The following is a 72089-nucleotide window of genomic DNA, read 5'->3' on the forward strand; positions in this document are numbered from 1 at the left end:
CAACTGCACAAGGACTTCTCTGCGCACTCCTGTGAGTCCATATAATGCAGTCATCCCTGCTGTGTTTTGTTTTTCTAGGGAAACAATTTCCCTGTGTTGCCTCAGCCAGGTTGGAACTCACTATGTAGATCAGGCTGGTCTCGAACTCACAGAGATCTGCTTGCTTCTGTCTCTGAAATGCTAGGGTTCAAAGTGTGCACCCCACACAGTGGTGGCAACCTTTACTTAATCAAAGCATAGTCACTCAAGGCAACATTCAAAGCCAGTGGCAAAGGCCATCAATCCATAGTTTGGAGGGTTTCTTTATACCTGTGGCTTTAAAAACAGAATTTGTCCAGGTCTTTGTAAGAACAAAATAACAAATCTTCCTAGTATTGCATCGTTTGTTCCTCTTTCTTCCAGTGATGACACTTGGTCATGACTCTGTATTTCTGCCTTTCAGTGTGATTCCAAGTAGATTTCTTCCTAAGCAACTAGCACGAAAAGTCATTTACTTCCTGGAAGTCCAGAGGAGCTATTCATTCAGCAAGTGGTAGTCCCGTGATATGGTTCTAGGTCCATTCTAACAAACCATGACATCATGAATTGTTATTAGAAATTTCCTAAAATATGAGTCAGTCAGAAATATGCTATGTAATCCTGAAGTTCTGATTTGAACGCACCACTGGTAATGAGTCGAAAGCTGTATACAAGTGCAGACTTCTAGGCCACACTCAGAGACATTAGATGTACCAGCCCTGGTGGGGACTGAGGAAAGCATTGTTCAAATGACAGTGTGCTGCAGTTTTCAAATGAGCTTCTGTCACTGCAGGCTGAAGGCCATGCTCATTAGCATAACACCTAATGTGTTAGAGAATGTGCTGGGTTAAGAACACAACACAGTGTGAGGGCAGATGGGCAAAGATGGGGGGGGGAGGGGAGAGAGAGATAGAGATAGAGATAGAGAAAGAGATAGAGATAGAGAGAGAGAGAGAGAGAGAGAGAGAGAGAGAGATCGAGCTCTCTGACTGGCCGTTGGTTGTGTGGTTGGAGAGTGATGGGCAGTCTGTGGGAGGGGCTAGGCTAATGGTCATAACAGTCCAAGCTATCATGGCCCAAGCAAGAACAAAATGGAGAATGCTTGACGTTGTTTCATTTCTATTTGAAACCTTGCTAGTATTGGCTGGTTCAACAGACACTGACAGCTTGTTGGGCTGTGAGTAATAGGGCATCTGGCTTATGCATGAGGCCCTAAGGAGAAAGAGGGGTGATTCCAACATGGAGGGGCTGCCTGTGGCATCTAACAGCCTGTCTGTGATTTCTACACACCCCCAAGTAGATTTATTCATTACACACTCCTGGTGATCAAGCGTCTTTTGAAAGGTGACAGTAACCAAGTCCCAAAGTGCTAGTCCCTTGATATGGTTCCAGGTCCACTCTAATAAACCATTATTAGAATCTAATAATCCATACAAAAACCTTTCCTGGGTTTTCTTACTTAAGATGGTAGAAACCTACACAATGCTTTTCTCACTCTGATGGGATAAAAGTAATCAAAGCCTAGCAGGAAGCAAAACTAAAAAAGCCGTCCTTGCTGGGCGAGCACGTGCACTTACATTGGCAGCTACATTGGAGATTGGAAAACTCTGGAAAGTACACAGGTGGTTTGCCAAAGGATGCTGGTAACATCTTGGGTAACAGTTTGCTGGATGCTGTGTCAGGATTAAAGTGAAGGAACAGGTGGTCTCATCAGTCATGAGAGAAAGACAGCCCGAGCAAGATAAACTCTCAATAGCAGTCGTGTTTTGGAACAAAACCAGTGTCTGATAAAAAATAAAAAGCGAAATCTCCCATGGTTAACAAGAATCTTTGACTCTGATTTGGGAGGGAGCAGAACACTGAGTATGGCCCCAAAGTGCACTTACACTGTTTCATACGCCTGGCATGTGGCAGAGAGGACAGCCCAGTGAGTAGAGAGCCTTGCTTTGTGTGGACACTGAATAAGGATGAGCAGGAGAGCTCCCTGACGATCCTGTGGAAAAGCTCTCCAAGGTGCTTCTAACTCAGGGAAGACTGACGTAGTTTGCATTTATAACAAAATAAACCATGCAGTCTGGAGACATTTTCTGGGAAGCAGCTCCAACGTTCTCAGTAGGTCTGACTCGTGACAAGGGTTTTTACTGGTCCAGGCAAACCAACAAAGGTAGGTTAACAAGGCTCACTGTGGGTTGCATTTTCCTTCTCAGTACTGAGGATAAAGCACAAGGCCTTCAGCATGCTAGGCTAGGCAAATGCTCTACTTCCGAGCTTTTCCCCCAGCCCAGCCCCAGGGTTCATTTTCATCATGGGTGGGAAGGTTGGTACAGTTAGAGTTCACTGCCGAGGCAGAACAATACCTGGACCACACATCTGTATGAAATTGTGCAAATCTGTGAAGTATCAGATGATAATATTTGATTTATAGGAATGCCTTCTGACCTCCTGAAACTTTACTGTCTCTCTAGCTCCAAGGAGTCAGGAATACCTGTCCCTCTGGAGTTTTGAGGCCCCAGAGTGCCTGGGTATGAACACAGCCTTCTCTGTGCCCTCTGCCTCCCTGGAGTAACAGGGTTGGGCCAAAAGCATTCTAAATTTTGTCTCAGGCTCAGTGTCTCAGCCTGCTGAACGTTGTGATTATAGGGGTGAGTCTCAACATCTGTCTGTCTGACTGTATGTATGTCTTTTGTAGTACCAGGCATGTACGTACTCCACCACTGAGCTGGAATCCAAGGCCAGACTTTTCTCTACTCTTGAAAATGCTTATAGCAGATTCTTTTATAGTAAATCATAAATTAGCAAGAGCAGTTTGAATCCAGATGCAAATATTTCAGCATTAAATCAGAAAGTAAATGTCTTTTAGAATGAAATTTACGGAATGAAATTGAAATACAAGTGGGAAACCTGTCAACTCTCTTCTTTTTTAAAAAATAATTTATATTTTACGTACATTGTTTTGTCTGTGTGTAAGTCTGTATGATGGTATTGAATCTCTTGGAACAGGAGTTATTAGATAGTTGTGAGCTGCTATGTGGATGCCGGGAATGGAGCCCAAGTCTGTGGAAGAGCAGCCAGTGCTCTCAACCACAGAGACTTCTCTCTAGCTCCATTCTTTGGTTTTTGTTTACTTGTTTTGTTTTCTTTTTTGAGACAGGGTTTCTCTGTGTAACAAGCCCTGGCTGTCCTGGACTTGCATTGGTAGACCAGGCTGGCCTTGAACTCACAGAGATCTACCTACCTCTGCCTCCCAAGTGCTGGGACTAGAGGCATGTGTCACCACATCTGGCCTAACTCTTTTATTTTTATACTTATTTTATTTTTAAATTATGTGCAAATGAATGTGTCTCTGTGTGTGCAGAAGGCTGCCTGACATGGGTGCTGCTAAGCGAACTCAGGTCCTCTGGAAGAGAAGTATGTGCACTAACCACTTAATCATCTCTCCCACCTCTTGCTATACTTTTGAAAATCTGGAGAGGAAAGCCTAATAGTTAAATATAAACCAGATACTGTAGAGCACATTTGGAATCTAACAGGGAAGTGGAAGAAGGAGGATTCGCTTGACTCCTTGCTCTTTTTACTAACCCCACCCCCCAAGAAGATAAAGACAAGAATAGCTGAATGAGATCACATCAAACTTTTGTGCATTGAATGACAGGATGATGAGGTACCTCATGCCAGGTACAAAAAGCCAGTCACATAAAGACAAACACAGCACAATGTCATTGCATTTACCTGGGTGTCACATCTGTAGAACTAGATGCTTGCCAGGGGCTGGAGTGGGGAAGGCAAGGGAGCTGGTGTTTAATAAGTATGGAGGTCTATCTTTATAAGATAGATGTAAATGTCCATAAGTCTGTCTGACAACATGAATATACTTAGTACTACTGAACCTCAATTTCAAAATAATAAAGATGATTGATTTTATGTAATGTGATTTTTTAAAAAAGTACCCCCAAGACCCCACCCAAATAAAATAAAATAAAATAAAATAAAAACCAAAACTCTGAACCAAAACACCATGGGAAGAAAGCACTTGGGGGACAGAGAATTATTGATCCGTTTTCAAAGCTCCCACATGAAGTGCTCAGTGGATTTCGCACTGAGACACTGATGTATAAACCATCTTGACTAGTCTGAAACAAGGAACCCGAGTTGACAAATTCCACCAAGAAATTTTCCATAACTAGTGGTGGGAGAGATGGAAAATGAATGTTTCCATCGGGACAGCACATTTAGTAAATTTTTAATTTCGCACATTTTTAATTTTTAGTGTTTACGTTTTAATTAGTAAACCCTATATGTATTTTGAGTGTTTTCTCTTCTTGCATGTATGTCTGTGTGTGAGGGAGGGTGTAGGTGTTAGAGTTCAGAGGCAGCTTAAGGAGAGGGGAGGAGAGAGATGCAGGGATCTAACGTTTCAGCGGGCAGAACTGTTGTTTGGCACACACATGAGGGACAGTCTCTCTCTCTCTCTCTCTCTCTCTCTCTCTCTCTCTCTCTCTTTCTCTCTCTCTCTGGAACCTGAGTGGTCTGCCAGAGAACAAAGGTGGCTGCGAGCCTCTATAAGGATGGAGATGTTTGCAGAACACATCTCCTCCTGCAGTCCCCATCTTCTGGAGTTGCCTAACCAAGGTGAGACAGGCTGAAGGGGCACAGAAAGTGTGGGGTGGGGTGTAGATGCTTTCTTAGATGTTTCCTGATGAGGAGGGTCATTGTTGGAGGGGAGTAGCCCCAGATCCTTGAAGAGGAGGTCTCCTGGTGACAGCAGGAGAGTTTGAACCTGATCAATTGTGATGGGTTGTGTGATCGCTGCCATGCATCCCTGGAGTGACACTTGAGAAATAGTTTTTTTCAGGAGTGTAAGCAGATGATTTGGCTATAATAAAACTGAGGGCTTGTCCAGGAAGTTGGATGGAGCAGGGATTGGGGTGGAGGAGTAGAATTGTGAGAGAGTGAGCCAGTGAGAGGACTGGAGTCTAGAATTGATTTGGGGTGACGGTCACTAGTCCCATTGCCAGGAGTGCTGCACCAGAACGAGCTAGCAGAAGCCTCAGGAAGCTGCAGAGCAGTGAAGGAAGGAGACAGGAGAAAACACAGGACTAATGTAAGAATTATATCTGGCCTGGGGCAAAAGGGATGACGGTCCCTCGTGCCAGGGCCCTCCCCTCCGCAGCACTGCAGATGTATCAGGAACAACTGGAGCAAAGGGAGCTGCTGTCCCGTGAGCCACTGGGAGATGTCGGAGGAACAGTTTGTTTGGGTGTAGGGAGAAGTTCCGTAAGTAAGATGTTTAAAAGACAAGGTAAAAACATAAACATGGGGATAATAAGGAGGAAGGAGGTGATCAAGGGGAGGAGCCAGAGTGGGAAGGAACTTGGGTCCCATACAACAGAGGTGGCTGTGGTTAAATTTTGTGTCTGGTTCTGGGGTCTTTGGGCTCACCTCAGATCAGTTAGACTTCTGGTGGGGAAGCTGTGTCACTTGTGGAGAAAGGCACAAACCCCATCCTCAGCAGCAGTCAGACCCAGGTTTGGAATACTGCAGCGGCCATCCTGTAGGATGGTAAACTGGCCTGAGATCTCTCTAATGTTTCTTCGAGAACTGATGAGACAGAGAGGTTAGTTGATGCAAGGAAGGCTTCAGTCGCTCGTTTTAGTTCTTAGTCCTGAAAAACACACCTAGAGTGGCAAAAACGGGTGAGGTGGATGGCCCGTGGCCCATTAGTCCCCCTTTCAGAGGTCACTCGAACTGCCTTCAGGGGTTTGGGGTTGCCAGTCTCTCTTCAGCTGTTTCCATCTGACCAAACAGGCCATGTAGAAGAAACAGAGCAGTTGAAGGCCTCAGAGGAGGCTCCAGTCAAGGGACCCAATAAAACTTAAAAGATGGCAGAGATCCAGAACGTAAGTCAGAGGTGCTAACTGTACAACCTTGTGGGGATCTGATTTTAAAATCAAGATTAACACAAGTTAATACAAGGTTAAATATCAAGTTAGCATAAAGGTAAATGCAGCTGTACAACGGGCTGGACCATGACCAGAGTTCTGTAGAAGGGAAGTAACCAGAGCTGTTTGTTTGTACCGGACGCCTGCATAAGGAACAAGCACCTGGAAGCTTCTGTAAAAGAACTCGGGGAAATCGGCAATTTTTCTTTTTTCTTTTTTTTTCGGAGCTGAGAACCGAACCCAGGGCCTTGCACTTACTAGGCAAGCGCTCTACCACTGAGCTAAATCCCCAACCCTCTAATTGGCAATTTAAAGGGGAAATTGAGGGGCTGGAGAGATGGCTCAGTGGTTAAGAGCATCCAACTGCTCTTCCAGAGGTTATGAGTTCAATTCCCAGCAACCACATGGTGGCTCACAACCATCTGTAAAGAGATCTGATGCCCTCTTCTGGTGTGTCTGAAGACAGCTACAGTGTACTTACATATAATAAATAAATATATCTTTAAAAAAAAAGGGGGGGAAGTTGAATCCTAGTGAATCACTTTTATAGGATTGTCTAGCAAAGTAGCAAAGATGCTGCTAGGATAGTCTGAGCAACTTTCCAAAGCTGTGAGTTTGATGGCAGAACATGGGTGGTTAGGGTGTGGACCCTGGGATTAGCTTTCCCTAAGAGGAGAACCAATTGAGCTAGCATGCAGGTTAGGTGGTTAACTCAGGCACACGGTTACCCTGCTCACAGCATCCTTATAGGTTGGGAGACAAGCTCTCATCTTTTAGCTCCAAACTGTATTTTCCTCTACAAAATTTTTTCTCACCTCAAAATATTTCCATTTTGCCAGAAATGTATTTCCATACCTATATTCTTTTATGTCTCTTTTCATACTTGAAAGGCTTTTTCTGTCTTAATAATTTTTACAAATTTTCTTTCTTAATAACACCGTTTCTCAGTGAAACCCCAGGGAACTGTATTTGAAACATATGCAGAATACGTTAGCTGTCCCAGAGGCAAGTCTGTTTCCTCTTACTATCAAATTTAAATTAGCTAGTGTTAAATTGTAGGTCTCATTATAATGGGTGCTAAGCAATTACCCTGTCTAAAAAACACCACCTTCTGAATGGGCTGACCCACAAGACAACAAAGGGCTCCTCAGCCTCTCTCCTGTGCCTGCTTCCTTTCCTGTTTCCATTGCTTAGGGCCAAGTGCCTGCTTGATTTTCTATGGATGCATTTGTCATTTAAGCAATGTCTGTCCAAGACATTTCATCCCTTTCAAAGATGAGGACAAGTGGTAAACTGTTGAGCTGATGTCCCTTTGGATTCCAGGACTGGCAAAGCCGCCAGGACAGACCTTTGCCTGTTGATTTTTGTCAACTTGACACAAATGTAGACATACCTAAGAAGAAGGGATTGCAATTAAGGAATTGCATCCATGACATAGGCCTGTGGTGCCATTTCCTGACTGCTAATTGATGGAGGAAGGCCCAGCCACTGTGGGTGGTGCCATCCCCTAGGTGGTGGGTCTTGGTTGTATAAGGTAGCTGATCAAGTCAGGGGAAGTAAGCCAGTAAGCAGTCCTCTGCTGTGGTTTTGCTTCCCTTGATGATGGGCAGTAACATATAAGATGAAATAAACCATTTCCTACCCATTGCTTTTGGTCATGGTGTTTCTCACAGCAATAGACAACACACTAGGAAGCCATCGTCCATAGGTGAGCAATTTTCCATCATGGCCACATCCCAGGCAGCAGCAATCATCCTCACAAGCAATAAGGACTTCTCTGGATCACCTTACAGAACCAAAACTCAGAAAATGACCAACAGACCACACTCTGACCATACTTGCCTAATTAATTATGTGTATTGCTCACCCCTTGTAACAGTTCCTTTTAAATAGAAATTTATGTCATATTCTAAGGATAGACTTGGGTCTCTGGGCTCTTTATCTGGTCTTTCTGATATGGTCACATCAGTCAAATTTATTCTCTTTGTCTCTTGCTGTTTCTTATCTTTTTGATTAGTTTGATAAGTTTGATAGTCAAACTTAGTTTTTTGGCGACTGCTGGAGCTCAGAACTTTGTCCTCAAATTCCTTTTATATTATGAACAAAAAGGGGTTGAACAAACTTTACATGAGTTCTTACTTATTAGTCAGTTTTAGTAAATCATTTGAGTGGGAGGCTTTACTATGAAAACATAGCACAGAACATATATCTCACAATAGCAGGGATGTACATAGACATACAGGGTAGGAAGCTTTACTATGTGAGTATGTCACAGACATGTATACTGACACACAGGGCGGAAGGCTTTGCTATGTAAGAATACCACAGAACATATTTCTCACAATATCAGGCATGTACACAGACATTTGGGGATAGGAAGTCTTACTATACAAGCATACTGCAGACATATCTCACAGTAGCATACATGCACACTGATATACCAAGATGAAATAACTTTCGTATTAATATTCAGTCACAAGATACATTGTCAAATAAAGATGACCTGCTAATTTGGTCAAACTTACAAATTTCTCATTTGTAGTTTAGTAAAAACCTTTATATATAGCCCCAAACAAGAATATCAAATCATGCTCGTAGACTAACAGCCTAACAGACAGCACAACACAAAGAATTTGTGCAGTCTATTCTGATGAGCGCAAACTGAAGAATTAAAGATTCCACTAATCAGAGTCCAGTCTCAGTAAAATGGTGGGGCACGAGGAAGAACTTGAATGTGACCTGAGAGGTAGAGCATGTTCACACCCTGGAAATCTCAAAACTTGAGACCGGCAGGAGTGGGACTATTTCTTTCCCTGCCTCTGAGCAACCACCAGGTGACCCTCAACCTGGTGGTCACCAAGTGGGTCAGTTAACCCAGCACCTGGAAGGTCTCCCCATGCTAATGGGGCATCTCTGTACCTTAGCTTTCAGCCAATGGCCTTTCCCTCTCTGGAATTCCCACATCCTTCCACAAAACTATGTCGTACTTGGTTCACTCCAACTAAAGTGGATATGTTTAAACTCACCCTGAATAGACTACAGCTAAGTACTCATCACAGACTCTTCTTAGCCCTTCCCGCCTGGTGTGCAACAGAATCTGAGACCTGAGGGGAGGAGGCAGACTGCAGACCCCACTGTTTTAGACTTTACAGAGTCCTCTCTAGGCCAGGAGGGTATATACTGGTGCCATCTGGACACCAAGAGGAGAGGCAAAAATGGAACCACATAAAACCAAGGTTAAAACTTGTCTCTAAATCTGTCTCTAAGCTGTAACAGTGGCTGGCAAAGGACCGAAGGATGAAGCTTCTTATGCAGATTTTGGTTAATATTCTAATTAGTTTTTCTGTTTTAGGAGCTAGTCATCAGCATGACATCCTAATCCAAGTTGGAAAGTCCTGTTTTGTAGTAAAAAAAAAGGCCTGAAATTCTATAGGAAGTCAATCTTTTCTACAAGTACAGAAACATGTTCTGCTTAGAGGTTCCTAGAGAAGAGAAGAGAAGAGAAGAGAGAGAGAGAGAGAGAGAGAGAGAGAGAGAGAGAGAGAGAGAGAGAGAGAGAATGTCAAAGAAGCAGAGGAGCGTTGAACTGAGAAGTTAGAGTCCCAAGAATAACTTATTTTTAGCTCTGATACACCTATAAAAATCCTTATTAATTTCCTGTCCTTTAATCTCAACCTCTCTCCTGTTCTCTTCTCTCCAGTTTTCGAAACTCTTAATTCTTCTTAAAAAGTAAATTAACAATTTTATTATCCTTTTTTTAGATACTTAAAAATTCCAATTAAAGATAGTATGCCCACTTATGGTCTTCAGTTCCATTGCCTAGGATTTTATTTTGATGTGTAAAATATAAAACAAAAACAGTTTGGGGATATTGCTCATTTCAAGGTATCTGCAAGTTAAACGATCATAATTATCAAACACAGCATAAGCTGGAGTCAAATGTGGGCTGTTTTCCAGCATCTCTTTATTTGTTCTGTTTCCCACTTACTGTCCTTCCTTTTCTGTAGAAGTTGCAGCCTCCCTCTGCAACTGGAGGAATTTGCTTGGATCAGATTCAGGTGTCATGTATGAGAGCATGTGTGTGTGTGTGTGTGTGTGTGTGTGTGTGTGTGTGTGTGTGTGTGTAAGCTCTTGACTCCAAGTCGCTTCCTCTCACAGCAGCCCTGCAGCCCTGGTTTATCCTGTATGTTTGTGGGAATGCATGTGAGAGGTTTTAGCAACCACCTCCTATGTGTATCTATCTGGCTAAGCCAATAAGATTCTTTGTAGTCTAGGTATGCTGTTTTGGGCTTTCTGGTGAGGCCCTTGCATATCCTGGGAAGTCCCTTCTGATACCCCCACCCTTTTGGGCTGGAGGGAATCAATGCCCCTTCAGCATACTTATGAGTAGACACTTTCAGCATTTTTGGACTGAAACAATCAACTTTCAATAAGCAGGAGAGGACTTAGACAGAAAAGCACAATTAGATCCTGATGGAGTGGCAGGGAAAAATAGCCAAATGCTAGCAAATAAATATGCATGTAATACAGAGAGAGGGGGAGGGAGGGAAAGAAGGAGGGAAGAGGAGAGAGAGGAGAGGGAGAGAGGGAAGAAAAGGGAGGGAGAGGGAGGAAGAGGAAGAGAGAAAGAGAGAATTTCCAATAACTCAAAATAAACCAATGGATATTGACCAAATGAAAAGATGGTCCAGGCTTCAGAAAGAACTCACCAACTTCAACCTGAGTTAGCAACACAGACAGTAGGGTATAAAAGGCCCACATTGACACACAGTGTCACCTTGCATGACTCAACTGGTATGAGTGGATGGTCCTTGGGGCCAAGCTTCGGACCCTAAAACTGTTGACAAAAACATAGTTTTCATTTCAAAGGGAATAAAGTAATGTGGTCTGAATCAAATTTGGGTAGCCATGTCCCAGGAACACAGGCTCAGATTATCTGAATAACATGTTTGCACATGAAAGTGGTTACATGGACCTTTAAAGTCACAGAACCGAAGCAAACCATGAATTCACACATGTAATAATCTTACATGGAAAAAGGCTTTTCAACCCTCAATTTAAAATGGACCAAAGACCTCAACTTAGAACCAGAAACAATGAAGCTGTCAAAAGAAAGCACTTCCGGATAAAGGCATAGATAGGCAAGGGTCTTCTTTTTCTCACCTGATTTTATTAGCATATGTTAATTTTGTTCATGTGACTATGACAGTTCCATAAATGTATATAATGTATCTAGATCATCTTCACTCCTTGCTATCCTCTCTTGTTGCCTTTCTGCTCTTATTTATTCCCTCCTCTTCCCAGCTGGTCCCTCTTTCACATCTATTTATGTATCTATGTCTCTATGTGTCTACGTGTCTGTCTGTCTGTCCGTCCATCCACCCATCCATCCATCCATCCATTCATCCATCTATCCCATCTATTACTGAATTCATTTCACAGGAGCATGGACACCTTTAACAGCAGCTATACCACTGAATAAAATGTCTTTTTCTCTCCCCTAACAATCATTAGTGGTGTATAAGTATTCAGAGAGGGTTGGAGTAAGTCCCCCCACCCCGAACTGTTCATGACTGGATATTGTAGATGCAGGAATCATAGCTGCTGTGGGTCTAAGAGCTAAAGAGGCACGCCATTCCCAGAAGTCAGTGTCCTACAACGTACCCTGCCTTCCTCCGGCTCTTCTACTCTCTCTGTTCTTCTGTGATGTTCCAGGAGCCTCGGGGTGGGTGACATATTAATGTTCCCTTTATGGCTTGGCTGAACATTCAACAGTCACCCGCTCTCTGTACTCAGATCAGTTGTTGAGCCTTTGTGGCCATAGCTGCTGACTACTGCACATGAAGGCTTCTCTAGCCAAAGCTGTCAATAGCAATAACCCACAGGAATAAAGAGAGCTATTTAGAAAGCAGTTTGATGGATATATGATTCCTATTTAGCAAAACAACAGAAATAGTTTCCACACTAGGGTCTATAAGCTCCCCCGTTGAGTAGATTTATGGTACCAGGCACAGGTTCCTTTTTGTGAAAGGAAGTCACTGGTTATCCCATAACAAATGCAGTCAGAGGGCACTGATTACTCCATAGCAGACCTGCCATTCTTCCATCAGTCTTGAGCAATACGGTCTTACCGTGTAAGTCTGGTGAGAAGCAACAGCAGTGATCAGCAATTGGCAGAGACCAAGAATTGGAATAAACCCCAGTTACACAAGAGATAGCACCAAGAATCAGCAAACAGGATTACGGGAAATTAAAAAAACTTCTATTCAGGAAAGGAAACAGTTAATCAGATGTCTGACTAGAGTGGGAGGATCCTTTGCCAGCTTCATGAAAGAGGTCAATATCTGTGATATGCAGCGGCCTGTAAAAAGTGAGCGCCAAATTAAAATCAAAGCTCCAGTCAGTAAATGGGCCTGTGAACCGAACAGTTCTCAGAAGAAGAAGTAGAAATGGCCAATAAATATATATTTCAAAATGCACTGCAATCGTTTACTTTTGAGTTTCATGTTGTTTACCATGCACTCTCCACTCCCCTCCCATCGCCCTCCGTTCCTAACCACTCCCCTCCCAGTTCCTTCCATCTTTTCTCTCTCCCTCCCTCTCCCCTCCCTCCCTTCCTTTTCTCCTCCTTCTTGCCTTTTTTCTTTCCTATGTTGTGCAAGTGGTCATAACTGCTGTGTTATGACAGTAATGGCCATACTATACCCAGAAAATAGCCCTAAGGCACTCTTCCTCATCCTCCAGCCTCCTCGTCCTTCTGTGCCCTACTGTAGATATTCCCAGGATTTCAGAGGGGGTTGCATAGATGTCTTCTTTAGGGACAAGGGCTCTATGGTCACCTATTCCCAGAACTTTGCTCAGTTGTGAATCCCTACTTTGACAATTGCCCTTTGCCAGACATAGACTTTCCAACCAAGGTTGAGAGCAGCACTCGTCTATGGATTTAAACATCAATATGCAGAAGGTAGTCTACTGTATGTCCATTTAGAGAAACACAAGTAGGATATTTCCCCATGCGGCCTGTGAGCTCCCTATGACTAGCTGTAGCCTTTAGATCAGGTCTCAGCCATGTTTTCTTCCTATGCAGCAAGCTTGGGATGTAACCAAGAAACTGTTGGATATTTCTGGAACATTTATGCCATGGCTATGTTGGTTGGCATGTCTTGCCAGGCACTTCGGTATCTTAGCACACAGGGACCACATCTAGGTGGGAGTGTTGTTGAAATTTCTCTCCTAACTGCCTACATAGCACTCTTTGGCAGTTTGAACACCAGCCAGCTCTGCTACAGCCTGACTTCTCTTGTGTCTTGATTCCAAATTTAGTGGTGCCATCAGCATTAAGTCGTGGTGTCTACTTATGATAGGCAATAAAGAGATGCAGAAGAGCTTGCATTGTATTGGGAGCCGCTGGCACTTCCTTGGCCAAGACTCATGGGGAAGAATCGTGCACACGGGACTAGGATGTTGGTTAGAAATTTGACTTATGTGAGCAGGGTTGTCCGCTCATGTAGAGGACCACCGCTAAAGCTCCTTCAAGAGATTATGCTCTTCCAGGTGTGGTGGCTAATGCCTTTGATCCCAGCACTCAGGAGGCAGAAGGAGGAGGATTTGTGAATTAGAGGTCTACACAGTAAGTCCAGGCCAGCCAGGGATACATAGGGAGACCCTCTCAAAACCAAAGCAAAACAAAACAAGTGTCATGCATTTTAGTTGGCTTATGAAGTACTAGGCTCTGTATGGGGTTTTTCACACGTGGGTTTGATTAAACCATTCTCCTTTCCTATCTTTCCTCTACTTTTCAGTCCCCAACCATGTTTAAACATTCCCAACTCTAAAGTCATAGTAATGTGTACCTTTAATCCCAGCACTCGGGAGGCAGAAACAGGAGATCTCTTTGAGTTTCTGGTCTACCATGGTTACACAAAACAATCTTATATCGTCGTCGTTGTCGTCGTCGTCATCATCATCATCAACATCATTCCCTACTCTAGCATTCCTTTCTACAATCATATTAAATGTGTGTATTATCCCCTCTTCAGACCCTTAAATTCCCCCACTTTCAATGGCTCCTCTATGGACTCCCTTACTTAAACACAGAAATCTAAACGTTTATGTTTAAGATCCACATAGGAGGGGACAGAAAGTATTTGTTTTCATAGTACCTTCAGAGTACCTTATTCAGTATAAAACTTTCCAATTCCACCCATTTCCACGAAAACTTCAAAATTTTCTTCTAGCTCAGAGCTGAGTAGAATTCAATTGCATACATATGCCCTATTTTCATCATCTATTCATCGGGTGATGGACACCTGGGGTGTTTCCGTTTCCTAGTTACCGAGAACACAGCAGCCATAAACATGGATGCTCAGGTCTCTGGAGACGGAGCTACAGGCCAGTGTGAGCTGCCCAATGTGGGTGCTGACAACTGAACTTGGGTCCTGTGGAAGAGCAGTAAGTGCTTTTAACCACCAAGCTGTCCCTTAAGCCCCACCTATGCCTATACATTTAGTCTATTTAGTAAATTACAATATAGCAAATTAATAAAATCAACACTCAGAATTTGAGGTCTTGAGATGCTTGACCCATTTTGGAGTTGATTTTTATGTAGGGCGGCAGGTAAAGGGCTCTGTTTTCATCTTTCTACAGGGAGACATCGGGTTTTCCCAGCACCGTTTGTTGGTGATGTTTATCTCAACTGTCTACTTTTGACATCTTTGTGAAAAATCAGGTCACTCTAGTTACACGGGCTTATATCTGGATTTTCTGTTCTGTTTCATTGATCTACTCATCTGTTTTGTGACAGCACCACACTATCTTTGTTACTATGTTTCTGTAGTATAATGTGAAATTATACTTGCATGGCAATATCCCCAGCATTGTTCGTTTTGACTATTTAGGTCTTTCATGTTTTCATTTAAGATTTTAATGATTTAAGATTTTTTTCTATTTAAGATTTTTTCTATTTCTATAAGCATTAGCACAAAGATTTTGAATGGGGTTGTACTGAATCTGTAGACTAAGTTTGATCAGATGTTCATTTTCAAAATATCAATTCTTCTAATCCATGAGCATGGCAGTGTCTTTCAATTTTCTACTGTCTTTCTTGATTTCTTTCTTCAGTATTTTAAGGTTTTTATTGTACATGTCCCTGCTTAGGTTTATTCCAGGATTTTTTTTAGACTATTGTTTAGGGGTTATTTCTCTGATTTTTTTCTCAGTATATTTGTCATTGGTATATGGAAAGGTTATGGTTTTTGTGTATTAATTTTGTAATTAATTTTTCCACTTTGTTGAAAGTGTCCATCAGTTATGGGACTTTTCTGGTGTTGTCTTTAGGATCTCTTTTTAGAACCATATCTGTAAATGCAGATACTTTGACTTCTTCCTTTCCTATTTCCTTTTATTTCTCCATCTTTAAAAAATTACTTTAGATAAGACTTTTAGCATGTGGACAGGAGTATAGAGATTGGACACTCTAGTTTGATCTTGATTTTAGTGGAATACATCAATATTTGTCCATTTATTTTGGTGTTGACTATAGGTTTGTTATATATAACTATTATTATTCCCAAAATAACAACTCAAATATGTTCCCTATATCCCTATTCTTCCCAGAGCCTTTGTCATGAAGGGATGTTGTATTTTGCCAATAGTACAATCCTACATTTCTAGAGATGATCACATGATGTTTTTCTTTGTGTCCATTTATTTGATGTATTATATTATCTCTTTGCCAGTGTTGAATCATAGCTGAATCCCTGGACTAAAGCAAACTTGGTCATAGTAATGAATGTGTTCCTATAGTCAGCCTCCAGGTATTTAGTTGAGAATGTTTGTGTATATGTTCATTGGAGATATTCATCACGTTTTCTGTCGCATCTTTATATAGATTTGGTTGTGGAGCAACATTGGCTTTATTGAAAAATGTTTGTTTTTCTACTTGATGGACTAACTCGAGAAACATTGGCTTAGTTCTTTGAAGATTGAAAAATACTCACTGGTGAGTCCAACTGGGCTTTGAAGCCTTTTTTTTTTTTTAAATTACTGTCTCTCTTTCATTCTTATAGGTTTATTTATAATATTGATCTCATCTTGGCTTAACTTTGGTAGATCAGAGAAATCAAGAAAGTTATCCACTTCTTTTAGGTTTTATGACTCAGTGAAATACAAGTTTTAAAAAGTATATTCTCAGGATTTTCTGAATTTCATTGTAACTTGTTGTAATGTTTCCTTTTTCCCTTTTAATTTTGTTAATTTATGTATTTTTCTGTTTGTTTTTATTAACTTGTTTAGGAGTTTGCCCATCTTACTTATCCTATCAAAGAATGGATTCTTTGTTTCACTGAGTCATTATATTCTTTTTGGTTTCCATTTCATTACTTTCTGTCCCATTCTTAATTATTTATCCCTGCCTAAATAAATAATTTGGGTTTAGTTTGTTCTTCAAACTATTTCAAAGTCTTCAAACTTTTCATTAAGTATAACATTAGGATTTTTTTTTTTTTTTGGTTCTTTTTTTCGGAGCTGGGGACCGAACCCAGGGCCTTGCGCTTCCTAGGCAAGCGCTCTACCACTGAACTAAATCCCCAACCCCAACATTAGGATTTTTGTAATCTCTCTCTCTCTCTCTCTCTCTCTCTCTCTCTCTCTCTCCCCCCCCCGCTCCCCCCCCCTCTTGAGACAGGGACTCACTATTTCAGTTTAAGCCCGAAACTTGTTATTCAGACCAGACTGGCCTTGAACTCACAGAGATCCACTTGCCTCTGCCTTATGAGTAATGGAATTAAAGGTGTGTGCCACCATACCTGACCTTTCTGACTTTTTTTTTCTTTCTTTTTTTCAGAGCTGAGGACTGAACCCAGGACCTTGTGCTTTCTAGGCAAGCGCTCTACCACTGAGCTAAATCCCCAACCCCCCTTTCTGACTTTTTAATGTGGATACTTATAGCTATAAACTTCTCTCGGGACTTCCTTAATTCCCATAGATTCTGATACGTTGTGTTTCATTTACATTCAATTCTAGGAATTTTTAAAATTTCCTTCTTGACTTCTTCAATGACTCATTCATCATTCAATAGTGTGTTGCTTAACTCCATAATTTTGTGTATTTTCTATAATTTCTCTTGTTCTTGGTTTCTGGCTTTATTTGATTGTAGTCAGATAGGGTACAATAATATATTTCAATTTTTCTATATTTATGAAGACTTGCTTTGTGTTTCAATATGTGATTTATTTTTAAGAATGGTTTATAGGATACTAAAAAGAATGTGTGTTTGGATGAAATTTTTTTTAAAAAAAACTTTATGATTTTTTTGTGAATTTCACATCAACCACCTGAACCTATTCATCTCCCCAGCCCTTCATATCTGTCCTCTGCCCTGTAACCGCCCCACTCCTGCCAAAAAGAAAAAAAAAAGAAAGAAAGGAAAAGAAAAAAGAAAAGGAAAAAAATCTCACTGTGGAAGTTGCAGTGTGTCTTAGTGTGTCACACAGTATACCTTTTTGTCCAAGCAGTTTTACTTGGAAATGTTCATTGCAATGCGTTGTTGGTCTGGTTTGAGGCCTCTGATTTCTGCTATACTATCAATGCTGGATCCCCTGTGGGACTCCTCTAGGATATCTTAGTGTTGCTGGGTATAATGGAGACCTTGCAGCTTCGGATCTGCAGTACTGGCCCCTTCATGCACTAAGGCAGTCCATAGATAGGGCAGATGTTTTGGTGGGCCAACTCAGAGCCCTGGATCGGTGCTGGATGGAGTTTCTTAGCCCACCAGCTTACCTGGACCCATGCCACCAGGCCCAGCTGTCCCACATTGCCCAGGCGGGGGGCAGGCCAGCCTAACCCCTCTCCTGCTCCCAGGGCCGGGTCTTCTATGCCCACACCACTGGGTCCAACTCTACTGTGCTGCACAGGCAAGGTGCAGGGCCTGGTCTCCCAATGCTGCAGCCAGTAAGGGACAGGAACAGTTCTCCTGAGTGCCACAGCTGGCAAGGTGTGGGACCAGCTCTCCCACACTCATTCCATGGGGGGCCAGCTCTCCTGTACCAATGCCACTAGAGCCAGCTCTCCCATGTTGCCCAGGCAAGGGGTGGGCCAGCACTCCTGCTGTTGGCAAGGGGTGCTCAAACATCAACATAGCCTTAGGCAGCATCCCAGACCAGGTATATCTGCACGGTCTTTGGTGGTAACATGGGCCTTGGACATCAACACAGACCCTGCTGCTATAGGACTACAGATCCAGACATGGCCCCCTAGCAGCAACATGGGCACAGATGTCACTATGGGCTCAGGTGGTAGAGCAGGCCACTCAGATCAGTATGTTCTCCAATGGCATTGTGGCCCTCACACAATAATGTGGTCTCAGGTGGCAGTTTCGACCATTGACATCCACATGGATTTTGGTGGTGACTTGGGGTATGGACACTGACACAGACCTCAGCTGTAGCAGGACCTTGGACCCAGACATGGTCCTTAGGAGTAGCCTGAACCAGGATGACAGCCCCAGGTGGCAGCACAGCCCTCTCAGATCACTTTACCTTCACCTGCATAAGTATGGTCTGACATCAACATGGTCTCAGGCAGCAGCCCAGACCACTGACATCCAGATGGCCTCTAGTGGCATCATGGGTTGCAGACATCAGCACAGACCCTGGCTATAGCAGGACCGTGGATCCAGACATGGCCTTTGGTGGCAGCTTGGGTGGACCTTACCATGACCCCAGGTTGTTCACAGGTTCCTCATATCTGCCTTCCTCACTGCCCTTATGTCTTCATTTCCATCCCTTTCCACCATGTACTTATTCCCCATCACTCCATCATATATTCATTCATTGTAGTGGCGCCCACCATGGGACCCCAGGGCAGGTGCTTGAGTGTCTCTCTCTTTCCAGTTAAAATAGGTTTTACATGACTGTTAGGACTATCTGATCTTTGATGTTACTTAACGCCAATACTTCTCATCTATTTTTTTTTGTTAGATAAGTTGTCCATTGGTGAGAGTGGGGTATGGAAGTAATCTACTTTTAATACATTGGGATTAAGCTTGCATTATGTCTTTTTGTTTTATGAAATTGGGTGCACCTTAGTTTGGTGCATATGTGTCTAGAATTGTAATGTGCTACTGATTGCTTTTTTGATATGTATGAAGCTACCTTCTTTATGTCTTTTGATTAGTGTTGGTTTGAAGAATATTTTGTCAGATTGATGATGTTTGTGTGTCTTCTGGTTCTATTTTCTTGGAATAACTTTTTGTGTCTTTGAAGGTGAAATATTTCTTGTAGATGGATTCTGTTTTCTAATCCAACCTGCTATCCTGTGTCTTTTGACTGGGGAATTGGGACCATTGTGGTTTAGTACTGAAAGGTGTACATTAATTCCTGTCATTTTGTTGATTTTGTTGTTTTGTTTTTGTTTTTCCTTAGTTCTCCCTTTGCTTAATAGCTGTCCCAATGCTATTTTATTCCCTATACCCTTTTGGATATGTTTATATCCTTCTGTTTAGTTCAAATTGTTTCTGCCAGTAATCTCTGTATAGCTGGTTTGGGCATCATAAATTCCTTTACCTGCTTTTATCATGAAAATTTTTTCCTTTTGTAATTGATAGTTTTGCAAGGTATAATAATCTAATTGGAATTTCTGATCTTCAGAACTTCATGTCTGTGAATGAGTCAGGAGCCAGGGTATCATGGCTCCTAGATCACTTCTGTGTTCTTTTTGCTGCTGGTGATCTAGAGCTACCTGTATACAACTCTCCATTCCCTGAGCATTATTGCCCATCTCTGGTGTTTGTTATTGGGCTGGAGTGAGGCAGGCCCATGTTTCTTTATCTGTTATACCTTATCTCTTTCAGTGCCCCTACAGGAGTATAAGTAGGAAGGTACACAGTTTTCTTTAAAGTGCTTCCAGCAGTTAAGAGGCAGCCTTTTGCCATTCTCAGTTCCACAGGCTCTTTCTTCAAGGTCTGCATATCTGTGTATTTGCAGGCAAGCCTCTTCCTCTTTTATATTTCTCAGGGAGGGATGTTAAATTGGGTGGAAGACCATGTGACTTCCATATCTCTTTATTCAAGGACAGTGACAGAGACACACTGAGACACACAGAGGTAGGTTTCCTTTTATAATTTCTACCATGATCTTTGAGACCACATCTTCTAGATGGAGCTAGACATCATTTGTGTTGAAGGGATTCTTTCTTTTGTCTCAGATGTCTACATATAGTGTTCCTGGGTCTGTTGGAAGAAATAGCATTGAAGCCAAGTGTAGTGTCACATGCTTTCATCTCAGCGCTCAGGAGATGGAGGTAGATGGATCTCTGTGAGTTAGAGGCCAACTAGGTCTACCTAGGAAGATCCAGGACAGCCACACTACATAGAAATATCCTGTGTCAAAAACAACAACAACAACAACAACAACAACAACAACAACAACAACCCAGAACAAAAAAAAAAACCAAACAACAAAAAGAACAGAAAAGAAACAGCATTGCCTAATAACAATAGTCCCTCACCATGGCTTTGCAAATATCAACCTTTCTTTTGAAATGCTACATAAACACACAGTTAAAGTCTTTGACAGCATTATCCTCCTTTCCCCTGTGGGGTGAAGTTGTGTGGTTGTGTGTGTCTGCGTGCATGCATGGTGTGTGTGTGTGTGTGTGTGTGTGTGTGTGTGTGTGGCTGTTTTCTTCCCTGTCTGTAACAGCGCAACAGAACCGCCAGCCTTTAGTTCTCAGATTTTGAATGGGGAGAAAGCTTTGTTCTTGAGACCTGTGGCCTGCAGAAAGTGTGGGCTGTAGCTTGGGTAAGTGTATGTACATTTCCATTACAGAGCTCCCTCTTCAAGGGCTTCAGTTTGCATGGAGGTGACAGACTTGGAAGGAGGTGGTGGCAGGGATGCTGTGAGAAAATGACAGTTTGGTTAATTAAAATCTTAGATCTTTAGGGTTCATTTAGTCCCAAGTTATGTGTTATGACAAAGAAGGTTTGAATGCAAGAGAAAGGACTTAATCCTTATTCTTCACAAGAATGTCCAATAAAGTAGTTAAACATAAAATTAGAAAATATTCTATATATAAAAGAATTAGAAAACACTGATCAGTTGCTCATGAGGACAGTTTGGGGTCGCATCCCTGAGGCCACTGGTCACATTTCATCAACTGATCACCATATGATCTTTTAAATGCATGTTTCCATTTAAATACAACTTTATTTAACACCTACTTGCCTCCTTGCCATTGAGTTCATGACTGATGCCACTAAAATGAAGTGTCTCTAGCATATCTATTTTCTATGTAAGATATGTCAGCCGTTTGTACTAGAAAACACCAGAGATCACTTAAGCACCATTTTGGGGCCCTATAAACAATGAAACAAATGAGAAAGGGCCCTCAAATGCAAGACATGACTTAAATGTACTTTGAAAGCATATGTAACAGGACAGGAACAGAATCTACAGACTGTTGTATCCAGAAAGCTAGCTTCTGAGAAGCAAAAGAGAGAGAGAGAGAGAGAGAGAGAGAGAGAGAGAGAGAGAGAGAGAGAATAAGTAGTCTGCTTTGGTCCACCCCAGTTAGCATAATTTTATAGTTAACCAGCACAAAGGCCACCAATCATTCCCACATTTGAGTTGCCCCTCTGGCCATGTGGTGGTCAGCCTAGTTTCTGAGACCCTAAGTGTTGGTGGCTCTCTCCTTGTTTCCTCCTGTACTTTTTCTCTGTAGGCAAGGGTTGGAGATTGGGAGGGGGAGTGGAGAAAGGGGAGTCTTGGTGGATGGGTCTCCTATTTTTCCTGGGCCACCATTTAGATCACACATATGCTACAGTTTAGCTCAGAACAGACAAACAGTTAGCAGTGTGTGTGTGCATGCCCTTCTTTATACAGTATGAAGTACGAATGGGACACTTGCACTGTGGAAAGTTCTTCCTGTCCTCTACCAAATACTTATTTACAGGTGAAATACGAAGGCAGAGTCTCAGGTTGTTCAGCCTCTACTGGAAATGTGTGCATTGGGTCAGTCAGAAGTCACTATTTTGTGTGCCTATACAGATGTCAATAAAAGCATCACGAGTACTGATTTGGGGATTACAAATACATTTTAGTTTGTAAACAAATTTATAAACATGCAATCCTACAATGAGACTATGCATATACACATATATCGTGACAACCCATGAGGATACACATTCTTAATATTTTCAACTGTATGTAGAAAATGGAGTATATATTAACATTAATATTAATTAAAATGCACTGTGGAAAACCTTTTAGAGAAATGTTCATTTTCCAAAACTGGATGTTATTTTTTGAACATCTTCTGGATAGAGTTGGTACCATGAACTTCCAACAGCTGTCTATGAGGAATCTCTATGTACAACCCACACTTTGCCTCTTGATCTTAGCTTATACCACAAGGCATCCAGAATGGGGATTTAACTTCTTTTCAATGAACAAGCAAAGCAACCTAGAGACTTAAGATTCTACATATTCTGCGGCACGCCAAAGTGTGCCAGGTCCTTTGGACTCAAGTGTAGGCAGTCACTGAAAGCTGCTCATTGTCCTGGAGATAAAATCTTAGGGCAAGACTTTTGCTCTAATAAGAATTAACTCTGTACCCTTCATAGGTCATTCCTTCTTTAGAATTCAGACCTAGCAAAGAAAGGAGCTGAATGTTATGTTCTCAAGGCATTTCTTGGTCTGGTGTCCCAGTGATGTGGTGTGTGTGTGTGTGTGTGTGTGTGTGTGTGTGTGTGTGTGTGTGTGTGTGTGTTCTTATGACCAAGGGAGTATATGGTCCTATGCAAAGATGGGTTTTGGAGCCACCATTTTTAAGTAGAAACAGAACTCGTGTTGAGATGTCTAATTACCTCCCACATGTCACATTGTTCCTTGTGAAGTCTGGAGTTGTTTGTCATGCCTGAGGGCCTGAAGCATTTTTTGATTTCTCCAAATTTAGAAGTAACTTATTTTAAATGTTGGATGCTTAACAAAAATCTGTAACAGCTTCATTGTATAACCGTCTTTTCTCGTACTGTAGCCAAGAAAACAGATCTGGCTTTGCTAAATGAGATTAGCTTACTACATGAAGTAGTAGGCATAAGTGTGTACTTATCTTGACATGTTAAAAAGTGTCTTAAGCTTGCCTTTAATTAGTCTTGGGAAGACTGAACACAAATGTAATTAACTTATAACCTTAGTTCTAACCAGACTCATAAGTATTCTCTAAGTGAAAAGAAGCCTGTATTTTAAAAATCATTTATAAACAAGAGGGCAATAGGATAATGGTTTCCTGCTAATTCACATTCAAGAACACACTCCCGAGAGAGCACAGACATGAGGCCAGTTGCTAGCATGAGATGGCCCTGCTCTAAGAACAAACACCTTTGGAAATTCCCTTATTCCAGAGTTGAGCTGCTTAGACAGCTACACAACTTCATTTACATCAAACACATAAACATAGCATAAGACATTGTAGGGAACCCTCTGGGCTCTGTGGTTACAATTCTGTATGTTAATTATCCCATCTGGTAACAGCATACACTTTTTTCCACTGGGATAGCACAGAGACTTGATATTTACAGGAATGCTTTCTAGTTAAATCTAAATGAAAGGAGGATGATATGTTCAAATACAAGAAGGAGGCAAATTCTGTTGACACACGAAGGGTACAGTGTCTACTGGAGAGGTTATTGGAGGTGTATCAGGGAAACATGACACTGGTGTCCTGGACGGAATGATGATCCTCCTTGTTTAAGAAGGTCTTCCTTGGTAACTGAGTGTGCGTTAAAGGGAGGGATACATAAGGAGCTGTGAAGGAGGAAGGAAATACCCATGGTACACTGTCTAAGACCACAGGGATGCTGAGATTACGGGCATTGACTGTATCTTCTTAATTGCATACTGTGATGGGGAGGCCTTTATGCCCCACTACAGATATGCTCCTTCAAAATGAGTTCAGTGGTCTCTGATCCAAAGAAGAAGGATGGACATTGTGGCGCAGTTTCTCAATTCTGAACACCCTCTAATGAGCTGCTCAGTATCACAGTCTTAACAAGGGAAGAGGTGAAAATCACATCCACGCCATGACTTCAGCAGGCTGATGTTCCTAATGATCCGTTTTCATTATTCCCATTTCATTAAAGTGGAGACACACAGAGGCGAGTCCTGGAGTTAGAACTTTTACCCAGATCTTTGGATCTCAAACAGAGCTCCTTTTGTAAGTCAGAGTATGCGCTAGAAAATTGTCCAAATCATAGCAAATGTTTAGATTATACTCGTTGCCACTGGAAATCTCTGCTCTTTCTGTGTCCTCTTCCTCCATGACCCCAGAACTCTGAAATTCTTAGCATTAAATATCCAGAACTGTATACATTTCTTGTCTCAGGGACTCCCATCGCCACCTTATAGGCTGATGAGATTTGATATTGTGAAGTTATCCATATATTTCTAGTATGTCTAAGTGCTTTATTCTATTGCCTTTGACATGTCTGTGCAGAAAAGACACAGAATGAAAGAATATGGAGCGTGAGATTTGCAATCTCTTTCTAGTGACCTGGATGGATGGATGATAGATGGATGGATGGATGGATGGATGGATGGATGGATAGATAGATAGAGCCTAACTCCAAATAGCTTCTACCATTTTTTTTGGTAACTGTTTCTGCACATAGCAGGTAACCCTCAAATGTCAGCTCTCATCCTTGAATAATCTGTTGGTGTGGTTTGCAGACAGAAGCATTCAGTCCACGCCACTCGTTACTATTTGTGTGTAGTCTCTTAAGGTGTTTGTGCAGACAACAGTTGTGCTGTATGTCATGACATAGAAGCATCCAGGTACCTTAGAGCAGGAAAGCATGAATACAGCTGTATCTTTCTATGCAGCTTGTGAGTAGTTGATGGAGTGCGATATACTGAATATCGAATGTTAAGTTTTTCCTTGGGCAACACCTGCAGGCTACTTTAGCCTGATACAGTCCACCTCTTCGGTGGCAGGAACCCCACTGGTTTTGAGGTCGAGGTCCGCGCTGGACTTACTCCCGTAGTGAGAGGGCCGCCAGTGCAGCAGCAGCATCTTCTTGAAGTATTTCATGGTGTTGTTCTTGACCGTCACGAAGCATATAGTATTGATCATGCTGTTGCTCATGGCAATGCACTCGACGACATAGAAGGCGGTGAGGTAGTGCTTCTCCTTCACAACCAGCGTGGGGAAGAAGTCTCGCACTATGGTAAAGCCATAGAAAGGCGCCCAGCACAGCACGTAGGCTGTGAGGATACCCATGAGCAATAGCACTGTCTTTCGGCGGCAGCGCAGTCGCTTGCGGATCTGCTCCGTCTGGAAACCAGGTACAGCCTTGAACCAGAGCTCCTGGGAGATCCTGGCATAGCACAGGGTCATAGTGACCACGGGACCCACGAACTCAAGCCCGAAGACGAAGAGGAAGTAGGATTTGTAGTAGAGCTGCTGGTCCACGGGCCAGATCTGACCACAGAAGAGCTTTTCCTGATTCTTGACGATAACAAGGATGGTTTCTGTGGTGAAGTAGGCAGATGGGATGGCGATGAGGATGGAGACCATCCAGACCAAAGCGATCAGGAAGGAGGCGGTCTGGTAATTCATCCGTGGTTTTAAGGGGTGGACAATAGCGAGATATCTGAAGAGAGAGGGAAGCCAGAAATGATGGTTATACTTCGAAGCGCGATTTTTAACCAGCCCAGAGAGCTTGGAATGGCACAATGAATCCCCAGGTGCCTCCGACCTAGGTTTAAGCAGAATTAGCTCATTAACAGCCCCACTTGGCTTTTAGAGCAGGGATTTAATGGAAACAGCTATTGGGTTAAGTAATCTGGCTTTTCTCCCTTGCCTGGCACAGGAATCAGGGAATTATCTTTCTCTCTGAGATTTATTTCCCTAACTACAAAGACCCAAGACAAATGGTATTTTACCTTGCAGGGTATTTGTTATAGTACAGCCAATTTAAGCCTATCCCATCTATCTTACAAATGAATAAGACTCAGACTATGGTTATTTTATTTGGCTTTGACAGTGCTGGGAGTAACCCCTAATCTACTTTTCTAATTGCTGACATGGCTACTTCCCCAGCAGCGTACCCCAAATACTTGCTGTTTCTCCTGGCCGGGTACTCCTGGTCCATCTCCTCTCATGTGGCTTCCTCCTCCTGCATCCTTCTCTATCTCCTCCCATCCCACTGCTCACCAGGCAACTCAATGGGCCTATCTCTAATCCCTCCAGTAACTGGCTGTAGCCATTTTTATTTAACCAATAGTTTTCAATTAAGGAGCAAGGTTTGCCCAACAAAAGCTGGTAAGTGAGAATTCACTCGTAGGCCTAGACCTTCAGGAACAGAATTTAGCATTGCAGTACATAGCTATAGACCAAAACCCCAACAGTTTATGAACATTAAACATGGTAAAGATGTCCTCGTGTGAGTATTTCTCAGTAGATACACATGCTCATCTGTTCAGGATACCATTATACCTTTTGAGTTTCCAATCTTGCCATCCCGCCCACGAACATGGTACTCTTAAAGTTCTTATTCCAAATCCCTCGTGATTTAAGGTGAAAGAAGAGCTGTGTAGCTCAGAGTGAGTTGTGGACACTGCTCGGGCTTCCTCCCCCTCCTGCTACACATCAGCCTGCACTATGGAGGCAGTGGGCTTAAGTGGGATTCAGGACTCGGGTAAGATATAAGCAACATGCCCATCGTAGCCAGCAGGTGCCAGACCGGAGCCTCCTGATACAGAGCGCTCACATCCACCTCCCCGTGCTATTGCACACTGAAGGGAAAGTGCGTGACAGAGGCATCTTGCTGTGGTACCTTAAAGTGTTACTCCTGTTCTTTCTAAGGAGTCATACTGCTCAAGACAGATGAAGCCTTCGTGGAAAATGAGCTCACTTGTGTGGGTTGCCTCCAGAGAGATGGAATAATAGCTGTTTAGATATTTGGGTCCTGGAGTAATTTCTGTATATTACAGGGGTGGGGAGGAGGAGGCAGGAAGGGTGGTAGGGGAGGGTGGAGGAAGAGAAGAGGCATGAGAGGTAGATAAGAGACAAATCGTCCTGAGCATGTGGTCCAAGAGCAGGAAGTATCTACTGAAAGATGCTCACACAATACACCTAGCTATGTTTAATGCCCACAACTGTGTGGGCCAAAGGCAGTACAAATTCTGTCCGACTTTTTTTTCTAACCAAACTCTTCGGTCACCTTTCCAAAACCCTGGCGTGACTTAGAATCTCTCTGCCGTATTACTATTCTCTGTCCCTTGCAGTATTTTTGTTATCTCGTCCCACCTGTACCTGCTTGCTGGTGACTCTCGAACGGATTCCGTTCTGGATATGGAGGAGAAAGCTGGATCTATTCCAACCATGGGAGCTCCCTGCTGGGTGTAACCACAGCAACTTCTGGAGCCTTCCACCTATCTGTGTGACAAGCGTTACAGGGCTGGAGAGGTGAAAAGATAGGCCCCCTCCCCACTTGATCGAGACATCTCACAGTTGCTGTCGCTCTGTGAAACCGGACAAACTGTTTCCGGTTGCCTTTATAATAAAAGGGATGCTTGAAATGGCATCACTGTGCCAGTACAGTGTTGGGGGTCAGAAGTCTGAAATGGTTTCACTGGGTGGTAGTGTTGGGTGCCAGCAAGTGGCACTGTTTAGGGTTCTCAGGAAAACCTGAGGGGGCTTTTGTTGGGTTTTGTTGTTGTTTGCATCTCTAACTTTCCAAAAACTGCTTATATTTCTTGGTTCATAGCCTCTCCTTCCTTCTAAGCCAGCAATGGCCAGTGGAGCCTTTCTCACGTAGGCCTATTATGATAATCTGCCCACCTCCTTCAGGTAAGACCCTGTGCCTTCATTAGCCGTCTTACTGAGTACGGTCTCTATTTGAAAAGATCAGCAACCATAGCTCCTTGAGTTACCTTGCCCCTCCTTAGCATGCAGGATAGCACAGTCATGGGTTTGGGGGACTTGGATACAGATATCTTTGTCAAGCATTCATTACTCTGTATACTGTACTAAATCAAAAGTCTTTAGAGACTATAAAACAAATTCAGGACTTAAAACTGATCTCAATCTGGTCCTGTCACCACTCACAGTGTTCCAATAACTCACCTATATAACTAATATATATATATCAATAACTCTCAGTATATCAATAACTTACAGTGTACCAATAACTCACAGTATACCAATAACTCACATATATAACTAATACTCATATATATTAATAACTCTCAGTGTATGCAAAACTAATATGGTGTATCAATAACTCACAGTATATCAAAACTCACAGTGTACCATAACTCACATATATAACTAATACTCATATATATCAATAACTTACAGTATATCAATAATTCACAGAGTCCCAATAACTCACAATATATCAATAACTCACAATACATCAATAACTCATACCAATAACTCAGTGTATCACTCACAGTGTATCAATAACTCATACTGTATCAATAACTAATACAAAATCTTCACATTTCTGCTTATTTTGTTGTCATTTCCTATTCCCCACTCCCAGCCCCCTTTTCCTGGGTGGTCTGGAACTTAATTGTAGATCAGGCTAGACTCAAAAGCATGCACACACACACATACACATACACACACACGCACACACACACGCACACACACACATATGCACGTTGATAATTCGTGTGGCTATCCTTAACTCTTACACTCACTTTGTCATCCAACACATTTTCTTACTCAGAGGGACCTTCCAGAATTCACTGTTAACGTCAAGTAACAAGAGCACTGACTTGGATGGTGTTAGGCAGGTCTGTTTCCAAACTGTGGGCTTGGGTAAATAACCTACACTCCTGAGACTTAGTCTCTGCATCTATGAAGTGGGGATAATAGTGACATAATTGACAATCTGTCAGCATTTGTGTCAGCTTCCAAGAAAGTAAACATCCATAATGTATGATGGGGTTATAGTGCTTTGCGTATGCTGATCATTTCCCATGATTCATCTGTTGGCAAGAGAGACATCTATCTGCAAGGTCTCTGTTGCCAACTGTCTGCTTGAGAGTGTGTGTATGCTTTGGAGGTCAATGGGTTCCTTCAACTCTCTGCAGCTAGAAATAGCAGTTCCTCTGCACGAACACAGTCTCTGGGCTCAGCTTCTGATGACAGCGTGCAGTGGCCCTTCTGGAGTTTCTGCACAGCAGAACAGGCACATTTGAAGAAATAGTGGATGGAAATGCACAGGGAGACTGGTGCTTCTGCAGGAGCCCAGCTTGAGCATGGACTGGTGCTTAAGCCCCACTGGGTGGTTGTTTCCTGTGGCCCTAGCTTGAAATGATGCGCATTGTGATAGTGCAGTGAGGGAGGTCAGAAGTCTGACAAGGTGGGGCAGGCAGTTGGCATTCCTTTTGGAGGCTCTTAGGGGAGAATCTGTGTAGGGGGAGGGCAGTGGCTAACGAGTCTCTTAACTCACAAGAAACTCTAATTGTTTCTCTATCTGAGGTAAATAAAAATATGCTCCTAGGAAATACCACCCAACATGTCCCAGATAAAAAGACCTGTTTCCTAAAATCAGCATCGGCAGGGAAGGGAAGGGGTGTCTGACCCATCTTTCTGATTATTTTAGAGCCCGATGAAGGCAGAAGGTGGTACTTATTAGGGCTGCTCCAAGGCCCAAGGTTCCAAGTGCTGCTTTCATCTGTGAGCCTTACAGAACCCCCCAGTACCTACCCAGGAGCTCTCTGTGCTTGTCAGATATGCTCCACGGGGACACTCTGGGAAGCCTGAGAAGCTCCTCCCCTCCCCCACATCTACCTCCTCTACCAGCCATAGCGATATACGATATACACGTTGTCTGAGGGAGTTAAGTCTAGATTTAAGGGTGTGTGCCTGCTATTCCAGTGCCCAGTAGCCCAAGGCAGGAGAATCAGAGTTCAACATCTTTCTGAACTACACAGGATAGATCCTTGCCTCTGTTGAAAGAACTAACATTTGTAAATCATTGTAATTTTATTATTCTCAGTGTTTGGTAATTCCTAGTTTTTACATGGAAAAAAAAACTTCTTGAGTTCAAAAACTACATCTTCTACTGTTTCATAACCTGGGGACAGCTTAGCCACAAACCTGGGGCGGTCATGGCAGATGCTGCCTCCTCCCTTCCCCTCTCTCTTATCCTCCAGTATATTCTCCCCTGTAGCAAGCACGCACGCACGCACGCGTGTACACACACACACACACACACACACACACACACACACACCCGCCTTTACTACTTCAGCCTATGCTCTCCCATGCCCTCTGCTCTCACACTTTGGTATACACACCCTCACGCCTCTCTGTTTTGTGGCTTCAGCATATGTGTGTGTATTCTAACACAGCAATACCTGCCTTTTGGTCTGTTTGTTTGAGGGTTTCCTCTGGCTTTCAGGGTCCCCGTGGCTACCTGTGTGGTATTTCGGAGAAGCCCTCTGCAATGACTTGTAAGAACCATATACACACATCTTAGCTCCCTCTTCCTGTGCCCGAGAGAACTCTGAGCTGTGATCCACACCTACTCCAAGGGTTTCTTAGCAGCAATTATCCACAGGGGCTTTAAAAATGAATTTACTGCTCTCATTCTCAGTACTTCCTGGTGTATTTCCTGCACATGTCAGAGGGTTTGGGGGAAAAACACAAACTAAGATATAGGTGTCTTAGTGTAGAGGCAGAACGAGCAAAGACATGATAATTGTTTTAAAACACACAGCTGGGGACTTCTATGTCTCCATACACAATATGAATTGGAGGGTCATGCTGGCATAGACCACAATGCTAGACTCAGGATTTATATCCCGGGACACTGGGACTTCTGGAGATTTCATAAGCAAAGGAATATCTTAGGAAAAGTCAGCAGGAGTGATTAATTCTCAGATGCTTCATATGGATGAACACAGATTTTAGGGTGCAGTTAGAAGCTCCCGGGGAGCAAGAGACAGGCCACCAGAGTGTCCACCATGAGTTGCCAAGGCAAAGCTGAAGGGACAGGCACTGGATTTAGTTAGAGCTGAACTTAAGGGACAGAAAGAAAGGCAGGGGATGATGGGCATGTTCCTGTTTGGGTCACTGGGAGCAGGGTGAATGGGTACTCGACATGGCTGGTGGGGTGTGAGGGGGAAGAGTTGGCTGGGATGAAATGGAGGCTCTGCTGACTGTGCCAGGGTGACTGCTTCCTAAGCAGCCCTAGTGTCACAAACCACAAGACAAAGCAAGATTGACGTCACAGACACAGCTTACAAGGGGATGAAGGCGTGAGGACAGCAATTGCTCTCATTTCAGCAAGCTTTAGTTACTCAGGAAAGTGAATAGAAACACAGATTTTTGCAACTCCCAGCTCAGGGGATTCCATTCAGGCAGCTGGGGTGGGTGGGGCTAAGGAAGCAGACTCCATCACTACAGCAAGTGATAGTCTGTGTGACTTTCCTGAGGAGTTTCGTGCAGTTGGCGGGCAAGTAGGCATATCATAAGCCGGTTTCTGAGCTGCAGAGCCTCTGGGATGTAAATAAAGGTGCTTTCCCCAAGCGCGTTCTGCTATCCAAAGGAAGAGGTAATCTTGTTCCTGTGTCCTTTACTAATATAACTGAAAAAACAGCTAACTGGTATATTAAAGGGCACTAAACAGCACCCAGAACAAGGGAAAAACGGAAGAGCTGAAGGAGACAAAAGGAAAGGACAGGGAGCCCATCTTCAGAATGCATCTCAGAGCAGCTCAAAAGCAGCATCAAAGATCTTCTCGCCCATCCCCCACCCACCGCTGGTGACAATGCTGACCTGAAACTATGCACACAAGTGAAACATACAGGATTTCTCATTTGCTGCTGTTACAGTTTGTACCCACAAATTTATAGCAGAGCAAGGACTTCTGGGACATTTCATGCAAATGCATGCAAATGAGCACGCAGATACATGCAAAACAGCAAAAGCAAACATGTCCTTCTCTCTTTCCCATAAGCAAATTCTGTTCTGCCATCTTATTTTCAAATCAGCTCTGCAACAAAACCACCAGAAGGGATGCTCCATGCTCCATGATTCTAATGAAGTGATTAAAGGACAGAACGGAATTGCAGTGACAGAGAGTGATTACTAAGACTGGCAGAGGAAATCATCAGGGGTACAGGAAGCTTCCTAAGCAATGGAACATATTGTATCTGGGTCTGGCTACAATTAAGAACTTGGTACCCGTGGTATTGACTAGAAGCTGCTCTGGCTGACTAACTATCTTATGGCTTTAGCTGCTGCCTGAATTTCCTGCTAAAAAGTCTTCATGTCGTAGGGCATGCGCTACCTATATCTGCAGCAAAGACAGTATCTCAGGGCGTGACCGGAACTAGGAGACTCAGAAGGTTCCAACTTCCTCAAGTGTTGGGGAGCAGAACACATCTGGAGACCGTCTCCTCTAGCCCCTGGACAAATCGCTGAGCTGTCACTTCTGGAGCCACACCAGTCCGTGAGAACTGAAGTTGGACCTCACCTGTCAATAGCGATGGCCAGCAGAGCATTGGTGGAGACGTACAGGGAGACTGTACGAAGGTAGTTGACGGAGGCACAAAGCACGTGACCATGCTCCCAGGAAAGCTGACGTACTACGTAGTAGTCCATCTCAAAGGGGCAGCAGACGATCGCCACCAGGAAGTCAGAGATGGCCAGGTTAGCGATGAGGAGGTTGGTAAGGTTGCGCAGCTTCTTGTAGCGGGCGAGGGCAGCAATGAAGACAAAGTTGCCAACGCCGCAGACTAGCATGATGCCTGCCAGGGCTACGCCAATGACGATTTTGGCTGCAAAGAAGGTCTGTGTCTTGGTCACATCCTCATCGTCATCCAGGGGGATGTCATAATCTCCATAACTGTAGTTTAAGGGGAGCAAGGAGACGTGGTCTTGGGGTGGGTTCAAGTCTGGTGCAAAGCTTGTGTTTCCGTTCTGGTCTCCCATGTTGATGATGTGGCAGGTAGGCTGGTATGTGTCAGGGAGATAGGCCCACGTGGAGTTCAGCACTTCAGCTGGGGCCAGTGTGTGGAGGTCCCTGTTGGACAGAACTGATACCATCCAGGATCTGGGGGGAGATACAACCAGTGGTCAGCAAACATCAGATCTGGTACTATTCCCCCAAGAGTCCCCTAGGTACAGTCCAACCAGACCCACCCAGGGCCAAGGAGATGGGAGGCCATCAGCTTGCTGGCCCCAGAGTGAACTGGAATCTCCATGGAAAACCAAGAAGAATGTGTACCCTTACCCTTCTTCCAGCCACAGTGCTGGTTGGACTGTTGTTACTCTCAACGGCGTCTCAGACAATGGCACAAGGCAGGGGCTGGACAGGAATGTATTGGTGGCTGGGAGTGGTTTTCCTGCTACTCTTCTGTTCTTTGCCAAGGAACGCTAGAAGCCAGTCTCTTGCTCTATGGGGTTTGCATAACTGAATGTGGCATTGGAAGAAAAAAGTGAGCGTAAATGGTTTCTGAATGAACAAAAATCAATTCAAAAAACAAAGTCGGACACATAATGAATCCAGGCTACTTCTGGAGTCCTTCAACCAAGTTGCATCAGGACGCTTTGTTGTAGCCTTGTTTCTGCACATATATGTGCACTTTGCCCTGTGTGCTAATGTGCTTTGCAGTGCCCATGAACAGGGCCTGAAACGCCTTTCCCTCAGAAGCCTGCGCTCTGAACTGCACACGTACAATTACTGTACACACAAAGCTTTCTGCTCTCATAAAAACGTAACAGTTTAACTAGGGAAAACAAAGACTATACACGGGATGCACTGAATACATTGCTGCATTCAGCTACAAACTGGTGTGCCCTCGGATTTATTGTGCTAAAAGGTTTTGATTTAAAAATTTCTGTTTGAAGAGCTGAGAGGTGACTTAATGGTCACAGGGGCTCGCTGCTCTTAGAGGGGTCCCTCTCAAATAAGACCAGAATTCAGAATACCGTGGCAAACACCAATCCTGATACTATTAATGATACTTTGTTATGCTTGCAGATGGGAGCCCAGCTTAACTGTCCTCTGAGAGGCTCCACCCAGCAGCTGACTGAAACAGATGTGGAGACCCACAGCCAAACATTGGATGGAGCTTGGGGGCTCTTCTGGAAGAGCTGAAGGAAGGACTGGGAGCCCCCAAAGGGATAGGAACTCTACAGGAACACCAACAGAGTCAACTAACCTGAATCCTTGCTGGCTCTCAGAGAGTGAACCACCAACCAAAGAACATACACAGGCTAGACCTCACCCTCACCCACCCACACATGTAGCAGATGTGTGGCTTGGTCACCATGCGGGTCCTGAACAACTGGAGCAGGGGCTGCCCCAAAGCTGCTGCCTGTCTGTGGATTTGTTCCTCTAACTGTGCTGTCCTGTCTGGCCTCAGTGGGAGAGGATGCGCCTAGCGTCTAGAGACTTGATTGCCAGGTGGGGGGGATGGTCCTTTTTTCAGAGAAGAGGAGGTGGATCCTGGAGGGAATACGTGAAGGGGGAACCCGGAGGAGGGGGAGCAGCGATCGGGATGTAAAGCGAATAAATAAATTAATGGAGAAAAAAAATAAAAATTTCTATTTGAAGGACTGAGAGATGGCTTAGTGGTCACAGGGTCTTGCCGTTCTTGTAGGGGGCTCTCTTAAATAAGACCAGAGTTCAGAATTCCCTTCTCAGCACCAACACTGGGTTGCTCATAGCTGCCTGTAATTCCAAGTTCTGGGGAACTGATACCCTTTTCTGGCCTCAGACAGTACCCTCCCCCTCACCTCACACAAACATGTGCATACACACACACGTCAACACACGATGCACACAGACACACATAGACTTGCAAAACAAAAATTTAAAAATTGCTGTTTGGGCAGTTGACTGGCGTTTCATTTAAAAAAAATCATTAAATGAAATTTGGCTTAGAATTAGGACAGAATTTCCAACAGTGTTTAAAACAGCCCTGAAGCAGGCTTGTCATTTGTACCGTGTGTTTACATGAAGAGGCATTCCCAGCATTGACAATTATGAAATCAAAGTATCATTCAACTCCGAAAAATATTCTAGATGCTGCTTCAAATATTCAGCCAAGATTTAATTCTCTGTAAAAAACGCAGTCCATCTTTACCATGCACATTTGCTTTCCTCATTCATAAATGGTAAAATTATATGCATATCAAGGAATTGTTTTTAAATACATCAATGGTTTATTATTAGTAGATGTTTGAATTATATTCCTATTTTATACACTTCCAAACACAGAAACATGTAAGAAATTCTCTGGTGAATGAGGTCCTTCTGAATGGAAAGATTTAAGAAGTCCTTCTCTAGGATGTATCCTTTCTCCTCAGGTTGACCCCACGAGACTCTGGATCAGCTTCCGGACCCCTTCCCTAGGTTCCCATATTCCCAACCACAGCCAACCCTGACTAAGGAGGAACTGAGCCTTGTCAAGGTCTGTGTCTTCTGAAGTAGTGGCTGCTTGAGACAGACTGAATTGATACTAGCTAGCCTCGTAAGAGTGGGTGGGGATGACCAGGGAGTCTAGGGGCTGTCCATTGCTTGAGAACTCCTTTATATTCTTGGTAACTCAAGATGTCCACAGTGGGGAGAGGAAAGAGAGTCTCCAAAATGTTAGCTCCTAGGTGCTATAGGGCAAGCGAGTGGGTGGGGAGAAGACTCCAATCTGACTTGGTTTTCTCCATGAACTGCCTTCCCGTCCTACCTCAGCACACCTGACACTGCGGGAGCTACTAGTAGGGGTAGCAAGAAGCTATCAAACTGGATAGCGAGATCCGCCAGGGACCGGAATCGCCACTTTAGCCAGGAACTGCAGTCAGGGCGTTAGTGAAACCCCACTTGCTACTCATGAATCAGCTGCGTGCTCCACCCTACCTGACAAGCGGGGTTCCAGTGGAGTCTGGACCCCAGTGTCCTCCCTCTGGGGCGTCTATTAGTCTCCGAAAGATCGCCACCAGGAACAAATAAGCGGGAGTTCCAACCAGTTTCTCAGCACCAGCCCATAGACTGTGGGAAGAGGGAGCCCGTTTGCAGGTCCCTGCGTCTCTCTCAGCGCGACACTGGCCCGGGATTAGGTATCTAGTGGGGAATTCAAACCCAAGAAACAAAGCCGGGCACCGAAGCTGCCTGCAGGGCGCGGGAACCGCTCCGACACCCCCCCCTCCCTTGTCCGCACGCTTTCTACCGCGCCCCAGGTTTCCGAGTTGTGCCCCAGAACCTCAGTCCTCAATCCCAGTGTCCGGAGGCAGGAGGGGGAATCTCGTGGAACAGACGCGCCGTGCCCCAAGTCCGCCCGCCGCCACCCGGCACTCACTTGTCTTGGTGCCTCCAGGGGCGCACCCCCTGGCCCGCGGCTCCGTCGTAGGTGGGCGCCGCCCGAGCTCTGGGGACACTAGCTAGCGCTGGCGGAGGCTTGCGCGCTTGACCGGCGGGTGTCACTCTCTCCTGCTCTCCTTCGGGCTCTTCTAAGGCGCATCAGTCTTTCTGGAGTTGCTGCTTCGCTCTGCAGCTCATCCTACAGCCTGGGACCCAGCCCAGGTGTCCCGCCCCTCTCAGCACCCGACTCCACCCCCGGGACCTGCCAGCCTCCCAGCTCCGCTGAATTAAGGTCTCAGACTTCCGGGAGGTCCTTCCAAGGGCTTTGTAAGCTCTTGAACCCTATGAGACCTCAGCAGCTGGCCATCCTCGGTATCTCCGAGACTGAGTACTGTCTTTTGCAAACAACCGTGGCTTCCACTGGTGTGCAGAGTTAGAGAGAGAGAGAGAGAGAGAGAGAGAGAGAGAGAGAGAGAGAGAGAGAGAGAGAGAGAGAGAGGGAGAGAGAGGGAGAGGAGAGAGAGAGAGAGAGAGAGAGAGAGAGAGAGAGAGAGAGAGGGAGAGGGGGAGAGAGGGAGAGAGGGAGAGAGAGGGAGAGAGGGAGAGAGGGAGAGAGGGAGAGAGGGAGAGAGGGAGAGAGGGAGAGAGGGAGAGAGGGAGAGAGGGAGAGAGGGAGAGAGGGAGAGAGGGAGAGAGGGAGAGAGGGAGAGAGAGAGAGAGAGAGAGAGAGAGAGAGAGAGAGAGAGAGAGAGAGAGAACAGTAAGTAAGGGGTAAAGCCTTAAAGCCGAATCTTCCCTTAGAGATGATGCCGGAGAGGTCCCCCATAATCCAATTCAGATTTTAAGAGACAAAGCTGGAAATTATGGTGTGGCGTGGCTTGCCCTGCACAAAACTTCAATTCTGAGGTTCTGGTCCAAACTGGGATGATCTTTCTCGTACTATCCTTGGCTATTCAAAGACAATCTGAGTCTAACTTCCAGCCTATCTGAGGAGACCCCAGGGCCCCTGCTTTGTTTCCAGAGGAGTTATTTTACTTCTCCCGGAAACGGAAAGCTTTATAAATTACACCCACTAAAGCAGGAACTGTGTATGTTGGCCAGGGAGAACATTTTCTAGATGGGGCCTGGCCAATAAACTGACAGTTTAAATTTCTCATACAGGGGTTGGGGATTTAGCTCAGTGGTAGAGCGCTTGCCTAGCAAGCGCAAGGCCCTGGGTTCGGTCCTCACCTCCGAAAAAGAAAAAGAAAACAAAAAAAAAAAAAACAAAAAAACAAAAAAAACCTTCTCATACAGAGGACTTGGAAAAGTGTTTGGAATTGGGCATTCTGTGGTTCTGCCTGTCTTGCATTGTGTGACACTGTTTTGCCCTCCTGTCCTCTTCACTGCTAGGATCAAGGCAGGAGACCTAGCTTCTTTCCTCTCAGGGAGAAGCTGTGGTTTGACTAGCACTGTGGCTGCTAAGTACAGCTTCCAGAGTGGAGGAAAGGCTTTGCTGTTCTGCTTTGCTTTTGTATAAGGAGTAGACTGATGGTTTAGCCAGACCTGAACACACTCCTTAGGTCATCCTTTCATCCAGCTCTTGCTTCAACTCTTCTGGCCCATGTCCACCAGCTCACCCCTTAGATGGGAAAAATAGACCCTTAGGGCCCTCTGGTGTACTCACAGCAAGGTCTCATTCACACAGATCAAGAAACCCATAGATGTCATCCTAGCACTTGATGTCCTGACCTCAACATACTAGATTCATCAGAGGACTAGTACACAGTCCCGAGGAGACGATGAGGACTGTGCCTTAGAGTGTTGAAGTAGTTGTCCTAATTCAGGATCCTCAAGAAGACCCCCCAAACAGATTCGAGTGCAGGCAGTTTATGGAAAGTAAGAGTAGAGTGGGGAGAGCCAATACATTGTGGGAAGCCATGCTGTGGCCAGTGGGAACTCACATCATCTGCAAAAGCATGGAGAACCTGTCTTGTGGTTGTCTGTGGCAGCATGGGGCAACTAGCTTATGCACAATTTCCTTCCCTCCCCTCCCCTTCCCTTCCCTCCCCTCCCCTTCCCTTCCCTCCCCTCCCCTTCCCTTCCCTCCCCTCCCCTTCCCTTCCCTCCCCTCCCCTTCCCTCCCCTCCCCTCCCCTTCCCTTCCCTCCCCTTTCCTTCCCTCCCTTCCCCTCTCCCCTCCCCTCTCCTTCCTCCTCTCCCCTCTTCTCTCCCCTCCCTCCTCTCTCCTTCACTTCCTTTCAGGACTGTTTTCTTGAGAGTGATAGTTGCCCTTCCATCTCAGCCATGGAACTCTTCGTACGATGGAGAAAGCCCAAATAAGGCTGAAAAGGAGAGAACATCAAGACTTGGGTGGGAGGTGTCAGCTGCCAAGAGTTACAGCACGGATGGGGTCAGGTGCAGGGGAACATGTGGTTGTTTATGTGTGGGGCAGGGCTACAAGAGGGGCAGGGGAGCATTCCCCTGGGTGGGGAGACTTACAGTGGCATGGATACTGAGGTAGGGTGAAGTCATGAAGCTTGGGTGAGTAGGGGTTGAAAGATTGGAGATTTCTCAGGATACGGCTGGGGACAACTTTGTGTCCTCACTTTGGCTGGAAGTGGAGATTCCTCAGTCAGATACGGTGCTAACACCCCTCTCCCCTGTAGTCAGTTAAAATGAGCTTTTCTCTGAAGTCTTTCTAGGTGGGAGAGGCCTAGCCGAACTCTATAAAATGGTTCTAAGATGAGGAAAGGCAGAAGGGGATTGTGCAGTCTGGGCTCAATGCTTCTCCTAGAGTAGAGGTCTCAGTAGCTGAAATGGGCATGTAGGAAATGGGTAGATGAAGGAGACTTTAATTTGGGGCCGGGAGGTTGTATGTTTGAACCTACTTGAGAGACTTTATAAAGAAAAGAATGTTCATTTAGGGTACAGATTTGGAGGTTCGAGGGCATTATGCCAGCGTCAGCTCTTGGCACATATTTTCCTGTCATGATGGGAACTTTTGTGAGAAAAAAGTCACATGACAAGACATGTTCCAAGAGATCTAAGACCTCACAACAGGGTCCACTTCTCAAAGGTCTCATCACCTCTTTTACCACAAAGTGAATTTCAAACATGAGAAGTCCCAGGAGATGAACCATAGCAACCCCCACGCCACACACACACACACACACACACACACACACACTCACACACACTCACACACACATTCACACACTCACACATACTCACACACACATACACATACTCACACACACATTCACACACACACTCACACACTTACACACATGCATTCACATACTCACACACACACTCAAACACACACACTCACTCATAACACACATACACACTCACACACGCACTCACACACACACTCACACACACACACACACACACACAATCACAAAGTGTGATCCCTGGAAGGCCCACCATTATTATACATGACATTGGAGTGGGTTAAGACTGGCACAGAATAGCATCTTTCAAAGCTATTTGGTTTTTAAAGGGCAACACTGAATTGTTGGTGAGCCTGAGATTGCCACATTGAACTCCATTAAGCCACTCCTCCCTACCACCACAGTACTTGAATATTGGTTAGTGTGTGCTGAGGAGAAAAAGCATAGAGCCTGTCCTAGTTTACTCTGTTGCTGTGAAAAAACACTCTGACCAAAGCAAACTGGGGAGGAAAGGGTTAATTTGGCTAAGGTTTCCTAGTTATAGTTTATCTTTGAGAGAAGGTAGAGCAGGAACTCAAGGCAGAAGCTTGAACCAGAAGCCACAGGGGAACACTGCTTCCTGGCTCATTCATAGGCTTCAGCTCACTCCGCTTGCTTTCCTGTGTAGCCTAGGCCCACCTTCCTAGGGATGGTGCCTCCCACAGTGGGCTGGGCACCCACAGTAATCATTATTTAAGACAATCTCTCAGAGACACAGCCATAGGCCAATAACTTCTTTTAAGTTACTTTTCATCTTGGCAGTGATTCTTTTCTGGAATCGGGTTTCCCATCACCGCATCTCCTAGAAACCATGGATGGCAGAGGTAAAGATTTCACTACAAAGTTACTGGCTATGAGGTACTGGGACACACAGCTTGATTGTGGTACCAATGTCCTTATGAAGTGTCATACTGCAAGATAGTTTCTCAGTCAATAGCAAACTCAACACAATTCAAAAATTAAAGCACATAAAATGATATCATGTAAACTAGCATTCCTCCCCATCTTCCTTGTGCACCCTTGTTTTTCCTAGGGGTATCTTTGCATTCTTTTAATGTGTGTTGGGCGTGGCAACAACCCGCCAAGGGGACAGAGTGTGTGAAAGTGGCTGACAGAAGCAGCAAAAGTGAGAAGATTGGCGCGGAGTGGGAACTCACAGGAACCGGTCATGCGCCTTTATTAATTATACCGCACACACACACACACACACACACACACACACACACACACACACACACGGCTTCTTCCCTTTCTACTGTAACATAGTCTATTGTGGGGATACACTCTTGCTACCTTTTAAAACCCACATTGCTGGATATGTTGGTTTAACAGCACAGTGCTGTGGTATTGAATGGCCTGCGCATTGCAGTCCATCAGTGACAAGCGCTCAGAGCACCTTTCAGTGCACGTGCAAGGCTGTTTGTATGACATTCCCAGAAGTGGTCTTGCTGAGTCAAAGCATAAAAGCATTGCACAAGGCTTTGTGGTGGATCCTGTCACAAAGAGCTCCCCTGGGCTCTATTGAGCTGTCTGTTTGGCAGAGGTCAAGGCCACACACTCGATTGAAGAACCCACGTTTGTTGAGGTGGAGAAGCAGTATTCCAGAGCAAGATTTCTCACCAATGCTTCCTGCCCTCAGTCCTGCAGACATGGTGTCCCTTCTGTCTTTCAAAGTATGGGAGAGAGTGGGCTCTGTTCTTAAAAAACAAGTTCCTCCCATCATTTTTCTATGACTGGGTATCTCTTGTGAAGTAGTTAGAAATCAAATTAAGACTGTGCTGTTGTTATTGACATATTGGTAGGTAAACTTTGTAGGACTGTTGAAATTAATCATTTATCTCTTGCTGTAGTTAGACAGGTGGGGACTCCTCAGTAGAGGGTCAAGGTGTCCCAGCTTTCACCTTTCACCCAACCCACCTGCTTTTCCAGGGTTCTGTAGAACAGCTGTGTAAGCACTGATGGGCTGGCTTGACTAAGTAGAACTCAGGCGGCCTCTCCAGCTCCATCTGCTCTGAGGGCAGTACCAAGTGACAGAGGGGAGAATGAAGAACATCAGATTGTATGGCCACTAGCCATACTTCCTGCCTGTGGATGAAAGCCTGAGAGATGTTTTGGTCAGAATTTGGGATGGCCATTAAAACTGTTTCAGAAGTTTTGAGGCTAGAGGAGGCGGAAGTAGGAGCAGTGGGATGAGAGAGTGGAATACTCGAAGGATGAAGCTGGTCACCCAACCCGACTCAAAGCTAAACTCCGGCTAGGCACACACGTGCTCACTTGTAATCCCAGCACTCTGGGTGGTTGAGGTCAGAGGATCAGGAGTTCGAACCCAGCCTGGGACACATAGTGAGAGCCTGTTTTTGTTTTGCTGTTGTTGTTTGTTTGTTTGTTTTTTTAAAGTACTAGGCACTTAGCTCAGTGGTAGACTCTTTCTTAGTACACACAAGGCTCTGAGTTTAGTGACCGGCAGTTAAAGGGGTGGGGGGCTGGACTCCATAAGAGAGTTTAGCTAATACAATCTCCTTCATGGTTAGGACCTCCTTTTGCTGGGACAAGAGGTTGAGAGCACAGTGTTCTAGCTACAAAGAAACACCTAAGGCTTTCCAGCCCTGCTGGCTGAGCTGGGGGAAGATTTCTTTCTTTATAAAGAGGCACTTCAGTACTGATTCACTTCGTGCCTCTGGCTCTGGGTCTTTCTCCTCCAGGTTCAGGAGTTCATGTCACTCTTTCCTGATCTCAGGAGTTCTGGGGTTGTGCACAAGTGTGAGGAAAAACTTATATAATGTGGATATATGGAAAAGCCAAACTCTCTCTCTACCCCCATTTCGTAATCTGGCCCCTGGGGATTGAGCCCTTCTGCCTGGGCTTTCTTAGATATGTGCAAAAAAGCCAAGCATAAGGATATTTGGGCCCATTTTTAGGAGGGAGTGCAAGCCATTTTCACGGCGAGTGTTATAAGGCTCTAGGTTAACTTGGAAGAATAGGGCCTTCGTTTGCATTTCTAAAGTGAAAGATGGCCTTTGGTTGGGTTCCTTAAAACATCTGGGACAAAGCGTTGAGTGCACTGTGCTTGCTGGGAATTGACTGTAGGAGGCGCTTCGGGGAGTGGAGGGATGAGGTGGAGAAGGGGAGGTGGCCAAGAAAAAGATACAGTTTGTGCTAGAGTTAATCAGAGCTTGGGTGCCCTGGGAAACTGAATCACAGCACAGAACAAAACTTCCCTGCTCTGCCAGCAGAGGGCGAAGTTGAGCCCTTGACTGAGAACTGTAAAGGTGTCAAGTCCCAAAGTGGCTCACATCAGCGTCTTTTGTTTAGAGAACGTAGAAACGGCTACTCCAGGCGTTCATGTCTTTGTTAGTATAAAAGCACCTGACAGAGAACCTGCAAGAGGGAAGACTTACTTTGAGCTCTAGCTTCAGAGACTTCACTTCCTCAGTCAGCTGCTGGTCTTACGTTTCTGGGCACATGGTAAGGCAGGAACGAAGTCTTAATTCACCGCTCGTGCCATACTCGCCTTTCTAGCCCTCCCAACCCCCAGTGGCAAACGTTTTCCTTGGCGTTAATAGTTTTCCCTATGGTGTGTCCATTTACATAAAGTGCCTTTTGCTTCATAACCTTCAAAGCTGGCCTCCAAACAGGAACTTCTTGCTATTTAAGGCCAGGGAATTCAAATCTGCGTTTGCGGTTTAGTTGCAATGAGTCTGAAGTGGGCATCTCCTGTTTACTTCCCAAGGTGGTTAACACTGTGATCCGTCTGAGGCCATTTGGTGGTCCCCAGTTTCAAGGCAAAGTACTAATCTCTTAGTGATTCTTATTGTTTAATTCTTTTCTTTTTTCCCTTTTTATCTATCTTATCTGTCCCCGCCAGCGGGGACCCAGTTATTCAGGGTCCTGAAGAGGCTTTCTACCTGTGGGCCAAAATGGGGGTGAAGAGAAGAAGGAGACCAAGCAAAAGTTCTGTTGTCAAGGTCTCGTTTATTGGGATGAACATTGCAGCTTTTAAGGCTTTCAGGTAGGGGGAGTGACCTTTGTGAAATATGAAGGAGGGGGAGATGAGGGTATAGGCAGTGATAGCTGGAGGCAAAGAAGTCAGGCGATGAGGTCAGGCGGTGGAGACACTGGGTGTTGACTGAGGAGATAACTGGTATCTGCTAAGGGAGCTGAGGCATCCCTTCAATGCTATCTTCCTGTGCCGTAAATTCATGGGAGAGGCTTTGTCCAACAATCTTAAGACTTATGGCAGTCATCTTAGGGGTGAGTCTCTGTGGCCAAACAGCCCAGAGTCACTTTGAACCATGCAGTCAAAAAGCGGCTAGGCCCAAATCCAATATGGCTCCGTGCACTTATCTATCTACCTATCATCTATCTATCTATCTATCTATCTATCTATCTATCTATCTATCTATCTATCTATCTATCTATCTATCTATCTATCTATCTGATCCAGGGTGCCACTATATGGTCCTGGCTGTTCTGGAACTTACTAGGTAGACCAGGCTGGCCTTGAACTACCAGAGATCCACCTGCCTCTGCCTCTGGCTCCTGAATGTTGGGATTAAAGGCATGCACCACCATACTCAGCCTTCTTGCTTGTTTTTCTTGAAGCTGAATGTACTCCCAAAAGAGATAACTATTTACTGCTTTTTTCTTTTGCCAGCAGCAATTTAATACTCCAGGAGATCACAGGTAACTAGACTGGCGTGTCATACCATCACCACCAAGGCCACATCAGTGCCTTCTAGCAGCTGACAGTCACTCAAATCATTACCCAAGTTATGATTTCTCCTTAAGTGCTTTTAGCCTCTCTTTAAATACTGTTATTAACACAAGTGGCATATCAAGACAGGCAGGCTCTGCACAAAGGCAGTTCTTGTAACAAAAACCTGGTTAGCATCCAGATTTTTTGGACATGTGAATAAAAAAAAAACTGGAAGTGGAAATTACCATGTGTTGGAGCAATTGTCCCCAGGTGCTGGCATCGTGGAGGAATCATAAGTGTGTGTATTTTGAAGTTGACACAGGAGACATAGATTACATGTGTAACAAAGAACACAGGGACACTCATGCAAACAAAAAGTTATGTAGATATTTGACAACATGGAAAAAACCAGCACTTTGTTTTGACACGTTCAATGCATTTGAAAAGCTAATTGGAGTATGAACTAAGTCAATACAATGGCTTTGTCCCAGAGTTTTCCTCTGTGCTCTGCTCTCTGTGAGCTGAGGGTAGAACCCAGGGTTTTCCACACATCAGGTGAGTGTTGTTCCACCAGGCTGTGCAATTCTGCCTACCGAACCCTCCACAGACGTTTTCTATAACAGATTGCTGGTTAAAAGCCATCTGATCAAACTAATTGGCGGGCTTGCTTGAGGAGTTACATTGATAACTTCCTCACATCTGGAGTCTGCATCAGTGAGGGAGCATGACAGGAAACTACTCTGGCTGACCAGGTACATCACTCGGAGAACCCACCTTAAAGGCTCCTGGGAGCAACTTTTAAAAGTTTTAACAATTATTTTAAATTATGTGCATGTGTGTCTATCTGTGTGTAGGTATGTGCATGTAAGCACAGGTGCCTGCAGAGGCCCGAAAGTCCATTTCCCCAGAAACTGAAGTTATAGCTGCACGATGTGGGACCCGAACTCTTCTTCTGTAATGATGGCATGTGCTGAGCTATCTCTCCCAACCCTTGGGAGCAACTTTTGACAAGTCAGAAGCACATCTCTTGTTGCAACCATGTACTGTGAGAACACGCTTGAATCAGCCAATCAGAGGAAGGGAATCTGGACATAACCTGGTGTCTCTCACATATCCCAAGTCAGGACTCCAGAGGGCAGAGACACAGTTAGAAGGCATTCCGCAGCTGGGTGGCCACTCTGTTGGGACTCTACTTGGTTTTCTACGTCCCTGCTCCCTTTTGTGCTTCTTTTCTCCTCCATACAGAGCCGTCTTCCAACTAGGTCAGACCTCTCCAGTTTCAAACTCTATAAATCTTATAAACCTTGGAGAGTAAAATAATTTAACTGGCCCAGCTTGAGCCAAACATTTTCCCTGATGACCACCGGCCTATAGTGAGCATCTGTGATAGTTGGAAAAGTACCTTCCTTCCAGATAGATGTAACTCAAAGCCAGGGTACGACCCAGGCTTCACTGGCACCCACTCACTTCCCTCCACATGCAGGGATGGCACAAGCAGGCAATACACAGTGTCCCATGTGTACCCTGATCCGGCCAGTTGTGGCCAGAGTTGGGACGTCAGACACATAGAGTGAACCTCCAGGTGAGTGGGGCAACAGCACTCCTCTCTCCTGAACCATTACCTTATCGTTCTCAAGCAGATCATGCACCAGTAGGGCTGAAGCTACCACCTGGGCACATTCAATTAGAAAGCTTGGAGCCCTTGTTTGCAAGTTTGGCAAGCGCTGTGAACAGAGCTGATAGATGTGTTACTGTGTATAGCTACAGAGGAACATAGAGGTCAGTGCTCAGTCTGAAGCCTCCATGCTAAGAGGTAACTATGGTAGTTTAAGAGGACTTCCGCAGGGCAATGGACGGCTTGTTAAATGGCTGAAGGAAGGAAGAGTTCTTCCTGGTGGAATTTCCACTTTAGACACTTGGAAGTATTTGGCTGGCAGGGGTTCTGTCTGCCCAGAAAGACAATCATGGTTTTTCCTCTTTGAACTCTACTCGAACCCATTCTCTACAAACTGGTTTGTGGTTTTCTGAAATCTGTTTGTAATTGTCGACTTGGTTCCCTCGTTAGACATAAAACCCCATCTGCATTTCTGGAGCACCCCGGGTCTCCCCTGCATCTGGTTTTTCTCCTTAGTCCTTGACTCTCCTGCTCTGAGGAGAATCCAGGACCCCCTGGAACCCTATCTTTTCCTGCAAGGAAGGCCTACCTGACATACAGTGTTCCTCTGGCTTCTCTTCCTTCTCAGAGTTCCTTTGACTCAATTCCCTCAACTGCTCTTTCCAACACTTTATACATAGGTGGGCATACATCTCAAATATCATTCCGTTAGAAGTGACAAGACATTTTCCTCACAGCTGAAGGTAAATGATTTTAATTGATCTTAGAGTACTTTTGGGGACATTGGGTAGCCTTTCTGTTTCACATTTTAATATCTATATTCTGATATGAAATAATTGCAGCTTTATTAATCCAAGGTTCAAATTCAATGGCCATTCTTGGCAAGAGGGCGGGTAGACATGTGCACAAGTTGGACATGAACACTTGAAGTCTCCTCTGGGGCACGGGCTGGCTGGATTCTTCTAGCTACTTCCAACATCGGGGTGTTTGCTTTTTATTCCCCTCAGAAATTACTGGTTTCTTTACTGTGTCTTTGTTTGTGTATGTGTGTTGGTGTTGGAGTGTGTGTGTGTGTGTATGTGTGTGTGAGTGTGTGAATGTGTGTTTGTGTAAACGTGTGTGTATGTGTGTGTGAATGTGTGTGTGTATGTGTGTGTATGTGTGTGTGAATGTGTGTGTATGTGTCTGTGTATGTGTATGTGTGTATGTGTATGTGTGTGTGTGAATATGTGTGAATGTGTGTGTGTGTGTGTCTGTGTGTGTGTGTGTTAATTTAGGCAACTATTTGGTAGTATTTTGGAAAGTTTAAAATCTAGAAAGAGAAATAGTTCTGCTCATTTGGAAATCGTTTGGCTAGAGAAACTGTGGGGATTTGTGGGGCCAAGTTGTCAAATACAGGTAAAAATCCTAAGATACCAAAAGATCCTCCTGGAAAGTCATGGTAGATACAACGATTTTGTGTGCAGTTAGGAATCTCTTTGATGAGCTATAAAACTAAAGGCCTGGGGGTTGGGGGTGGGGCTGGGGAACTCGGAACAGCAAGCCAAGAGCAATCTTTGCAAAGGGTTTTAAAAGTGCTTCCCATCAGACAGGAAGAGACAGAGTGGAAAAGGCTGAGTGGAGTGGGCTATTGAGAAAATGATGTGTTATTTATGTCTCTGATTAATAGCTGGAAACCTTTTTGGGGTGTTGGTAAGTCTCCAGAATTTTAGAGACACACACATAAAAGAAAAAAAAAAAAAAGAACGAGAAGAAAACGTATTTTCAGCATCATCGGGGGATTGTGATGTCCAGCTGTCAGGTCATTTTACATTGTCCTCAGCGGGGTATGAAGTTGTTACAAGTAGAAACTAGGGGTGCATGAAGATGTTTGCCTGTGCTTAGGGATGTGCAGAGAGGTGCTGCCTGCGCTTAGGGATGTGCAGAGAGGTGCTGCCTGTGCTTAGGGATGTGCAGAGAGGTGCTGCCTGCGCTTAGGGATGTGCAGAGAGAGGCTGCCTGTGCTTGGGGATGCTACAGAGTACAGATCAGTGAGAAAGTCACACATGGTATTTTAGGTTCTCTCATTGACGAAGGAGACAAAACTCTTCCATTTGCTGGTGCAGCCATGAGCAGGCACACAGTGCCTATGGTTCTTTGGCTTTACTGTAAGACAAAGAAAATGATACCTCACGGGTTCAGACACAGAGGTCTGGAGTGGGGCCTGGGTTTGGGAGTTTCAAAAGCTTTTCCAGATGATCCTAAAACACAGAAAAGTCTGATCACCCTCCTCGTGGATTTTCTTACTATTCTAAAAGCAAAGTGGCTTTGAGGTTGGGCTGACACCAAGGCTGGTGTTTGTACTGAACAGTGTTTGTGTTAACCATCCAACAAAAGCATGTTAGAATGCTCCGAGGAACTCTGCAGCTGCATGATTCCACCATGTGAAAAAGTAGGAATACATCGATCCTCAATTTAATTGAATACAATTTTCTGAAATAATTTAAAACCATAAGGGGTTTGTGAATGCTGAAAGGGGCTGAGTATAAACTTTTTTATAAAGGTTATAATCTATAATTTGGTTAAAAAAAACAGGCTTTGGTTTACGTTGTGGATGAAATTTGATGAGGTAGAATAGTTTTTTTTTTTTTCAGTTAGATTTTGATGCATAACAAATTGTCCCTAAACTTAGTGGTTTAAAATAGTAACTTTTCACTGTTTTTTTTTTTTAAATCAGTCTATGGGTGATTTGTGCTCGTTTGCTGATGTAAGAGGGGCTTGGGGGATCTGGGCTGCACTTTCTCACATGACTGAGGTCGATGTGTAAGTAGCTGTGGGATGAGGCTATGCTGGCTTTGCTTACGTGTCTTGTCTTCTCAGCTGTAGAAGTAACAGCGAGGGGTCATGTGGTCTCATCCGCTACAGGCTAACCTGGGTTCACTCACTCATACCCAGTACACAAAGACTCTTCTGCATCTCCGCTGTGGCATCCTGTGGGTCTGTGAGAACCACACCCAGAGGCTGCCCCTGCTCCTCATTTGTACTTTGTGTCACAAGACAAGAAATATTGGAATTATTTGAGATAAGACAAGATTAGAGAGATGTGAAGGCCGGCTGGGTGGTGGTGCATGCCTTTAATCCTAACACTTGGGAGCCAGAGGCAGGTATATCTCTGAGTTCTAGGCCAGCCTGGTCCACACACAGAGTTCTAGGACAGCAAAGGCAGCACAGAGAAACCGTGTCTCAAAAAATCTGACAAAGAATGAGAGAGGGAGGGGAGGGGGAGGGAAGAGGAAGGGAGGGGAAGGAGAAGGGGCAGGAGGAGAGGGAGAGGGAGAGGGACTGAGGGAGGGGGAAGAGAGAGAGAGAGAGAGAGAGAGAGAGAGAGAGAGAGAGAGAGAGAGAGAGAGAGAGGTATGTACTGGGTGAATTATAAGGGTTTCCAGTTTGAAAACAAAGTGTAAGGATAGTTGGAAAATATGCCCATATGTTTGGCATTTTAAATACTTTTCCATTTATGACACTGTGGTTGTGTGGGAAAATGCTATTAAGAGATATATACTTAGGGCCAAGGAGATGGGTCGTCAGTGAAGTGTTTGCAAGGATGAGGACCTGAGTTCAGATCCCAAGCTCCCACATAAAAGACAGAGGCTAAGGCTGTGGATTCTGTCTTTGGAGGTTCTCCACCTAACAGCATTGCACTAATGGTTATGACCACAGCTCTCTCCCTCTCTCCCGCCATCCCTCTCCCCTCACCCTTGGCACACACGCTGACCTAAAACTGGCAGTTCTCTCGCTCAAGTGACCTGGGTGCTAAGATTACAGGTGTGTGTCTCTGTTACTAACTCTAAATATGAATCTGGATGTAAAGTCTCAACCCTTAAGGACAGCTTATCTTCATTGCCTATTGTGTGACAGCCCCTGTGTTAACACTTTAGTTCATACTCTGAACATTGCTTTGAGGGAAGTGGCAGGACACTGGGACTCAGGACAGCAAGCAAGTGATGTTCCTGAGGGCATTCAAGAGGGGACAACTGAGCCTTACTGGTCTGGCTGACTTCAAGATGCACTCAGTAACCACCATATTAAAAAGGCTCCCCAAAGGCAGTAGTGGTACACCTAAGGACTTGGTTGCCTAGCAACCACTAAACATTTAGAATGTGCTGTTAAGCAAGTGCTCCAGCTAAAGCTTGTAAACGCTGATTTCTGTGGTCAGCTCTAAACCAATTCAGAGGCGTTGGAAGAGCTCTCTGTTATTACTTGCATGGCTGATCCCCTACAAGTGTGGGTACTGGATGTGTTCACATTTGAAGTATTACTCACACAGCTCTCGGAGGATTCTGGAATGTTTGCGTACTGCTCAGATGATTTACAAATGTTTCAATCGTTTGCTGTGCAAAAAGCATCAACAAAAACAAAGACTCCGACCACGCTTGCACTTCAGAGAGGAGTCACAATTTCTTCCAAAATCCATCATTTTCCAAAATGTCTCATTATTTATAGGACAAATGCCAAAAGTAGGCCAGATTTCTCCGATCATAAATGTTTTGCTTTGGTGAACATTTTTACTTTTTCTGGCATTTCAAAGAGTTGGAATGTTCAAACACACTATGTGGCAAAAATTTCACGATAGTAGCCAAATGTCCTCTCTTTGTAAGTTTGTAAATACATCCTGAGATAAATTAGGGTGTTGAGGTGACAACTTTCCAATGTAGATGCCAACTCTGTAAGAGTTTGGCTTCTTTGAACTCTGAGTTTAGAGGGAGGCCAGATAAGTGGCTTTCTCAAAGTCAAATGGGAAAGCTGAGATCACCAATTTCCAAAGTGGCTTCATGTTAAGGTATCTGGAGGGAAGTGGGAAGGCCATTCAGGGTGACAGTCATGACAATGGCACATTGTGAACACTCTAGCATGCTAAGTCATCACTCCAGTCTCCTACAGGCAGGACAGTGGGATGAGCTGAGCTGCTACCCACCCCGCTGTTCTTTGCAATTTTAACTGTAAATAGAACTTTCACATAATCAAGGTTAGGATGAGGGTGTGACTGGAACCTGGTGGTAACCTCTACTGCATCTAACTTCAAGGCAGAGACTGGTGGTGGAGACATCATGTTTAGGTCTTATTTTAGGAAAATGAGGCAGAGACCTTCTGTCTCTAAGAAAAATAGTCTCCACTTTTGATCTTTAGGAAAAATAGTATCTATATTTGAAAGGCAAAAAGGGACTGGAAATTTTAATTTATAAATTGTGTGTGTGTGAATGTGTGTGAGTGTGAATGTGTGTGTATGTGTGTGTATGTGTGTGTGAATGTGTGTGTATGTGTGTATGTGTGTGTGATTGTATGTGTGTATGTGTGTGTATGTATATGTGAGTGTGTGAATGTGTGTGTGTGTGTGTGTGTGTGCGCGCGCACACGTGGGTGTGAAGAGGTTGTCAGTGGGTGTCTTCTTCACCTTTCAAGGTAGGAACTCTCACTGAGTCTGGCATTCACCAACTAGACTATCTGGTCAGTGATATCAAAGAGTCTGCCATCACTGTGTTAGGGTCACAGACCACACCTGGATTTGTATGTGGGTGCTGGGGATCTGGACCAGATTTTCATGCTTGTTCAGCAAGCACCTTACCTACTGAGCCATCTCACCTACCCTAGAAATCAAGGACTGCATTTCATTAAGGGAAGCCAAGTGAAGAAATGAAAAAATTCCCCTTAGAGACTAGAAGCGTGGCCTTAGTCAGTGCCTTGATTTTAGATTTCAGGTATTTTGTTAAAATAGCCTTATGAACCCAGGATAGTCAGGGGCTGAGTCCTGTGTAGCCATACACAAGGGATAGTGTGACACTGTTCCCACCTCTGTATAACCAGCAGGTAATGGGCTCCATGAGTATTGATGGTTGCTAGGCATAAAGGGTTTGTTTGTATATTTTACTTTATGTTCCTCTTTAGGGGTATGTCCTCTCTGCCAAGGTTAATGACTCCATGATAATCAGAGACAGCACAAGTCTGGGATGCAAGGGTATGCCTAATGTTTCAGCAAAATGGTAGATGATAAAAAAACTGACCTTCAAGACAGCACTCAAGGCTGTGGGAAAGAACTCTGAAAACATGAGTTCAAGAATATCTTCTCTACTATGCAAAATATAAGGATATAATATGAATTATATGAGGGGCTTCACAGACTTAAAAGAACAGAGGCTGTTGCATCATTAGCCAGCTTGTCTGAAAGATATTAAGGGAGGAGATAAAGAGATTTAAGGAGTAGTTTATTGCAGGGCAAGATCCCACCCAGATAAGTTTATTATTTGTGATTACGAAAACAGGCATATTCCTTAGTTCAACATCAGCCTGGGACAGAGGAGTTTAGACCAGGCACGGTGGGAATGGTGATCTCAGAGTGAGATCCCACCCAGCTAGTTAGCTTATGTAGCTCTCTGAATTTGTTTGCAATGTTAAAAAAGGTGTACTTGCTATCCTTTTCTAAGAATCAAGGGGCTATGGTCATAAAATGCTGATTTGTGAGATAACCAAAAGGGAACCTGGACTAAATGACTGAACTGATATGTAAATAAAAGGCTAGGCTTTGGTCTGTGAGAGATAGCTGCCCAAAGAGAACTGCTTGGAGAGTGAGCACAGCTCTTCTATGACCCCCTCTCCCTGTCCTTTCCTGAGGAGCTACCCAGAGAGAGCTGCTTGGAGAGTGTCTTAGTTTGGGTTTCCATTGCTGTGGAGAGACATCATTACCAAGGCAACTCTTATAAAGGACAACATTTAATTGGGACTAGCTTTCAGGTTCAGACGTTCAGTCCATTATCATCAAGGCAGGAGCATGGCAGCATCCAGGCAGGCATGGCACAGGAGCTGGAGCTGAGATGATGATTCCTTCATCCAAAGGAATCCAGGAGCAGACTGACTCTTCAGTATTGGGTAGAGCTTCAAAGACCATCCCTGTGGTGACACACTTCCTCCAACAAGACCCCACCTCCTAGCAGTCCCTCTCCCTGGGGGCCAAGCATATTCAAACTACCATGGAGAGTTAACACATCCCTTTTAGAATTTTTTCTAGCAAATACCCAGAGACAATTGCTTGGAGAATGAACACAGCTCTTTTAGATTTTTTTCCTAGCAGCTTTTCTGACTTTGGTCAGAAAACTCATGAGCTATACAGAGAGCTTTTAGAATTTTTTTTCCAGCAAGAGAGAGTTGTCTTAAGCAGAGAGGGCTATCTCAAGCAAAGAGTGATCTTGAGCAGAAAGCTATCTTGAAAAGACTACAAAACCAAGAGCTATCTACAGAGAGCTGTCTGGAGAGCCAGCAGGAGCAGAACACAAGGCTGTCAGCTTGTACCCATGATTTGACTTTGAGTTGTTCCTTTCATCACTCCCAAACATCTGCCCCCTCCTCAGGACCCCTGACAACTGAGGCTGGTCCTTGGCACTCAGGGACTCTCCATACCAGTTGTTTAGAACACATGGAAAAGTTAGGGATGGTGGCAAAACCTATAATCCCAGTACTCAAGCTGAGGCAGGAGGATTGCAAGCTTGAAACTATTTTGGGCTACACAGCTGTCTTCAGAGCTCCATCGATGACTGTACCTTATAGGCATGACTCTCTCCCCCTCACTTTTTTCCAAACAACAACTACTGGGATTTATGGTTGCCCTGCCCAGGTTTTTTTTTTTTTTTTCCTCAAACTCAACTAAAATGGTCCTTGAGTTTCCTTCTGAGCCTGTTTTTAAATTCTTTTATCAACAATACTATGAACCTTCAAAAGAGAACTCTGACTGTCTAGTAATTTGTGTCTTGGCGTCTTTGAGACACAAAGAATCTTGGCATCGCTTCATGGACTCTGAGAAGCCCTGCCTGTCACAGTATAAAGCAGAATTGGAGGAGCTTAGGATTATAACAGATTTAAACATCAGGGGTGGGTTTGGGGAGAGGATCAGGCACACCCAAGTGGGCTTTTCAAGCCAGTATTGCCTTTATAATGACCATATATGATGTTTCAGTGGGTTCTGAAGTTCTTGTTTCCCTACTGTTGCAGTGACAAAATACTCTGACCAAAAGCAATTTAGGAAAGTGTCTTAGTTAGGGTTTCCATTGCTATGAAGATCTACCATGACCAGGGCAACTCTTATAAAGGATACTATTTAGTTGGGGCTGGCTTACAGGTTCAGAGGTTCAATCTGTTATCATTAAGGTGGGGAGCATGGCAGTGTCCAGGCATGGCACTGGAGATGGAGCTGAGAGCTCTGCATCTGATTCTGAAGGAAAACAGGAGAAGACTGGCTCCCAAGCAGTTAGGAAGAGGATCTCAAAGCCCACCGTATAGTGACACACTTCCTCCAACAAGGCCACACCTCCTAATAGTGCCACCCCTGGGCCATGCATATTCAGACCATTACAGAAAGAAAGGGTTTATTCTAGCTTACAACTCCAGGTAACAGTACATCACTGAGGGAAGTCAAGGCAGGAACATAAAGGCCTGCCTGCTTGCTATTCCACATGACGGTACCTAAGGAACCACAACCAAGAAAGTACATCATCAGAAATCATGGATGATGCTGTTGATGACTTGAGCAGGCTCATGCTTAGCTAGCTTTCTTATACAGCCTAGAGGAACCTCTCCAAAACATGGTACCACCAATGGTAGGCAGGGTCCTCTTACTTCCTATACCAATTAAAATCAAGACAGTTCTGTGCAGATATGCTCACAAGCCAATCTAGGCCATTCCTAACTTGAGGCTCTCCACTGGGGTGACCCTAAGGCTGTGTCAAGTTGACAGTTAAAGCTAACTAGAAAAATCTTCAAAGGGTTGCTAAACATTTTAAATGTGCTCATAATTATTTTTGGTCCACATACCTTTTTTTTTTGTTTTGTTTTTGTTTTTTGTTTTTTTGTATCAGCACAATGGTGTTTTTGTTTCCATGGCTGAGTAATACAATTTGAATTCAGGCATTATGATACTGTTAGTATCTTTCCTGCTGTCAAAGATGGTCTTGATTGTTCAGGGCCTTTGACAATCCTGTGTGAATATTGGTGTCTTAGTTAATGCTCTATTGCTAGAGAAGGAGCTGAGAGCTCTATATCTGGATCTGCAGGCAGAAGGAAGAGTCAGAGGGGAGGGGCTTGGGATGGGGTTTTTTAAATCTCAAAGCTGGCCCCCACTGGGAAATTTTTCTTTGGTTTTTGTTTTTGCTTTTTTTTATTGTTCCTAATCTCTTTGTCTTTCTCTTTCATAGTGCTCTTATCCATTCATCATCTTGCCTTTTGTTTATTAAGCCTTGCGTCTCCCCTGCTTTTTTTCTCTGTCTTTTACTTGCATTTATAGCATAACCTCCAATCTTGATATCTTTAGCTCATTGATGATGTGTTGGTAGCTGTAACTGATCTATGCATAAGCCTGGGTCATGTGTTGTTTGATGCTGATGGTGCTACAGCAGTTTGTTTCCTCCTCACTAACTGGTACTAGGAGTTGAGCCTTTGACTGGAGGCTGCTCAGTAAGAACACCACTCTCCAAATCCAGAAGAGATGTTTAAACCAAGAGATGTGCAAACAACACACAAAAAACTAAGAAACACCAAAAGGTCAAGCAACGCCACTCCTTTAGAAGATTTATCTCCTTAGCAACTTAACTCAAAGATGTTGACGCAAGTAAGATACCAGAAGAAGCTTTCAGGATTATTTTCTAAAGGATCAATGACTCAAAAGAGGATGTACACAAGCAGGTGAATGTCAACAATACAGAGAGAAAAGTCAGCAACACGGACAAGGAAATCATCAGTGTGGATGAAAAGGTCAGCAACGCAGAAGAAGAATTCAGCACGGAAACTGAGATTTTGATAAAGACAAAATAGAAATGAAAAACACAATGAATAAAAAAAAATTAGAAGCACAGTGGAAAGTACCACCAGAGATGCAACCAAGCAAAAAGAACAATGTCAGGGTTGGAGGAGGAGATTGACAACATTGCATTCAAATATCAATAAAGAAAAAAATGATCAGGGCCACAGCATCTAAGAACTTCTAGATATGACTGAAAGACCACAAGTCTGTAAGGTATGAGGGAGGCTGAGGTAAATGACAAAAATGCCGAGAACATACTCAATGAAATTAGAGCAAAAATAATGTCCCAAATCTAGGGAGAGAAATAGCCATACATGCAGGAGAATCCCAAACATGTATGACCAGAGAAGAATGGTCCATGGAATTACAGTCAAAATGCTAAAAATACAGAGTGTAAACAATATAAAAAGCTGTAAGGAAATTAAGTACAAATGTACCTACAAAGACAGAAACAACAGAATAATAATAGATCACTCATTGGCAACCCTCAAAACCTGGAGAGAGTGTGATTGTATTTTGAACCCTGACAAACAAGAGTGACAGATGCAACAAAATTAGCCTTTAAGGCTGGTGAATAAATAGCCTTCCAGCTAAGCTAAGGCAGCTCCTGACTATTAAGCCAGTGCTGCAGATGATGCTTAAAGGAATCATACACACCAAGGAAGAAGAAAGGTGGTATCAAAGGCTCAGGAAGAAAATGTTTCAGAAGAGGAATGGCTTAGCAAAGAAAGCTGAAGGGAAACCATTATGTCCAACACAGTAGGCCAGCAAATGGTTGATACTAAAAAAAAACAACCGACAGAATTATAGAAATTAGCAAATATGTCTCAATAATAATCTTGAATATAAGTGACTTCAACTCACTAATGAGAAGACACAAACTGCCTGACTGAATTAAAAAAATAGACACAATAATGCATTTTCTCCCAAAACCATGCTTTACTGGCAAAGATACCAATTTACTGAAAGTTAAAGGTTAGAGATCAACCTATCAACTGAAAACTGCAGTCATTGTTAGTCTAATATCTGATAGACTAGATGTCAGACCAAGGCTAGTCAGAGAACATAAAGAAGGCCACTACACATTAACAGGGAAAGTAAGTCACAAAGGATATTTAATAACTACAAATATACATTCAATAAATATGGAATTCTCCATGTTACAAAGCAAACATGACTATGCATAAAAGCTAAACACATCCTAATATAGTAACAATCCCAGTCTCATCTCTAGATAGGCTGCTCAACTTAAGATGAAAACAGAAACCTCAGGTAAAACACAGTTCAAATGGATATAACATATATACAGAATATTTCTTCTCACAGAAATAGAATACACCTTCTCAGAAGCCAATGGAATCGTCTCTAAAACCAATCAAGGCTATGAATTAAATCCTACCAAATACAAAACCATCAGAATAGTCTCTTGCATCTTATCAGACTGTTCTCTACAAAACTAGAAAGCTATAGCAAGAAAATTATAGAAACTACACAGATACATGGATTCTCAACAATTCATTCCGGAATGACCACTTGGTTATTGAAACATCAGGGAAAAAAGATGAAGGTTTCTAGACTCAAAAGAAAATGAAAATGTAACTCACCAGAAGCTTTAGAATTTGGCTGTGATGCTGATCTTGGTTGTTGACTTAACAACTTTTGGAATCAGTGGAAACCCAAGCAGTTGGACACACACCTGTGAGGGAGTTTTGATTGGAAAACCCGTCCTAAATCTGGGCTGCCATGCTGGCAGCTGAGAGAGAAGGATATAGAAGGAGGCTTTTTCTTCTTGTCTGCTTGTCCTCACTCCCATTGGCAAGTTTCTTTACTATGTTACTGAGTCATTTCTTTGCTCGTATTAGAACCTACTTTTCTGGGATTGCACTATATAGATCAACATCTCTCTAGGGATTCCCTGGGACTCAAGCAACAGACCAGGACTGCTGAGACACCCAGTCTCACAGATTGAACAACTACAATGTTCTTGGCCTTTCTGTTGGGAGAGAGACATTATTGGACCACTCAGACCACAACTTGTAAGCTACACTAATGAATGCCCTTTAGCATATACATATAAATAATGATAGAATCATAAAAGATGTTTTATTTATTTACATTCCGAATATTGACCCCCTTCCTGGTCCCGCCTTCAAGAGTTCTTCACCTCATCCCCTCTCTTTGCCTCTGAGAGGGTGCCCTCCCACCTACCCACACCCACCTCACCCCCAGAATCATTTCTGTTCCTTTAGAGATGCCTGACTAATGCATGACTAAGGCAAGTTCTAAGAGGAAACTTTAGAGCTCTGAGTGCTTACTTCAACAACAGAACAATCTCCCATAATGTTGTACTTTACAGTCCCAGAATAACGAGAACAATTCAAACCCTGCAGCAGTAGATGACGCGTGAGATGATAAAGTTCAGAGCAGAAACTGACAACATAGACAATGAAAGAGTTGTTTCTTTGAAAAATTAAAGTTTGACAATCTCAGAAACTACCCAAAAGAAAGGGAAGAAGCACTCAAAGTAATAGAGCTAGAAATGAGCAAATAGACATTCTCTTGGATTCCTGAGAACTATAGAGGATCATTTGGGAGTATTTAAAAGCCTATATTCTAGAAAAATGGAAAAAATGGAATAAATAGATAAATTCCTGGCCACATGACTTACCAGCTTAAATTGAGATGGTATAGAGAACACAAACAGATCCATGGCAGTCAATGAGGTTGGGATAGTAATGGATGAAGGGCCCAGCCTAACATTACAAACTCCATTTTGCTTTCAGACTCCATTTTATGATTAACTTGCCCTTTGAATGAATTCAGCTACTGGAAAAAACCCAATATGTTCCAGGAGCCATGTCTCCCTGTGACAATCACAAGTCCCCTGGACAAATAGGCACCCCACTTCTAGCAACAATTAATGGGTTCTTAAGGGCAAAGTACCTAATGACTAAAGTAGATTGATTAAGTTAGCAACCATGCCAAGCTAAAATCATTACTAGCCAATAGAAGTGCGCCAAGCACATGTCAACAAATCATGTTACTGCCAAGTTGGAAAGTCCCTCACCTTGCAGTCATGATAAATAGGCAAGGCTTGTACCAGCTCAGCACCTTCTACACCTTCTACTGAGCTGAAGAGGTTGGAGGGTCAGAGCTCAAGCTTGAATAAAGACTCTTTGCTTTTGCATATGAGTTGGACTCCTGATGGTTTCTGGTGATCTGTGTGGAGATTGAAGGGCTAGAGTTGGGGTCTTTTGCTTTGTGAGCCTGAGCTCTTCCATGTCTGCATTAGCCCCCTTATCTTGTTATAATGTATATAGTGCACAGTTTCTCCTATGTAGACAAGGGGTGTAACCCTGTAGACAACATCAGGAGAAAGGAGGACACTGCCGAAATGACAAGTTCAGAGAGGTTAACAGTCTGCCTATGAATAGCAGGTAGAGATTCAGTCACCATTGCTATACTGGCCGCTGGTGGCCATTAATTTGTCTTCTATAGTGGGCTGCTCTCATTAACTGCAAAGCTTATATTCTACAGAGTCAGGCCTACACATTAGGAAGGACTGACGTAAGCCAGTTGCCCTTATATATGATGCTGTTTATCTTCTAAGAATTGACAAAAATCCAAATATCAGCCTCCGAGAAAGACATAAAGAAGTCGACAGTGTGTGACTCATTCTGACTCTGAAGAAACTAACACACATACTTCAAAAGAGCTCAGTGCTGTGCCATTTCCTGGCTGTCAGCTGCAAGTAAGGAGCAAAGTGTTGGTTGGCTGCCCCCACAGAGATGGAAGGTGAATACACTTCAGCTTCCCATGGCAGATGAAAAATCAGCTTCAGGTAATTTGTTGACCTAAATATGAAAGGTGAATCAATAAGGTTTTAGGAGAACACAAAAAATATCTTTACATCTTTGGGATTAGAAAGACCCTTTTAATCAAGTTACATCAAAAGGCATCAGAAGACATCCCTGGCCCAAGAGGAAACTGTATAGGGCCTCTGGGAACAGGAAGATAGGAGCACTCAAGCGGCAGGTCCACTGTGGACCAGACACCGCCCAGATCTGAAGGGCCACAGCTCCCTGCACCCAAATCCCATGGGAGGGAGAGCTAAGCCTGCAGAGGGGCAGACACACCTGGGAAGTCATACACTCTGCCCACATTTCTGACTCTAGAGGGAAATACCTAACACCATCAGGGACCCCTGTGCACAGGGGCCGGAGAAAAGGCAGGACAGGCCCTTCCGGTAGCCACCCTCACGGAGAGTTAAAACACAGCTTCTCAGGAGTGACTTCAGGCCCTGGACCAGAGGTAAGACCAACTTTTCTGCTCCAAGTGACCTGCCAGTGGACTCAGGACACATGCCCACAGGAACAGCTGAAGACCAGTATACAGGAAAGACTACACGCCTGAAAGCAGAACACTCTATCCCCATAACTGGCTGAAAGAGAACAGGAAAGCAGGTCTATAGCACGCCTGACACACAGGCCTACAGGACAGTCTAGCCACTGTCAGAAATAGCAGAACGAGGTAACACCAGAGACAACCTGATGGCCAGAGGCAAGCGCAGGGACCCAAGCAACAGAAACCAAGACTACATGGCATCATCGGAGCCCAATTCTCCCACCAAAGCAAACACTGAATATCCAAACACACCAGAAAAGCAAGATCTTGATTTTAAATCACATTTGATCATGATGATGGAGGACTTCAAGAAAGACATAAAGAAATTCCTTAGAGAAACACAGGAAAACAAAAAGAAACAAGTAGAAGCCCATAGAGAGGAATCACAAAAATCCCTGAAAGAATTACAGGAAAACACAATCAAACAGGTGAAGGAATTAAAAATGGAAATAGAAGCAATAAAGAAAGCACAAAGGGAGACAACCCTGGATATAGAAAACCAAAGGAAGAGACAAGGAGCTGTAGATTCAAGCATCACCAACAGAATACAAGAGATAGAAGAGAGAATCTCAGGAGCAGAAGATTCCATAGAAATCATCGACAAAACTGTCAAAGATAATGTAAAACGGAAAAGGCTACTGGTCCAAAACACACAGGAAATCCAGGACTCAATGAGAAGATCAAACCTAAGGATAATAGGTATAGAAGAGAGTGAAGACTCCCAGCTCAAAGGACCAGTAAATATCTTCAACAAAATCATAGATGAAAACTTCCCTAACCTAAAGAAAGAGATGCCCATAAACATACAAGAAGCCTACAGAACTCCAAATAGATTGGACCAGAAAAGAAACTCCTCCTGTCACATAATAGTCAAAACACCAAATGCAGAAAACAAAGAAAAAATATTAAAAGCAGTAAGGAAAAAGGTCAAGTAACATATAAAGGCAGACCTATCAGAATTACACCACACTTCTCACCAGAGACTATGAAAGCCAGAAGATCCTGGACAGATGTCATACAGACCCTAAGAGAACACAAATGCCAGCCCAGGTTACTGTATCCAGCAAAACTCTCAATTAACATAGATTGAGAAACTAAGATATTCCATGACAAAACCAAATTTACACAATATCTTTCTACAAATCCAGCCCTACAAAGGATAATAAATGGTAAAGCCCAACATAAGGAGGCAAGCTACACCCTAGAAAAAGCAAGAAACTAATTGTCTTAGCAACAAAACAAAGAGAAGAAAAGCACACAAACATAATCTCACATCCAAATATGAATATAACAGGAAGCAACAATCACTATTCCTTAATATCTCTCAACATCAATGGACTCAATTCCCCAATAAAAAGACACAGATTAACAAACTGGATACGCGATGAGGACCCTGCATTCTGCTGCTTACAGGAAAAAGACAGACACTACCTCAGAGTGAAAGGTTGGAAAACAACTTTCCAAGAAAATGGTCTGAAGAAGCAAGCTGGAGTAGCCATTCTAATATCGAATAAAATCGATTTTCAACCAAAAGTCATCAAAAAAGATAAGGAAGGACACTTCATATTCATCAAAGGAAAAATCCACCAAGATGAACTCTCAATCCTAAATATCTATGCTCCAAATACAAGGGCACCTACATACGTAAAAGGAACCTTACTAAAGCTCAAAGCACACATTGCTCCTCACACAATTATAGTAGGAGACTTCAACACCCCACTCTCATCAATGGACAGGTCATGGAAACAGAAATTAAACAGAGACATAGACAGACTAAGAGAAGTCATGAACCAAATGGACTTAACAGATATTTATAGAACATTCTATCCTAAAGCAAAAGGATATACATTCTTCTCAGCACCTCATGGCACTTTCTCCAAAATTGACCATATAATTGGTCAAAAAACAGGCCTCAACAGATACAGAAAGATAGAAATAATCCCATGTGTCCTATCAGACCACCACGGCCTAAAGCTGGTCTTCAATAACAATAAGGGAAGAACGCCCACATATACGTGGAAGCTGAACAATGCTCTACTCAACGATAACCTGGTCAAGGAAGAAATAAAGAAAGAAATTAAAGACTCTTTAGAATTTAATGAAAATGAAGGTACAACATACCCAAACTTATGGGACACAATGAAAGCTGTGCTAAGAGGAAAACTCATAGCTCTGAGTGCCTGCAGAAAGAAACAGGAGAGAGCATATGTCACCAGCTTGACAGCACACCTAAAAGCTCTAGAACAAAAAGAAGCAAATACACCCAGGAGGAGTAGAAGGCAGGAAATAATCAAACTCAGAGCTGAAATCAACCAAGTAGAAACAAAAAGGACCATAGAAAGAATCAACAGAACCAAAAGTTGGTTCTTTGAGAAAATCAACAAAATAGATAAACCCTTAGCCAGACTAACCAGAGGACACAGAGAGTGTGTCGAAATTAACAAAATCAGAAATGAAAAGGGAGACATAACAACAGAATCAGAGGAAAGTAAAAAAATCATCAGCTTCTACTACAAAAGCCTAAATTCAACAAAACTTGAAAATCTGCAGGAAATGGACAATTTCCTAGACAGATACCAGGTACCAAAGTTAAACCAGGAACAAATAAACCATTTAAACAACCCCATAACTCCTAAGAAAATAGAAGCAGTCATTAAAGGTCTCCCAACCAAAAAGAGCCCAGGTCCATATGGTTTCAGTGCAGAATTCTATCAGACCATCATAGAAGACCTCATACCAATACTATCCAAACTATTCCACAAAATTGAAACAGACAGAGAGCTACCGAATACCTTCTATGAAGCCACAATTACTCTTATACCTAAACCACACAAAGACCCAACAAAGAAAGAGAACTTCAGACCAATTTCCCTTATGAATATCGATGCAAAAATACTCAATAAAATTCTGGCAAACTGAATCCAAGAGCACATCAAAACAATCATCCACCATGACCAAGTAGGCTTCATCCCAGGCATGCAGGAATGGTTTAATATACGGAAAACCATCAACGTGATCCATTATATAAACAAACTGAAAGAACAAAACCACATGATCATTTCATTAGATGCTGAGAAAGCATTTGACAAAATTCAACACCCCTTCATGATAAAAGTCCTGGAAAGAATAGGAATTCAAGGCCCATACCTGAACATAGTAAAAGCCATATACAGCAAACCAGTAGCTAACATTAAACTAAATGGAGAGAAACTTGAAGCAATCCCATTAAGATCTGGGACTAGACAAGGCTGCCCACTCTCTCCCTACTTATTCAATATACTTCTTGAAGTTCTAGCCAGAGCAATCAGACAACAAAAGGAGATCAAGGGGATACAGATCGGAAAAGAAGAAGTCAAAATATCACTATTTGCAGATGATATGATAGTATATTTAAGTGATCCCAAAAGTTCCACCAGAGAACTACTAAACCTGATAAACACCTTCAGCAAAGTGGCTGGGTATAAAATTAACTCAAATAAAGCAGTAGCCTTCCTCTACACAAAAGAGAAACAAGCCGAGAAAGAAATTAGGGAAACGACACCCTTCATAAGAGACCCAAATAATATAAAGTACCTCGGTGTGACTTTAACAAAGCAAGTAAAAGATCTGTATGACAAGAACCTCAAACCTCTGAAGAAAGAAATTGAAGAAGACCTCAGAAGATGGAAAGATCTCCCATGCTCATGGAGTGGCAGGATTAATATAGTAAAAATGGCCATTTTACCCAAAGCGAGCTACAGATTCAATGCAATCCCCATCAAAATACAATCCAATTCTTCAGAGAGTTAGATAGAACAATTTGCAAATTCATCTGGAATAACAAAAAACCCAGGATATCTAAAACTATCCTCAAGAATAAAAGGACTTCTGGGGGAATCACTAACCTTGAACTCAAGCAGTATTACAGAGCAATAGTGATAAAAACTGCATGCTATTGGTACAGAGACAGACAGATAGACCAGTGGAATAGAATTGAAGACCCAGAAATGAATCCACACACCTATGGTCACTTGATTTTTGACAAAGGAGCCAAAACCATCCAATGGAAAAAAGATAGCATTTTCAGCAAATGGTGCTGGTTCAACTGGAGGTCAGCATGTAGAAGAGTGTGGATCGATCCATGCTTATCACCCTGTACAAAGCCCAAGTGGATCAAGGACCTCCACATCAAACCAGATACACTCAAACTAATAGAAGAAAAAGTGGGGAAGCATCTCAAACACATGGGCACTGGAAAAAATTTCCTGAACAAAATACCAAAGGCTTATACTCTAAGATCAAGAATCAACAAATGGGATCTCATAAAAATGCAAAGCTTCTGTAAGGCAAAGGACACTGTTGTTAAGACAAAACAGCAACCAACAGATTGGGAAAAGATCTTTACCAATCCTACAACTGATAGAGGGCTTATATCCAAAATATACAAAGAACTCAAGAAGTTAGACTGCAGGGAGACAAATAACCCTATTAAAAAAATGGGGTTCATGGGTTCGGTCCCCAGCTCCGAAAAAAAAAAAGAACCAAAAAAATGGGGTTCAAAGCTAAACAAAGAATTCACAGCTGAGGAATGCCGAATGGCTGAGAAACACCTAAAGAAATGTTCAACATCTTTAGTCATAAGGGAAATGCAAATCAAAACAATCCTGAGATTTCTTCTCACACCAGTGAGAATGGCTAAGATCAAAAACTCAGGTGACAACAAATGCTGGCGAGGATGTGGAGAAAGAGGAACACTCCTCCATTGTTGGTGGGATTGCAAACTGGTACAACCATTCTGGAAATCAGTCTGGAGGATCCTCAGAAAATTGGACATTGAACTACCTGAGGATCCAGCTATACCTCTTTGGGCATACACCCAAAAGATGCTCCAACATATAACAAAGACACATGCTCCACTATGTTCATAGCAGCCTTATTTATAATAGCCAGAAGCTGGAAAGAACCCAGATGCCCTTCAACAGAGGAGTGGATACAGAAAGTGTGGTACATCTACACAATGGAATATTACTCAGCTATCAAAAACAATGACTTCATGAAATTCATAGGCAAATGGATGGAACTGGAAAATATCATCCTGAGTGAGGTAACCCAATGACAGGAAAACACACATGGTATGCACTCATTGATAAGTGGATAGTAGCCCAAATGCTCAAATTAGACGCACAGACCACATGAAGCTCAAGAAGGATGACCAAAATGCGGATGTTTCACTCCTTCTTTAAAAGGGGAACAAGAATACTCTTCGGAGGGAATAGGGAGACAAAGTGTAGAACAGAGGCAGAAGGAACGCCCATTCAGAGCCTGCCCCACATATGGCCCATACATATACAGCCACCAAACTAGATAAGATGGATGAAGCAAAGAAGTGCAGGCTGACAGGAGCCGGATGTAGATCGCTACTGAGAGACACAGCCAGAATACAGCAAATACATAGGTGAATGCCATCAGCAAACCACTGATCTGTGAACTGGACCCCCGTTGAAGGAATCAGAGAAAAGACTGAATGAGCTTTGAAGGGGCTTGAGACCCCATATGAACAACAATGCCAACCAACCAGAGCTTCCAGGGATTAAGCCACTCCCCAAAGACCATACATGGACTGACCCTGGGCTCAAACCGCATGGGTAGCAATGAATAGACTAGTAAGAGCACCAGTGGAAGGGGAAGCCCTTGGTCCTGCCAAGATTGAACCCCCAGTGAATGTGATTGTTGGGGGGAGGGCGGTAATGGGGGGCTGATGGGGAGGGGAACACCCATATAGAAGGGGATGGAGAGGGGTTAGGGGCATGTTGGCCCAGAAAGCGGGAAAGGCAATAACAATCGAAATGTAAATAAGAAATACCCAAGTTAATAAAGATGGGAAAAAAAGGCATCAGAAGAGTGAAAACTTAGCCACAAGATATGAAAATATATTTTCAATGTTTATGTTCTTCAAAGGACTGATGTCTAGAACATATATTTAAAAAGAAAATTTTATAAATGGATAATAAATGCTGGACATTCAAACAAAAAATTGCAAAATATTTTAATGGTAGATGTCCAAAACAGCAAATGTCCAGGAATGTGTCCAGGTCTTCACAAACAAAGGGATTCCATCAATGCGAACAGAGGTAGTGACAGTTTTGGAATTTTGGTTTCTTTATAAAGCCCAGAAATATTTTAAGACTATGCTTGAGTATGTTTTTGTTTCAATTCCAGGTATGGGATATGGGGTTGCTTCAGGTTGTCCACAGCGGCTGACTGTGATTCGCCTCATGCTCTGGTGGAGGTGTGATTTTGCCAGATGCAGATAGCGTTTGTGATTGTGACTTTTTGGAGGGTGTATAAATGCCAGGGCCCTGAGAGGTGGGATGGGTTGTTGCCTGTGGTTGATTGTGGCTTGTTAAGTAGTCGTGTGCAAAGAGGAAACAAGAAGAAAAAATAAATATTAGATATTGTGACACTTTGAAGATCAAATTTGCCCCAGGTAAAGTCAATGTCCAAATCAGCAGAAAGTCTAATGATAACACTGCCCCCTTTCCAGTCCCTGACTTTATTCAGGGATTTCTTTCCTTTTCTCTCTATCCCTTTTCTCTCTTTTCTAGTGTTAGGGGTTTGAAAAGGTAGAAAAAGGGATGAAGAAAGATGGAAAAAAGAAAAATCCACAAACCAGCTAAAGTCCTGCCACAAACAGATTATTGGTGTCTACTTAATGTGAATCAAGGGTAATTTACTAGTTTTAGGCATTTAGAAATATAAGGTTTGGATGATGAGTAGATAAATTTATACATATGAGAGGCATAGCCAGAGCATGTCAAATACAGAGGCGAATGCTAGCAGCAAACCATTGAACTGAGAATAGGTCTCCATTGGAGGAATTAGAGAAAGGATTGAAGGAGCTGAAGGGGCTTGAGACCCCATATGAACAACAATGCCAACCAACCAGAGCTCCCAGGGACTAAACCACTACCCAAAAACTACACATGGACAGACCCATGGCTCCAGCTGCATATGTAGCAGAGGATGGCCTTGTTGGGCATCAATGGGAGAAGCCCTTTGTCCTGCCAGGGCTGCACCTCCCAGTGTAGGGGAAACCGGGGAGGGGGGGGTTGGTTGAGGAGGGGGAACCCCTTATAGAAGAAGGGGAGGGGGAGGGGACAGAGAGCTTATGGCTGGGAATCCAGGAAAGGGAATAACATTTGAAATGTAAATAAAAATATCCAATAAAAGTTTATACACATTCACTCACAGCAATAATTATTACACACACATACTTCTTATGTGGTATTTATATAAAGCCAAGATTTTTAAAGATTCTGTGTGGTGAGTGTTCACGCTCTTAGTCCTATTTTCTGTTGTTATCCTCATGGCAAAACATGCAAACTGCACTACCTGAGCCCCCTCATAAGGGCACAAAGCTCACTCATGGGCTATGCGTATGACCTAGTCCCACCTGAGGGAAAATTTCAAGACATAAAGTTTGGAGGAAACATCTAGATGGAAGCAAAGTGATACAGAGTTTTTTTTTAAAAATCTTTAGTGAGTTTATAATAAGACTGTCCAAGACCCATGTACAAGCTGTTTAGGACCAAATCCATAGAATACACATCGTGGTGGCTTTGGAACAGATGGGTTAAGCTGCCTTCCTTACCACACATTTAATTATAAAATATAGCACTTACCAAATTGTCTGTAGACTCAGCTATCCTCATAGTCTCTCTCATTACTTCAGTGATAAATAGATATCTAACTTTTTTCCATTTTATGTTTCCTGTGTGAGTGATTTTGCCTGCATGAGTGTATGTGCGTCATGTGTTTACCTGTACCTGCAGAGGCCAGAAGAGGGCACTCGATCCCCTGGATAAGTCTTTGGTCACTAGACATTAATCTCTTCATGCATCACTTCTCTGTTTCCTATAAATCTACAGAGTGACTTGTTACTGAGATAGCCATGCATGTGAAGCCATGAAAGCTGGAAATGCAAAACCCCCCAAATGCCACTGCGTGCAGTGCACTTCAGAATTCTGCACTGCTCTCCTTGCTTTGGTGGAAATGCTTCTGTAGTGGTTTGGCTGCCTTTTGTTGTTTCTTCCAGTCTTTCCCAGCCTCCATTCTGAGCACAACAGAAATTCACTTCTCTGCTACTGTGCTTCTCTGAACAAACACTTCTCCATCCTGTAAAGCAGGGATGATTAGCCTCCATAAGAGAGACTCCAAGACATGCAGTGCCTTGGGTTTCCTGGTTTCCCAAAGTTAAAGCAATCGTGGGTCAATATCAAATGGAATTTGGTGCGCTTTGGAAAATCACAACATAAAATGACAGTGCCACTTGCTTGCTGTTAAATATCAACTCTACTATGATTTCTATCATCCTTTTGTATATATTCTATACCTTTCAGGTGTTCTATCCGTGATTCCTTTAAGTTAAAACAAAACAAAACAAAACAAACCAGGTGTGATAGCTAATACCTGTAATCCCAGCACTTAAGAGGCTGAGACAGAAGGATGTCTGTGAGTTCCTGGTCATCCAGAGCTACATGGGAAGACTGCCTCAAAAAAGCTAGATATTAGGGAGGGACTGGAGAGGTGACTAAATGGTTAAGAGCACTAGCTGTTCTCCCCGAGGGCCTGGGTTCAATTCCCAGCTACTGACAAGGTAGCTTATAACAAGTTGTAACTGCAGTTCCAGGGGATGAAGACGTCCTGTTTAGAACTGGGTGCCCTAAAGCCTCTCACTCTCTGCACACTGTCCAGTTGTGGGTCCCTGTTTTTTCCATCTACTGCATGAAGGAGCTTGTCCAATGAGGGCTGAGTAAGGCATTGGTCCGCAGGTGTCTCTGTCTGCTGTTAGGAGCCATTTTATTGCTTTATTCCTTTAGCAGAACAATCATATTAGATTTTGTCTAACCCGCTCTCAGCATTCCTCAGTCACTGGGAGTTATCTGTGTAGGGTTGAGGCTGCACAGGTTCCCCTCACCAATGGACATTTGATTTTTAACAAGGAAGCCAAAACTATACAACCCCCCCCCCAAAAAAAGACAGCATCCTCAACAAAAGGTGCTGGTCAAACTGCCAATCTGCATATAGAAGAATGGAAATAGATACGTATTTATCACGGCATGAAACTCAACTACAAATAGACCAAGGACATCAACATAAGATCAGATAGCTCAAGCATCATAAACTAGAAAGTGGGGAATGTGCTTGAAGTCATTGGCACAGAAAACGAACAGGACACCCATACCACAGGCACTAAGACCAACAGTAAGTGGGACCTCACGACGCTGAAAATGTATGCAAAGCAAAGGACACCAGCACTGGGGCAAAGCAACAGCCTATGGAGTGGGAAAAGATCTCTACCAATTCTACATTTGACAGATAGTTAGTATCTAAAATACTCAAAATCTAAGCAACCTGAACATCAAGAAAACAAATAACCCAATGAAAAACTGGGTGCAGAGCTGGAATATAACTAGAAACTTCATCCCTACTGACTAGCATTTTGTGGTCCTGGAAGGTACTCTGCATGCTTCTGGGGAAGAAAGACCACATCTTCCAAGTACAATCCCTTCAACCTACTACAGTACCTGCCTGCAAGATATACTGGGACAATAGTGACACAAATGTTATGGGATTAACCAACCACTCTCTGACTGACTGTAAGGTCTATTCTATGAGATGAGACTTACACCTGACATTACTAAAATGGTCGAGAATCTGAGACTAGATAGGTCATGGGCCTAGGGAAAAAATCAAATATGACTTTTGAAGCTATTGTGAAAGGTATTGCTTCTCTGAATTCTCTCCCAGTTCATTTGTCAGTTGTATAGAGTTGTATACACAATTGTACGTGTCAATTTTATATCATGCTACCTTGCTGAAAATGTTTATCAGTCATAAAAGTTTCTTGGAGAAGTTTTAAGGATATTTTATGTATAAAATTATATCATCTGCATATAAAGATACTTCGGCTTCTCCCTTACCCATCTGTCTCCCTCTCATATCCTCAAGTTGTCTTTTTGCTCTAGCTAAGCCTTAAAGCGCTGTATTAAATAAGTATGGCATGAGTGGGCATCCTTGTCTTGTTCTTGATTTTAATGGAAATGCTTTTGAGTTTCTCTTTTTAACTTGATGCCAGCTGTGGGTTTGCTGTGAATTGTCTTTATTATTGTGGCCTGAATGAGACTGACCCCCGCAGGCTTGTGCATTTGAATGTTTGTCAGGAAGTGTACCTTGTTGGAGACGGTGTGTCACTAGGGGTGGACTTTGAGGTTTCCTGGAACCAGAGCCATTCCTAGTGAGCTTTTCTCTCTGGCTCTCTCCCCTTTCTCTGCTTTGTGGCTGTTGTCTCAACATGTAAGCTCTTAACTACCACTCCTTCCAGTGCTGTGTTTGCCCGCCTGCTGCCATGTTCCCCTCTCTGCCATAATGGGCATGGACTCATTCTCTGAGGCTGCAAACAAGCCCTCAATTAAATGCTTTCTTTTATAAGAACCTGGGCATGATGTCTCCTCACAGCAATTGAAAAGTAACAAGTAACTAAGGCAATTATGTTGAGGTATGTTCTATACATCCCTAGTCTCTTATGGGCTTTTATCATGAAGGGATATTAGATTTTACCAAAGGTTTTTTTTTTCTGCATCTAATGAGATGATCATGTATTTTTTACCTTTTATTTATGTGATGGATTACATTTATCAATGTAAATTTATCAATTTATGTATATTGAAACACTGACCCCCAAATCTCTGAGAAGAAACCTACTTCAGCATGGTAGATGATTCTTTTTGATGTCTTTTTGGATTCAGGTTTTTCATAATTTTTGGTTGGGACTTGTGTGGTTTTAGAATCAGAGTAATAGTGACCTTGTATAAAGAATTAAGCAATGTTCCATTTGTTTCTAGGAATAATTTGAAGAGTATTAGCATTAATTTTTCTTTGGATATCTGGTTAAATTCTGCACTGAATCCTTCTGGTCCTAAAAATTGGCAGATTTTTAATTATTTCACTGGGGGTTCTGGGTCTATTTTTGTATTTGATCTTGATTTAACTTTAGTAGGTTGTATATATCACAAAATTCATCCATTTCCTCTAGTTTCACAGTTTAGTGGAGTATATATATTTTTAAAGCACCTCTTTTTGAATTTTTAAAAATTCCTTTGATATCTGTTGTATGTTTCATTTTAATCTCTAATTTTATGAATCTGGATTTTCTCTCTTATCTTTTAGTTACTTTGTCCAAGAGTCTATTAATCTTGTTGATTTTCTCAAAGAACCAACTCTTCGTTTCATTTATTATTTGTATTTCTTCTTTTTTTCTTTCATTAATTTTAGCCCTGATTTGTTTAGCCCCATTGTCTCATGCTGTCTACTTTTTGAGTGTTATTTCTGCCATGAAAGCAATGATATAAGCTGAGGTTGAATGTGAGGCCAAGACCCAAGATATCCAAGATACTGTGGCTAACACAACCCTGACTCACTGCTACACACAGCCACACTTCAGGCTTCATCAATGTTTCTGTGTGATGGCTGATCTTCACTGTCATCATGCTTGGATTCAGAAGGCACCTTGTGCATCAATACAGCACAGCTCTGGGTAACACCATTACAGTGGGATGATGGGAGGAAGGAGAAAGAAGTCCCCTTTTCTCTGTTTCCTGCTGGCCCAGTGGGAAAGGACATGTTCCACAATACCCATCTTCCTCTATGATACTCTCCTCAAAGGCATGGAAAGACCCCTTTGAAACCATAACCCTAGTAGAACTCCCCTCCTTTAAGTTGTGACTACAGGTATTTGGTCAAAGTGATGTGAAAAGTTACTACTAGATTTTGCCTGGCTTTGGAGTCAGCAAGGCCAGATTCTCAGAGCCTAGCTCTGCTGAAGACTGACTGTGAATCTTGGCAATGCAACTCAATCATGTGTCAGTTTCTTCTGCTGTGAATAGGAAGTTTATGGCTTCTCGATGTTCCCCAGTGACCCCCTTTCCTTAAGAATTTCCCTTTACAAATAGAGTCCCATGGAAGCAACAGAAAATAGAAATGAGAGAATGTGGCTTCTGAGGCTAGCTCACCAAGTGGATAGTCTATAGAGCTGTGTCTCCTG

At 43.4% G+C, this 72089-nt stretch overlaps 1 protein-coding gene and 1 non-coding gene across 2 annotated transcripts; one reads left to right on the top strand and one right to left on the bottom strand.

Moving 5' to 3' along the window:
* Positions 1-22029: 22029 nt before the first annotated feature.
* Positions 22030-36507, bottom strand: Prokr2 (prokineticin receptor 2). Its single transcript, NM_138978.2, is given in 4 exon segments — positions 22030-25602; positions 32452-33030; positions 33211-33390; positions 36275-36507. Coding segments are annotated over 2 exon segments (1269 nt in total). The 5' UTR covers positions 33024-33030; positions 33211-33390; positions 36275-36507; the 3' UTR covers positions 22030-24905.
* A 16341-nt stretch (positions 36508-52848) lies between these two features.
* On the top strand, positions 52849-52913 carry LOC147995695 (U7 small nuclear RNA). Its single transcript, XR_015685084.1, has one exon. It is a non-coding gene; the product is annotated as a U7 small nuclear RNA (small nuclear RNA).
* Positions 52914-72089: the final 19176 nt, after the last annotated feature.

Source organism: Rattus norvegicus, chromosome 3 (assembly GCF_021556685.1).
Source record: "Rattus norvegicus strain SHRSP/BbbUtx chromosome 3, alternate assembly SHRSP_T2T, whole genome shotgun sequence".
Lineage (NCBI taxonomy): Eukaryota > Metazoa > Chordata > Mammalia > Rodentia > Muridae > Rattus > Rattus norvegicus.